This window comes from Sus scrofa, chromosome 7 (genome assembly GCF_000003025.6).
Source record: "Sus scrofa isolate TJ Tabasco breed Duroc chromosome 7, Sscrofa11.1, whole genome shotgun sequence".
Lineage (NCBI taxonomy): Eukaryota > Metazoa > Chordata > Mammalia > Artiodactyla > Suidae > Sus > Sus scrofa.
Window position 1 is genome coordinate 85711780 of NC_010449.5, and position 72089 is coordinate 85783868.

The 72089-nt window shown below is 44.7% G+C and overlaps 2 long non-coding RNA genes across 3 annotated transcripts; one reads left to right on the forward strand and one right to left on the reverse strand.

Annotated features, from left to right (window-relative positions):
- Positions 3565-7790, reverse strand: LOC106504493. The gene is made up of 3 exons (XR_001297992.2): positions 7619-7790; positions 6894-6926; positions 3565-4017 (listed from the first exon to the last, which is right to left on the reverse strand). It is a non-coding gene; the product is annotated as an uncharacterized LOC106504493 (long non-coding RNA).
- Positions 19116-49969, forward strand: LOC106504492. 2 transcript variants are annotated; one of them, XR_002345974.1, is made up of 3 exons: positions 19116-19517; positions 44954-45063; positions 49401-49969. It is a non-coding gene; the product is annotated as an uncharacterized LOC106504492 (long non-coding RNA). The 2 variants fall into 2 exon arrangements; XR_002345975.1 differs by lacking the exon at positions 19116-19517 and adding an exon at positions 36470-37215.

Genomic DNA, 72089 nt, shown 5'->3' on the forward strand with positions numbered 1-72089 from the left:
TTTCCTTGAAACAGGGCTAATAGCTCACGTATTGATATCTGGTTTCAGTTCAACATTTGTGAAGACTCTCTTGCCTGCAGGTACCAGGAGACACATTCTATGGCCCAGCAGCTTGGGCCCCTTAGTTCTCAAAGGCCATTGAGGACTCTGGGGCTGTTCCATTCCACTGAGTTTTACGTAATGGTTCAGACCCAACTTTTCTCTTCTGTGACCTGCCTGCCTTCTAGCTACTAGATGGCAAAGGGCAAAGAGGACAGTGTTTCAGTGCATGGAGTCCTGCTGCCTGGGTTCAGTCTTGGCTCCATGGGGCTCAGCGTCCTCATCTGTAAAATGGGTGATGGCACCTTCCTGACAAGGCCGTCCTGAGAATAAATGATCAAGCCCAGATAAAGTGCTTAGGTCAGTGCCTGGCACACCAGGAGCCCTCAGCAAGCACCATCTCCTATTATGACCCCAAGGAAACTCAATTCCTCAGGTTTCACATTCTTTGCCAGATTTTCTTAGCTACATAAGCCAAGGGAATTTCTGTCTGGTACCACATAAGATTATTTCAGTCCTATACCTCTTCCAAAGAGCCCTGCTCCAGGTTAAACAGTTCTCATTACCGATGGTCACAATACTGCCTCACTGGTATAACCTTTCATAATTTATTGGATGCATTTAAAGTGATCTTAATTGCAAAGGCTCTGGTTTTATTATATACAAAGTGAAAAGCAGGCAAGTAATTGTATTTTCTCCATCTATTATGTTCAGAAAGAAATTAGAGCAGCTGAGTGAATACTTACTGTCAAAAGGTGTCTTAGCCCCCATGATCCTGTAAGAAAGGAACTTCCCGTGATTTGCTGAAGATGTCAGTCACTAGTGAGGCAAGAGGCGTTGGGCAGGGAGGGGATCAGATGCCATCAATCTTTCTGGAGTGACAGACAGCAGGCATTTATCTCCCCAGGTCGTGATTCGACTTTCAGGAACACTAGTCCATTCTCTGACTCGGCTCTTGAATTTTCTTTGGATGTTACTGTCAAGTGGCCTCCATCCCTGTCTCTCAACACTTCCACTGCCTCCTGAGGCAGCTCAGCTGGGGAAACAAGAGAAAGGATGGGTTTAGCCTACGTTGGGTTTACAAAGGCCAGGTATGAGTTTGTGTGGATTAGATGCTGGGGGGTGGTGGGGAGCACGGCGGGAGGGGAAATGCTGGGAGAAGTCTTATAAGGAACAGAAAATATCTTTCTATGACAAACTTGTTAGGGCATAGGAGATCATTAAAGGGAAGGAACTTTGAGGGAGTTCCCTTTGTGGCTCAGCAGTAACAAACCCAACTGATATCCATGAGGATGTGGGTTCGATCCTTGGCCTCGCTGAATGGGTCAAGGATTCGACATTGCCATGAGCTGTGGTGTAGGTCTTGGATGTGGCTTGGATCCTGTGTTTCTGTGGCTGTGGTGAAGGCCGGCAGCTGCAGCTCTGATTAGACCCCTAGCCTGGAAACTACCATATGCCACAAGTGTGACCCTAAAAAGCAAAATAAAATGAGATAAAATACAGTAAATCAAAGTAAAATAAAATGAAGTGAGAAAACTTCAATATCGGGTAAGTGTCACATAAATGGAATCCTGTAAAATGATCCCACATCAGTCATAAGCTTTCCAAAGTGAGAGACCCTTCTGGCATGAACATTTTCCTAACTTGATCAGAGAATGTTGAATAAAACTACAGGTTGGTGGACTGATTTGATTTATTCTCACTCTTCATTTACTTTCCAATAAATGCAGGGTCTGAAGGCAGGAGATCTGGAAAGAGAACCATTCACACATGCTGGCTTAAGCCCCTTTTGACAGATTAGGAAATTGGGGTTATAGAAATTTGTAGCCACAGGCGCATGGCTACAAAGTGACAAAGCCAGGGCCAGACCAGCTACCCAAGGCTCACAGTCAGAGGCAGGCCTGGATATCTTTAGCCCTTTATGTCACCAGATGTAAGGATTACGTCAGATCCTAAGCATTACCTCAGCCAGGATACTTCCCTCAGAGGCATAGATGGACAGACACAGCCTTTTGCTCGGTCAGGATTTCCCATACTGTATCTAAAAGCCTCCATCTTCCCCTCTCCCCACCTCTGCCTCCTGGCTGGGGCGGCCCAGGGAGGTTGGAGTTGGATCATCTGCTCGGGGCCTGCTGACGGCAGGTTTGTGCCCTGTGCTGCTCCCAGGAAGCCCTGGGAGTTTCACCACGTGCGTCTTTTGGAAGAGGCAGGGTGTGCTTAAAGCAAGCCTGTGTGCTATGCCCCAAAGAAGGTTCTAGAACAGAGTCTGTGCACACACACTCTCCAGGATCTAGAATTAAAGCCTTCCTTCCTCAAGTGTGTCACACATGAGACCGTCTGGGAAGGTACAAAAGGAAAGGTTTCCACTGACAGTTACTTATTTACGGTCACGTGTATTAGCCCTGCATCTGCCAGCTCACCTGTGATTTCACCAACATTATTTTGAACAAGCTAGTTTTTGATTTTTATTTGGCTTTTGTTTTGTTCTGTTTTGTTTTTTTATTTTTTTATTTTATTTATTTTATTTTTTTTAGGGCCCACCCATGCAGCATATGGAAGTTCCAAGGCTTGGGGTTTAAGTGGAGCTGCAGCTGCTGGCCTACACCACAGCTACAGCAGTGCAGAATCTGAGCCACATCTGTGACCTACACCACAGCTCACGGCAACACCAGATCCAGGGAGTGAAGCCAGGGATTGAACCTGCATCCTCATGGATACTAGTCAGATTCGTTACCTCTGAGTCACAACAGGAACTCCCAGGCAAGCTAGTTTTACAGCAACTTATAATGTGTTATCTGGTCTGATGTATCCACTACTTCCGTGTCTCCAGTTAGATGCACACTGCAGCATGCACAGCAACATGGGAGATGACCCTCCCATGTATGAGAAAGTGGGGGAAAGAAATAATATTTCAGAGTTGTCTTGGCATGTTGGATGGAAATAGAGCAGAGAGGTGAAGAACAGGTGTTCTGGAGCCCAACTGCCTGAACAGGAAGACTGACCCTTTAATTTCCTAGCCGACAAACTACTAAATTTCTCTGTCTTACTTTAAGAGTTGAGCCACGAATATCTGCAGGGCCCTTTTGTTATTGCAGCTCACACTACCCTCATACAGCCAATATGCCAAGCTGCAGCAAAGGGTTCTCTTCCTGATGTGAGTTTACTCATTTGAAAAAACATCACAGTATCAAAACTAAAGCATGTATTTACAACATTTAATAGCTTACTGTTATCAAAAGTCATAAAATAAGCTAACGTGTTCAAGCCTGGACAGTTTCAAAAGAACTATCTTGCTAATCAAAACCAACAGTTATCAAAGTCATTACTGATGGACTAGGAAGACAGCTCTCCAAACAGGCCCAGTACTGCTGCTCTGGGGCTGAACTGCTCTCTCAGCCATTGATTGAATCTGCACCAGGAAGCAAAGATTTCACAGCCATGGACCTGCAGACAGAGAAGGTATGACCTCGGGTAATGAGAGTTTCATCTTCAAATTAACATGGCCTCTACTCTTCTACCTTAAGCAAAGGACACTTTGTGTCAACAAGTATTGTATTGCTTTGTTCCTTTAAGCTAGGAAAAGGTTTTACAATAATTTTTCAAGTTAATAACCTACAAGTCTCCTCTTATGAAAATGAATGAAAAGCCCTCCGCCCAGCCTGCACTGTTCTCACTCCATCCATTTGCCATGTTTTTCTGGATCATCCTTCAGGCTACAGTTCAAGGATCATTGACCTTTAGAGAAATCTTCCCCCATGCCTGGATGAGGTGAGGAGCCATAGATACCCGTCTCTTCCTCTGCCATCATTTTCCATCATGGCACTGGTCATGCTTTCTGATTCACATTTATTGTTGCATCATCTGACCACACCTTTTCAACATCAACATACACCTGACTACCTTGCTTCCTGAGGGCAGGGGCCACACCTGTTTTGGGGGCCATGGATCTCCAGCAGTCAGCACAGGGCTGAAAAACAGCTGTGAAAACAATGAATGAAAAATGATCAGTTTGCTGATCAGTATAAGTAAATCATAACGCATATGACCAATCTTATGTCTGGCCATGCAGACTTTCTCCATCCTTTCACAAAGGTAGCAACGCTGCCATGGACCACAGAGATATCTTTGTGCAAATAGCCAATGATTTCCTTATGGAAAGGAACCGACTGCCCCAAGATTTTGAAGCCCTAGCGAATTGTTTAGAATTTCTTCAAGTGGGAATGTATTAACCAGAAACATATTAAAGAAAGAGGGGGAGGAGTTCCCTTCATGGCTCAGAGATTAATGAACTCAACTAGCATTCATGAGGATGAGGGTTCGATCCCTGGCCTCGCTCAGTGGGTTAAGGATCCAGCGTTGCCATGAGCTGTGCTGTAAGTTGCAGACACAGCTTGGGTCCCATGTTGCTGTGGCTGTGGCATAGGCCGGCAGCAGCATCTCTGATACAACCCCTAGCCTGGGAACTTCCATATTCCGTGGGTGTGGCCCTAAAAAGACCAAAAAAAAAAAAAAAAAAAGGAAGAGGAGGAAAGAAGGAAGGAAGGAAGGAAAGAGAAAGCAGCAGAAAAAAAGAAAAGAAGGAGGGAAGGAAGGAGGTGGGAAGGACAGAAAGAGAAAAGAGAAAGGAAAAAAAAAGGGAAAAGTGGAAAAAAGAGAAAGACCAGCACCTAAGTTAAAGAGGCCTTGTCTGCTTGAAAATTTCCCTCTGCGGAGACTGCTGTCCAACCAGTTTCCTGGACCCACTCTCTCCATCTCGCTGCCAAACCATCCCTGGGAAAGTCCAAGTCAGACACGCTCAAATCCCAAGGTTTAAGATGAGAAAGACCCTGAGAGGCAGGGGCAAAGCTGTTCAGAGCTTTTTGTTCTCCGGCCTCTTTGTTCCAGCGACCTCTCCCATCTCAAAGGATTTGCAACAGCACCAAGAGCCTGACACTTTGCCCATCCTGGTTCTCACAGACTTCTCCAACGCAAGACAAAGCCAGGCTGGCACGGAGGAGGGCCCCAAATAAAAGAAGACCGAGAAAGAAGAAAGCGCCAGCGAATCTGGCTGCCCCGCATATTCAGTTGCTGCAGCAACTGGAAGTTAAACAATGAAGCGGGGAGGGGACCACCATCCTCCACCCTCAGTCAAGTTGTCATGGATACTGGGATTTTAGAAGTGCAGGGGTGAAAGATTGTCTTTACACTTTACAAATGGTGCCGTTTTCACTCTCTTGGCCTGTGTCCTCGCTCCTCTGGGTTGGGGGCCTTCCGTTCCGCATCTTCCGGCAAGGAGCCTTGGGAAGGGGAGTCGGGGCAGGATGCTTTCTGAAAACGGGACAGTCTGGCCAGTAGCTCTAAAGCCCATCCCCATCCAGCACTAGGCAGAAAGGCCTAAGCATTTGTGGAAATTCCCATGCTCTGAAACCATCCCACCCACATTGCAGGAAGGCCAGCTCTCTCTTTGAGCTCTTTCTCCCACCCTTCTGATTCTCCCAGGAGTGCTCACACAGAGGCCAGATCTAAGGTTCCATCTTTGCACCCTCCCCAGCCCGCAAAGACCCCTGAAGCTTCCTGGCCCTGCTCTCTCCTCCAGGTCTTAGTAGGAGGAATGCAGCCCATCTCTGATGTGGTCACCCGGTTTCTTGTCCCTGAAGCAGCATCAGGCTGGCACTGTCTTGCTGAGCATGTACTTACGAAGTCACACCCATTCCTACATATGCATGCATACTCTCACATACATCCTTATACACTCTCCCACACACTTATTTGCACACACTCAGATTTCCATTTTTGTCCTAAAATGAAAGAATCTGGAATGTCTTATTTTTGTCTTTTTTTTTTTCTTCTGGCCATGCCCACAGCAAGTGGAAGTTCCCCAGGCCAGGGATTGAACCTGTACCACAGCTGTAACCAGAGCCACAGCATTATTTGCACCTTTATCAAAGTAAGAGGGAGTACACTGCTTGGCATAAGCCATGCCATTTGTCCATCCGTCCATCCGTCCAACCAACAACGTTTGCACAGGGTCTAATATGGGTCAATCACTGACGTCATAAAGAGCCACCAAGCAAAGCCACTGGCCCCTAGTTCATGTGTGCTATGCTGTTCGTCTGCTGGAGCTCAGGGCGGCACTGAGATCCTCCCTCAGCCTCCACGTGCCTTCATTTCCCAACAGTCGGCCACAGAGCCTGAAACCCAGTACACAGCACAGGGACTTTTGTGTTTGCATGACCACAGCAAGACAGGCTTACGCCGCTGTGCTTGCTTCGGGCTGCCTGTGAGCTGGAGCTCTCGGGATCATTGGTCTTACAAACATTTGGGATGAGTGTCATAAACCCTTCCAGGGGGTGATCTGACCTCCCAGGACGGTCCAGGTTTCCCTTGGCCTGACCTGCACTGAGTAGGGGGAGCAAGCTCCACTCCTCACCCTCAGCAGCTGGGAAATTTGTCCCAGGGAGGCTGGGTGGTCCAGAGGGTTGGGTTTGGGCCATCAGTCATGTCCATGCTGCTTCCCAGCCCGGCCAGCCATGTTTAATGGAGTAAAGAGAAGAGTGCAAACACCAGCTCACAATGAGGCTTGGCATGAATCAACCTCCTTCATACTTAGTGCCCTCATTGACAAAGTGGGGATAATCATATACCCATCTCCCGGGATTGGTGTGAGGATTCAGACATCCATGCAGACCCTTTTGCTTGGCAAATATTAAGTACTCATAAATAATGGATTTACTATTTAGTGAGAATTTCTATTCTTAGCTATTAGGGTTCTAACTATGCAAAAATCATGTATATGCATATTAAAAGGAATTAGAATGAATCACAGAGTTAAAAGCTGTTGATTTTTGAGAGTAATGGAACTAGATGTTTCTTACCTTAATTTCCATTTTAATATGGTTCCAATATATCTGCAAGAAATTAAAAAAATGATAAATGTGGGTTTCTAGAGCCTGATTTATAGTAACCACACAAACAAAATATTTAACTTAAAATTCTTATATTTGCATTACACTCAGGATGAATTTCTCCTAAAAGAATGGAAGGGAATACCTAGAAGCATTCATTGAGTCCATAACTAGATCTCAGACAAGAATATCAGAAACTGGAGTTCCTGTTGTGGCTCAGCAGGTTAAGAACCTGACATAGTGACTGTGAAGATGCAGGTTCTATCCCTGGCTTCCTCACTGGGTTAAGGATCCGGTATTGCTTTGGCTGTGGTATAGACTTGCAGCTGCAGCTCCAATTTGACCCCTGGCCCAGGAACTTTCATATGCCACAGATGTGGCCCTAAAAATTAAAAAAAAAAAAGAGAGAACATCGGAAACTTATACAGACCCCCAAGTTTAAATTGTTAATTCCATAGTAATGGAAAATTTATCCATGACAATAATTTCACCTATATGCCTATTTCCTAAATGGAGGCCGACTGATGGTCACTTTTGAGTATAAAGGCCCTGATGGGTACAATGAAAGGACTGTACCAAAGGTGTGCCAGGACTGTCAAAGATACAGAAGGCATTTGACCTCCAGGGAGCTGGAAATGCAGCAGGAAAAGAGAAAATACCATGAAACTGGTAGGCTCTGAACTGGGTAGCTTTACCTATGAGCTGTACAAGCAAGGCAGAGAGATGGAGAGAGCGCCGCTGGGGAAGAAGCAAAGCTTTTGTTCCGTCTTGAAGGGCAAACAGAAGCCGTTATATCCTGAAGACCATAAGACCATTCAACATCCACACTTAACTTCCTTCTAGAGTAACTGTTCACACGACACACCAAGCACTGAGGAAGACACAAAATAAAAACTGATGAAATAAACTGAATTGTCAAATTCTTTCCCCAGGATTTCAGAATGAAATAGATGTGCACAGCCATGACTTACCCACATCTGTTTAGAAAAAATATACACCTGCATCTATTGATAAAGCCAGAAGTCAGAGGTAAATATTCTTAAAAAAAAAAAAAGGTTTCAGAGATATTGGGAATCATGTTAACACATACAGGGCATTTACCATGAGTCAGATGCTTTCCTGAGCACTTTCCCTGGATTATCAGGTTTGATCATCATTATAGCTATGATACATAGATGAGGAAACAGAGACAGAAAAGTAAAACAGAAAATATTAGATAGTATTATGAGGACAACAGGTAGAATTAGTTTTGATTGATGGGGTGATTATATAGAAGGCAGATAAGAAATGGAGCTGGGAGTGTAGTTTGGGCTAAAGTCAGGAGGTTCCAGGGTGCAGATCATAGGAGTTTGATATTCTTCAGGGAGTAATCAAGGTCTCAGAGCAAGTGGACAAATCAATATGCTAAAATTTCTTTCAGATGTTAAGAAATAAGGTGGAACTAGAAGTGAAGAAAGTAGAACCACTTAGAGGACATTACAAAAAGAGCTGTCCCAGAAGTTTCCACCATGGCTCAGCAGTAATGAAACCGACTCGTATTCATGAGGACACTGGTTCAATTCCTGGCCTCATTCAGTGGGTCAGGGATCCAACATTGCCATGAGGTGTGGTATAGGTGGCAGATGAGGTTTGGATCCCGAGTTGCTGTGGCTGAGGCGTAGGCCAGCAGCTGCAGCTCCAATTTGACCCCTAACCTGGAAACTTCCACATGCCTTGGGTGCAGCTCTAAAAAAACAAAAAGAAAGGAAGGAAGGAAGGGAGGAAGGAAGAAAGAGCTGCACCGTCTTCCCCATCTTCACTCTACCAGACTCACTGCATTTGACCCTCCCACAGCATCCCACACAGTGGGAATTACTCTCTCTGTTTGATGCCCTAAGATCTGTCATGGGGAGGCTTTTTAACTACTCCTCCAAAATAATCTTAAATAACTTTGACTCAGGGAACACCTAGTATCTGAGAAATACCAGCTTTCAAAGGGATGATGGCCACCCTATCCCTCACCTGGACCTCCCTGTTCTTTTCATCTCCGTGATCAGTTTCCCCCCCACCCCCACATCCCCCACCCTCGGAGTCCCAGTAGAAACCCCAGCCCCCTGGCAGCAATTCTGTTTCAGTCGGGCAGTAGTTCCCATGGCAGTCACCACAATCACTTCTCTACCTCTAGATGGGTGGCACTTTGGGATATAAATAATTGACGCAAGTTCAGAGACAGAGAAACTGAGACTTAAGAGCGGTTAAATGCTTTAACCAAACTCCTAACTGTCTCAAGTAAATTTCCCGACTCAACGCCAGTCCTGCCTTTGCGCAGCAGTGCCTCACATCCACCTGGCTGACAGTGTGACACAATCCGCCCCCTCAGAGCATCTGATTGTGGGCTCAGCCTCCTGGTGACTGGCCTCAGATTAGGGCCGAACAATAGGCAGGGCATGTGGGGCTCAGTCCCCAGGGGCTGATCCTCAGTACCAGCTCCAAAGAGCCCCACCGACCCCGTCCGACTAGTCCCAGAACGCCCACTGCTGTGCACAGTAATCCAAATTGGGTTCAAGCCCCAGTCTCTGTGTCCCATTGTAATGCTACATTTTTTATTCAGCATGAGATCAGAGAACTGCTAAGACCTTGTGTTACCAGCATAAAAGAAGAAAGATTTCGTTAATCCCAGTGAAAACGAATTCCTCTTATTTTTTCCTGGGGGGAAAAAAAAGGAAACCATGAAAGTATTACATCAGCCTCTCAAAAAAACAGAAAAATCCCTGCCATCAAGAGATGGTTAAAACCTGTGCTTTAAGAGTTGACACAAAGAATAGCAATTACACACCCCTTCACCTTCTACCTACTTGTTTTTATTATCCTGGATACTCCAACTGTTTTTTTCTGGGATGCTTTTGGATACAATAATCCCACCAGCCTTGAAATAGAGTCTCAGAGAGGATGCAGGGTCAAAGGGGCGATGATGTTCACAGGACTGGAGAGCAGACAGCAAGGGGGAAAGAGAGTGGGCAAGGAAAAGCCCGCCCTAAAGATCTGAAATGTTTTTATGAAGTCTGAGAGCTTCAGAACCGGAAAGGACCTTGCAGATAACTAGTCAGACTTTCTCATCCTTCTCATTAAATACACACACACACACAGAGAGAGAGAGAGAGAGAGAGAGGCAGAGAGAGGGGGAGAGAGAGGGGCAGCAAGTGAGGACAAGAGGAGAGTGATTTATCCAAGGTCACAGATGCTTTATTCAGGCCTACAGGTTGAAAGGAGTTGAAATGAGCAGTTCCCATCGTGGCGCAGTAGAAACAAATCCGACTAGGAACTATAAGGTTTCGAGTTTGATCCCTGGCGTCGCTCTGTGGGTTAAGGATCCGGCGTTGCCGTGAGCTGTGGTGTAGGTTGCAGACGCGGCTTGGATCTGGCATTGCGGTGGCTCTGGGGTAGGCCAGCAGCTATGAGCTCTGATTAGACCCCTAGCCTGGGAACCTTCAAATGCTGCGACTGTGGCCCTCAAAAAGAAAAAAAAGGGAAAAAAAAGAGTACAAATGGCAAGACCTTCTGAAAAGAGCCTTGTGTAAATTTCAGCAAAGATCTTCTAGGAAAAAAAAATCATAATGACCCCTCTTTATCTTGTCAATACTTATCACTCCTCTCTCCTTGATCCATTTGTTCACTCACAAACGTCTGGTTAACTGAATGGTGCAGCGTAGTAGGGGTTCAGAAGTACAGCCTGTGGGCCAAATTCAACACACTGCCTGGTTTTGTAATGGCCCATGGAATGATTTTTACTTTTTTTTTTTTTTCCCGTCTTTTTAGGGCCGCACCCACAGCATATGGATGTTCCCAGGCTAGGGAGTCCAGTCAGATCTGTAGCCTCCAGCCTGCACCAGAGCCACAGCAACAATGGACCCAGGCCACATCTTCCATCTACACCACAGCTCACGGCCACGCTGGATCCTTAACCCACTGAGCGAGGCCAGGGATCAAACCTGAGTCCTCATGGATACTAGCTGGGTTCGTTAACCACTGAGCTACAATGGGAACTCCTGATTTTTACATTTTTTTTAAGGGTTGAAAGAAGTTGTTAACAGTAATATTTCATTCTACATGAAAATTATGTAAAACTTGAATTTTGGTGTCCACAAATAAAGTTTGACTGGAACACAGCCATACATGCATTTACATGTTATCTGAGGCTGATTTATTGCCAGCAGAGTTGAGCAGGTACAAAAGACATGATTTTGTCTGCAAAATCTAAAACATTTACTATCTGGCCCTTTATAGAAGAAAGCCTTCTACTTCACTGACATGAAAATCAGAGCACTCTAGCCCTGTGCCACCGCCTGGGGCCTGGGTGACCTGGGCCAACTCATGAACGTCGCTATGCTTTATTTTCCTCATCTGTAAAATGGAGATCATGTTTATTGAAACATTGTGATTGCAACTAAACTTGCCATCAACTGAGGTCACTCTACCCTCTAAGACTTAAAGATTTGCTTGAAGTCCAATCCCAGATCCTAGTGAAGTCCCATAACCTCTTCAACATTCCCAGAGCTTTTCATCTTCTTGGTCCTTTTAGTTCCAAATTTCAGCTCTTTCTAAACTTTGATCTCACTCCTCAACTGGTCTTTCTGCTCTGGACCAACCAGGACTTTTATAACTCAGCTAGCTCTCCTGCAAAACATAGGCATGAGAGGCATTGTACGAGAGCGGGGTTTGCAGATGGTTTGGGGCTTGGGGAGGTTGATGTGGCTAAAACTCAAACAATTTAAAAATGGAGTTCCCGTCATGGCGCAGTGGTTAACGAATCCGACTAGGAACCATGAGGTTGCGGGTTCGGTCCCTGCCCTTGCTCAGTGGGTTAACCATCCGGCGTTGCCGTGAGCTGTGGTGTAGGTTGCAGACGCGGCTCGGATCCTGCGTTGCTGTGGCTCTGGAGTAGGCCAGTGGCTACAGCTCCGATTCAACCCCTAGTCTGGGAACCTCCATATGCCGCGGGAGCAGCCCAAAGAAATAGCAAAAAGACAAAAAAAATAAAAAATTAAAAAAAAATAAAATAAAAATAAAAATGGCAAGTCAGCGTCACTCAGCGTCTCTCATTTCAGCAGTCTCATGGCTGTCCCACCACCAGCAATTTCCCGGTGAGCACCTTCCATGAAGGTATCAGCTCTTTGCCAGACCAAACCACTTCTCCACTTGCACCCATCCCTTCATGAGACTCCCCTCAGCTCTCCCTTCTTCTATATTTTCTGGACCCTTTATCCTCAAGATCCCCTCAGAAGCTCAATTCCCACTTCCATGTGATACAGGACACTCTAGTGTACCACCCCCATGCCTACATTTCCATAGCTATAGACTCCTTGTTTCTGCTAAACAAATCACTCTATCTCTTACCCTTAGAAGCCCAGAATACCCATCAGAGCTTCAGACACAATTTCTTTTTATCCTAGAAAAATGTAAATTCAGTGTCCCTCCGAATTGTGTCACCACCTCCCCCCTTAGAAGACAAAGGCACTGTAAGATCGTCAATAAGTTTGGGGTTGACTTGCTTTTCCTTGCCCTTAAAATATATAAAGTATCTAATTTTACTGCTTGACATTTAAAAAGAACAAATTAATGCTTTTCTTTCCATGAATTCTGCCCCCACTCCCCCAGGGAAAGAAACACAAACAAAATACCAACATGTGTAACAATATCTTGCACATGTGGATCGTGAACACACACTTGCCCACAAGGAAATTCCCCAGCTGGAGTGTGTATGGAGGGAAGAGGGGACAGACCAGGCTGGGGAAAATCACCTAGGACAAGTTGATAAAAGTAACATATTTCTTTTTCCACCATTTAAATGTACCTGGAGCTGAATACAAGTCACCAGATGAAACTCCTTATGGGATTTCCATATTCTTTTTCTTGTCTGACTGGAAGGATTCCAAGACTTTTGTATCTATTGCATTGATTGCTACATAACAAAATAACAGTTAAGGCAACAAACATGTAGTACCTCACATCATTTTCTGAGAATCAGGAATTCAGAAAGACTTAGCTGGGTGGTTATGGCATAGGGTCTCTCATGAGGTTACTGTCTAGATGTTGGCCTGGAGCGGAGTCCTCTGAAGGCTAGACTGGGCTGGAGGATTTCTTCCAACATGGCACACTCACATGGCTGCTGGCAAGAAGCCCTTGCTCCTCACACAGCCTTCTCTAGAGGGCTACCGATGGCATGGCTCCCCTCAAAGCGAGTGACTCAAGAGAAAGAGAAAGAGCCTAAAACAAAAGCTGCAGTATTTTATAACCTAATCTTGGAATGACATGCCATTACATCTGCCATATTCCAATGAGTCACACAGACAAACCTTGTATGGGACAAGGATGTGAAAAATAGACTGATTACCTGCCTATGGGACTCTTCAATCTCTTTCTGTCTTTCCAATACATTCCCCTTTCTTACTTAAGTTAGTTCACGTGTTTTATTATGTCTTGCAACCAAAGGAGCCTGGAATAATATGGAATTCTGAAACACATGCTCTCTATTTCTACCTCGGAGGCAGAGAAAAGAAGAAATCCTTTCTACGTAATTCTTATAAAACTAATAGTATGAGTCAAACTCAAAACAAACAAACAAAAATGAACTAAGTATTGTTATGTATCAAATTATCACAAAACTTAATGTCTGAAGACAACCATTTTATTTTGCTCACAATTTTGTGGAATTCAGGCAAAGCTCAGACAGGTAGTTCTCAGTTGAGGATCTCTCATGCTGTTGCAGCCAGATGTGCCCTGGGGCTGCTGTCATCTGACTCTGGTCCAGTTTCACTGGGCTGGACATGCAAGATGGCTCACTCATGTGGCTGGCAATTGATGCAGGCTATCTGCTAAGAGCTCAACTGGGGCCTTCAGACAAACCACCTGTACATGGTTTCTCCAGTAAGGCTACCTCAAGTCCCTAAACCTCTTATGTGACAGCTGCTTCTCTTTGAGCAAGTATCCCAAGAAACAGTGGAAGCTGCATAACCTTTTCTGATCTAACCTCAGAAGTCATAACAGCATCTCTCATGCCTCATTCTGTTGGTTAAAACCATCTCATTAAAATTAACCCAGAATCAAAGAGGGGGAACTTAGTCCCCATCTCTCAATGGAAGACCCAAAAATGGCCAGAGACAGCTGGTTTTCCCAAACACTGGACTTATCCATGCCAAGCTCTGGCAGTAGATACAGTGCTTCCCACATAAAAGTCATAAGGAAGGATCTTCTCAGTTAGAATGTAAATATCCTTGACTTCAAGAAATGGTTCATCTGGCCCAGGATATCTCTCCTTCTGGGAACTTAAAGACATCTGCCAAACCACATTTATCAGGAAACATTTTCAGATTCAAGTAACCAAAAACTCAAATCTAACTGCCATAAACAATGAAGATATTTATTGAGTCATGTACCTGGAAGTTTCTTAGTCTTTAGAGCTGGCTTAATTAAGAGGCTCTGCAGACATTTTCCAACCATTCTCTGTCCAATCTCCCTTTCATCCTAGCTAGATAACAAGAAAGTTGCAGCTGGCCTGGCCCTTCTATTGGTGCATGACCATTTCCAAAGGAAAAGAGAGTGGATTGCTTCTAGACACTGTCCTAGAAGAATGCAGATAAATTTTTCAAAGGCCCATAGCTAGCCTCTTTTCATATTTTGTTAGACCAAATTGGGTTATATGGCCAACCCTGGCCAATCATTTGGGAGAGGAATAGAATGACTTTCAAACCCACCAGGCTCTCTCCTGTCCCTATGAATGGGATTAGCTCCATGCATGTTTGGTAGGATATCGAAACGAAATCAGGATTTTTTTTTCTTTTTTTTCAATCTTTTTAGGGCCACACCCATGCCCTATTGAGTTTCCTCCATATGGAGGTTCCTAGGCAAGGGGTCTAATTGGAGTTGCAGCTGCCGGCCTACATCAAACCCACAGCAATGTGGGATCCGAGCCTCATCTGCGATCTACACCACAGCTCACGACAACACTGGATACTTAACCCACCGAGAGAGGCCAGGGATCAAACCTATGTCCTCAATGATGCTAGTCATATTCGTTTCCGCTGAGCCACAACAAGAACTCCCCAAATCAGGATTTTGTCAGAAGTAAGGAAATGGGAAATGGATGCTAAAGCAACAATCAACAATGTCTACTACACTGCACTACAGAAAAGCAATTCCTAACATATCTAATTCAAATACTATCTCTTTTGCTGCTTTGTCCCCACGTGCAAATGCAAAATCCGTTCTCTGAAACTCTTTCCCCAGATAATTCTGGGAGTCTCCAGGAAGCAACTCATATGAGATTAGAGACAAGTCTAGTGAGTTACCAGTAGCAACTTTTTCCTGCTGGGCTCCAGAGATGTGCTGGCCACTGGATCCACTTCTGCCAGGTAATTCTATACCTGCCAGCCATGTCCGCCTCCCTCCAGAGCCCATGTTCAATAGCCAGTTGCAACATAGGGAGAACATTGGGAAGACAGCAAAGCAGGGCTGCTTGGCCCCAAGAGTAGCATCATGATCTAAGATACATAACTTTCTTGTTTTGTTTGCCACACCCCCACACCCCCTGAGCCAACCCAGGTGCTACATATCTACAGGACAAAGATACTCTTCCCCAAAGGTCTAAGCCAGGAGACCAACAGAGTGACAGACTCTACATTGTGCTCAGAACTACCTCCTCCTGAAATCAATATCCAAAGTTCTTTTTCCAATCACATTTGTCATTTCCAACTCCCTCCTCCTTTTAGGCAAGCTCTCTCCTTAGAGCCCCTTAATCCTCTTGCAAATACTCTTCTAATGCATCTCTTCACCAGCCTATAGAGCATCTCAGGAATCTATGGATCCCAGTGGTCCAGCTTCATCTTGAACAGAGGCCCCCAGCTTGAAATCTAGCCAAGAACATTGATTAAGGGTGATTTTCCTCTCCTCACACTTCCTTTTGCCATCTAAGATCCAGTCATACTGGATCACGCCATCCATGGGGATGGAGAATGCCATCTTCACGTGAGCCACTTTACCCTCATATGTGCCTCGTGTGTGCCACCTTATATATCCCCAAATTCTGAATTTCTCATATGCTGCTCTCTTTACTAGAATTCTCTTTTGTTGCCCAACTCCCTCACCTTGCAAATTCCTGTGCATCTATCAAGACACAGCTCTGCACCTCCCATGATTGACAGGAGAAAGAGACCTGCAGTGTTCGCCAAATTTAACTCAGTGGCTCCTAAAGCATTAGTCTGGAAGATATGAGGCTCCTAAGAATCAAGGGAAACAGAGAAAAAAAAAAAAAGGCACTGCCCTTAGGTCTATTCAATAACAGGCTTCCCAGGCATTTCCCCGCACAGGCCACATCGCCAGGGCACTGCCACTGGCCAGCTTCTGCCAGTTAGAGTCAAAAGGCGACTCTTCCACATCTCCTAGCATCCTCAAGGTCCTACTGTCTGAGCGGTCCAACTCGCCCTCTACTCCCAGAGCTGCCAGGCGGCCTCTCCCTTGGCTCAGTGCATGGAATCAGATTGGGAGTATCTCTCCAATGAATTGAGGTTTTGTTCCTTCCAACCTGTGTTGAAATTCGCAAGACTAAAACAAAGGCCCTCACTGTGCCCTGGTCTTGGCTTTGCCGAGACACTAATTACCCAACAACAGCACACGTGGGAGAAAGTGGCCAACTCTGATTAAGGAGCCCCATGGGAGGGCGCTGAAAACAATCTTTCCTTTTTCTTCCTAAAGTTGCCTTTGTCTCTATCACCAGTGGCCACTCTGCCTCTGTGCTGCTGGGCATTTATAGAAACAACTGAGTTACCAGACAGACACCAGACTGGAGCAGAAGACCCTGGTGTGCTGAGTGCCTGCCACGTGCTGAAGCCATGCGAGATGCTCTTTGCACATGAGCATGGTTCCCCTGACCACTCTGAAAACTAAGCATCCTCATCCCCACGTAAAAGATGAAGGACCGGGAGCCCAGAGCAGCAAAAGCACAGTGAGACTCAGCTGGATTAAAACCAGCTCCGGCTCAAAAGTCATGACCCATGACTTCCAGAATAAACTAGAAAGTGTGCTTCTTCCCAAATCCTAGAGTCACACAGCTTTTGATCACTGGAAAGGACCTTTCTAGAGATCCTTATGGTCAGCTAAGGCTCCAAACAGTGAGAGAGCTTGACTAAGAACATCTATTCAATAGGTTGACTGGCACAGACCTAGAATCCAGATGGTGGACGTGGAGGCTTTTCTTGCACTTTGCATCTACTTTGCACACCCATCATTGTCCTAAACTTCTCAAAGGCCTCTCACCACTGACAGCTGACCAGACTGAGTGATGCTGAACAGGCAGGCTAAATTAATTCTGGGATAGTTCACATCTCAGTGAATGCAGCCAAAAACAAATACCAACTTTCCAGCTGCAGAAGAAAGAGATCAATGAGTTCATTTGCAAGATCATATTATGGGGGGAAAGTAGACATTTTTTTTCCAGCTAGAGTCATTTTGGAGTGAGCCCCGGAGATCCTAACATACTCCCGCTGAATATCAGGGACTCAGGAATGGGAGGCTGGAGTTAAGAAGGCTGGCGTATCTAAGTCCTCGTGGCCACAGGGAGGTGCCTGCCTGCGTTCTCATCATCAGCCCAGCAGCATGGTCAGTTGGGGTCTGACACAGACATCTGGAGTATATGGAAACACAACTAAGACCCTTCTGATTGGAGGGTAAAAGCCCAAAGGGAAGACCAGACCCACAATAAAATAAACAAGGACTACCCCTCTTCCCCAAGCCTGAGGAAATCAGATCAAATTGGATGAAAACCAGGCAGGAAAGCAAATCGACCCTGCTTCCCAGTTGTGTTTTCATGAGAAGGGGTACCTGAGGTACCAGGCAAGCAGACTCACTATGGGCAGATTTTTCTCCTCTGAAAGTGATGAACATTGGGAGGAAAATGAGGTGACTCTGAGTGAAGGAGGGTGTCCCATCCCAAGACTAGTGGCGGAGAATTAAAACCCTGTCTACCAAAAGTAGGAAATGGGGGGATCAAAGTTGGATTCAATTCTCCAGGGAAATAAAATACGGGATAAGCAATCTTAAAAGACTCCTTTGTTTTCCATTAAGGGCAAGATAAGTGATAAAGGCTTTCAACAATCATAAGAAAAACTGAGTTTAAACATCAGTCTCACATCTCAGGACCTATCAGAAATCACTGCCAAGCAAGGCTTCTCTGCAAATTTGGCTGGCACTCTGGGAGCTGGGCTAGCCAGAGACTCTCAGATTCACCGGATGGCAGCTTGGGGCCCCATCCTGCCATTAGATTTGGAGTCATCGATCTCTAAACCAAGCATAGACACAACACATAGAATGTGGGGGACCAGCTAGAGCTACAAAGACAATTCTTTTTTTTTTTTTTTTTTTTTTTTTGTCCTTTTAGGGCCTCACCTATGGCATACGGAGATTCCCGAGCTAGAGGTCAAATCAGAGCTGCAGCTGCCGGCCCACACCACCACCACCACAGCAACTCAGGATCAGAGCCATGTCTGCAACCTACACTTAATCTCATGACAATGCCAGATCCTTAACCCACTCAGTGAGACCAGAGATCAAACCAGCATCCTCATGGATACTAGTCGGAACATGCTGAGCCACGATGGGAACTCCAAAAAAGATGATTCTTTGCCATCTTGGCTTAAACTTGAAATTTTCATCTTAAAAATCAAGTTAGGAGTTCCCGTCGTGGCGCAGTGGTTAACGAATCCGACTAGGAACCATGAGGTTGCGGGTTCGGTCCCTGCCCTTGCTCAGTGGGTTAACCATCCGGCGTTGCCGTGAGCTGTGGTGTAGGTTGCAGACGCGGCTCGGATCCTGCGTTGCTGTGGCTCTGGAGTAGGCCAGTGGCTACAGCTCCGATTCAACCCCTAGCCTGGGAACCTCCATATGCCTCGGGAGCGGCCCAAGAAATAGCAACAATAATAACAACAACAACAACAACAACAACAAAGACAAAAAGACAAAAAAAAAAAAAAATCAAGTTAGATTTCCACCCAAAGAGTTGGCCTTCTGTGTCCCTAGGAGAGTGACATGTCTTCCGGTGCTCAAAATGACAAGTGGCCTCCTGACCAGCCCCCCCCCCCCCCCCCCCGTTTGGCCCTCCCACAGAGTCCTCCTTCTTTAAAATTCATAGGATCTCAGCGGGCAGCAATGACTTAGACAGGACTGTGCCACAGCCTGTGCCTTTTGGACCCCTGGGTTGCCTCTGATGATTTCAAGTGATGACTCAGGCCTGGCAAGGAGAAGCATACCGTGCGTGCACACCACAGCTGCAGCTTCTTGCAGTGCCCCGCCACCCACATGCGCTTACACAATAAGCGAGTTTCACCAGGAGGCTCAGGTGCCTGCCAGCATTGTTATGAAAACCCATGGGAACCTGGCTTCCCCGCCAGCCAACCAGGCCTGGATCCTGCTCTTCTGGACTTTCTCACTGAATGTCACAGCAAGGCTTTTCAAATAGAATTTCTAAATCCACAGGACTGCAGAAACTGACGAGCAGGGCAGTGGTTACCTCCTCTGACTCATCCTTTCTCAGCAGACCTCCTGACTCAGTAGGTACCAAGACACTGGGTAAGTATTTGTTATAATTTCTACTAGACTCACCTCTCCTGGCCCCCAGAATCATCATCCTTTGCTCAGAACCATCTGAGAGGAAATTTAACCTGTGAACTTCTGAAAGGCAGCCCAGCACCCAGGTCCGAGGTCACGTGTCACAAGAGAGGACCTCCCAACCTCCTATATTTGTGAGTCAGTCTCAAACTGTGACTCTCCCCTACCCATAGATGATTAAAGCAAGCCATTTGCCTTATTCTCCATGAGACATCTAAGCAACCAGGATTTTGAATATAGTTCCCTGTGCTATACCCCTTTGGTAACCACAAGTTTGTTTTCTATGTCTGTGAGTTGATTTCAATTTCATAAATAAATTCATTTGTGTCATATTTTAGATTCCATTCCACATATAAGTGATATCACATGGTATTTGTCTTTTTCTGACTTACTTCACTAAGTATGATAATCTCTAGGTCCACCCATGTTGCTGCAAATGGCATTATTTCATTCTTTTTCATGGCTGAATAACATTCCATTGTGTGTATGTACGCATCTTCTTTATCCATTCATCGCTAACACTTTTTTTTTCTTTTTATGGCCACACCTGCAGCATATGGAAGCTCCCAGGCTAGGAGCCAAATCGGAGCTGCAGCTGCCAGCCTATGCCACAGCCACAGCAACTCCAGATCCAAGCCACATCTGCAACCTTCACTCCAGGCAGCAATGCCAGATCCTTAAACCAGTGAGCGAGGCCAGGGATTGAACATCCTAGGGACTATATGATAGTCAAAGAATGAAAAATTTAAAGGCTATCTTATAAAAAGATACTTGTAATGTTAAACAAAAAAGATGATACAAACTATAAGTACATATAATGAGATAGGTTGGAATTTGGAGTTGATCTGTTACCCATTCTAACTTTCTGATTAGCATTTTTGTTCAGAACTTTAGATTTTCACTAAGAGATAACTGAAGTGTAGTGGGAGATGTCTGTACGTCTGCAACCTGCACCACAGCTCACGGCAACACGGGATCCCTCCCCACTGAGCAAGGCCAGGGATGGAACCCACATCCTCATGGATACTAGTCAGGTTCGTAGTCCAGTGAGTCACATTGGGAACTCTCAAATAGAGCTTTTGTTATCATTTAATACGATGTAAATGTTTGCCATAGCTGTAAATATTTACAGATATAATACTTTCATGTAGTTTAATGTGTATGTAATTTCTTAGAACATTTTCCTTATGTTTATTAAACATTTTTTAATATTACCTGTTAGTATGACTGTTCTATATTTAAAGATGAGTCAGATTTTTTTTTAATTTATTGCAGTCTTATCAATTTTACTGCAAATACTTTTTCAGCCTAATGATAGCATTTTAATTTGGTTTTGATGTTTAGACAATTAGCTTTTAATTTATGAGTATTAAATCTGTGAATAATTGTATTCATAATCTTTCCACTTCTTTCATGGTTTCAAATTTCTTCCACATGTGTGAAAAATTAAAGATTTATTTCTGCTTCTTCCACAGTTTTTTACTTCACTTTTTTATTATATTATTTGATGGCTTTTTAAAATAATTCCTTTTCTATTCATAAAATGACTGCACTTTCAATTTATAAAATTTAGAAAATATAATTACTATAAAAATCTCTATAATCTCACACATAGAGATGGCCATTGCTAACATTTTCCTGTGTTTTTTTATAATTTTTTATATTTTTAATAAAATTGTTTGTTTTATTTATGTATATATGTACATGTAGTTTGTATCATCTTTTTTGTTTAACATTACAAGTATCTTTTTATGTTATAAGATAGCCTTTAAATTTTTCATTCATTGACTTTATCATATAGTCCCTAGGATGAAATATTATAACAACTTTCCAGTTATAGGACATTCCTACAAATACGACTAAAAAAAAAAATACTTGTATGTAAATCTTTGTCTCCTTATCTATCTTTCCCCAGGGAGATACCAAGATATGGAATATGTAAGATTTGAACTTTTTAGAGGTTTCCAATATCACTTTTGAGAAGAGCTGAATTATTTTAAATTTAGGTCAGAATCTGTGATGGGCTTTCCTTACCACACTCTCCCAAAATCAAGTGGTTTTTTTTTTTTTTTTAATATCTTTGCCAATATAACACAAAAAGAAAGTATCATTTCATTTTAATTTGCATTGCTTGGTTACTAACGCCGTAGAATATTTTTGCATCCAAATCTCGATCTGTCTGGAATTTATTTTGGTGTTTGCAGTCAGAAGCAGCTCTGACTTGATTTTCTCACAAAGAATCCATACTACTTGAAAGATTTCATCCATTTCCCAATGTGTGATGTGCCCTTGTTTATACACTAAGCGCTTACGTAGATGTGAGCTTAAAGACTAGCCATTCAGTCTAGCACTAATAGGTCTACTGGTATGATTATTGTAGTTTTATACATTTTTCATATCTGGTCGTGATCTTTCTGTGATTCCTATCTCCCTCATAGCCTGTTATATTATCAAATTCCTCCAAAAAAATTACTGAGATTTCTGAAGCTTATAAATTCACTTGAAACAAAGTAACATCATGTCATTAAGTTATATAGAATGATATATCTTCCATTATTTGAATCTTATTTAATACCTTTTAATAAAATTTGGAAGTTTGCATCATAAAGCTTCTATGTATTTCTTGGTAGCATTATTCCTAGGCATTAGGTGATCTTTGCGCTAGTTTAAGTGCTTTCCCTATTACGTTTTCAGTATTGCTCAACTGCTTATATATGGCAAAGCTATGAATCTTAGCACATTTCATGAGAATAGTCTTCTAAAATCATAAGTGTGTGTGTTGAGTTTTATCAGTCATGTTTCAGTATTAATTGATATTATCAAGTTGTTTTGGCTCTCATGGCATGGCCAATCAGAAAATTTCCCTCACACAAAACTGCCCTTGAATCCTTTATATAAACCTCAGGTTTTTTTTTGTTTTTTGTTTGTTGTTGTTGTTGCTATTTCTTGGGCCGATCCCGCGGCATATGGAGGTTCCCAGGCTAGGGGTTGAATCGGAGCTGTAGCCACCGGCCTACGCCAGAGCCACAGCAACGCGGGATCCGAGCCGCGTCTGCAACCTACACCACAGCTCACGGCAACGCCGGATGGTTAACCCACTGAGCAAGGGCAGGGACCGAACCCGCAACCTCATGGTTCCTAGTCGGATTCGTTAACCACTGCGCCACGACGGGAACTCCTAAACCTCAGTTTTGAATTTAACCTTCATGGTTTCAAATTTTGCATCCACAGCATGGAGCATATACATTTATAATTTTCCTATTTGTGCTATCAGTGAAATTTTAAGATCAGGATTAAGCCAGCTTTATAAAATTGGAGTTTTTTTCCATGTTTTTTTCAGCATGGAAATGACTTCTTCCTTAAAAGTTAAAAATAACAACAGAAATTTGTCTGGCCCTAGGATAAATTTTAAAATAAAATTCTTTAACTATTTTTACATTTCTTCCATGTACATTGATTTGTTTGAAGTTTTTATTCTTAGATAAATTTTGAATTTTCCCAGTAAAACATCTATGTTATTGAAATGTTCCATTTTTTCCTTAGTATTTATTCTCTTATAATTGTAAAATTCACTTTGTCTGTAATTATAGCTGCTTACTTTTCTAAATTTTTCTCCTTTTTGCTATTTAGAATATATGTTTTGGAGTTCCCGTCGTGGCACAGTGGTTAACGAATCCGACTAGGAACCATGAGGTTGCGGGTTCGGTCCCTGCCCTTGCTCAGTGGGTTAACGATCCGGCGTTGCCGTGAGCTGTGGTGTAGATTGCAGACGCGGCTCGGATCCCGCGTTGCTGTGGCTCTGGCGTAGGCTGGCGGCTGCATCTCCGATTCGACCCCTAGCCTGGGAACCTCCATATGCCGCGGGAGCGGCCCAAGAAATAGCCAAAAAAAAAAAAAAAAAAAAAAAAAGAATATATGTTTAATTGAAATGCAAAAAAAAAAAGTTTTAAAAAAGGTGGACATGATGTCAATGTAATTAAAGAGTTCTAATACCATACAGCATTATTAGGAAAGGAGAGAAACAAAATTTGTATTACATTTTAATAAATCTAGGCATTCTAATCAGTATTTTATTGAAGTACATTTGACCTACAATATATTAATTTCACCTGTACAGAAAAATGATTCGGTTTTATACACTTTTTTTTGTTTTGTTTTGTTTTTTTTGCTGTTTCTTTGGGCAGCTCCCGCGGCATATGGAAGTTCGAATCGGAGCTGTAACCACCGGCCTACGCCAGAGCCACAGCAACGCAGGATCCGAGCCACGTCTACAACCTACACCACAGCTCACGGCAACGCCGGATTGTTAACCCGCTGAGCAAGGGCAGGGACCGAACCCGCAACCTCATGGTTCCTAGTCGGATTCGTTAACCACTGCGCCACGACGGGAACTCCTATATAGATATTCTTTTTCAGACACTTTCCACTGGTTATTACAATATTTTGAATATAGATCCCTGCATTGTACAGTAGGTCCTTGTTTTCACTTTTTTGTTAAGTGTTCTAGAAATTCAACCAGAAAATCTTCTCTTATATCTATTAATCAGTTACACGAGGAAAATTCACTCCATTCTAAATCAGAATTTCCTTTTTTTTTTTTTCCCATTTCTTGGGCCGCTCCCGAGGCATATGGAGGTTCCCCAGCTAGGGGTTGAATCTGAGCCATACTCGCCAGCCTACGCCACAGCCACCGCAATGCGGAATCCGAGCCGAGTCTGCAACCTACACCACAGCTCACAGCAACGCCAGATCCTTAACCCACTGAGCGAGGCCAGGGATCGAACCTGCAGCCTCATGGTTCCTAGTTAGATTCGTTAACCACTGAGCCAGGACAGGAACTCCTAAATCAGAATTTCTGATTCGATTATTATTTCTTTTCCAATATGTGGCTTGCATTCTTGTTTTTCTTTCAACCTATTTTCTTGAAATGACTTTATCATCCATTTAATTTCTATTCCTTCTTTTTAAAAAGTGAAATCATTTGCTATTATCACTTTGCCTTTAAGGACAACTTTAGCCACATTTCATGTTTTGATATAAGTATTCCCTTTTTATTAATTTTCAAATAAATGATTAAGAAAATGAGTTTGGCTCCGGTTGCATAAAGACCCAACAGAGATATAATATATAGCATGAGGAATATGGTCAATAACATAACGATAATTTTACATGTGATCGTTTCATGATGTATGCAAATGTCAAATCACCTAAAACTAACATAATATTGCATATTAACTATATTTCAATTTTAATGTGTTAAAAAATTTTTAACAATGTTGTACATTAACTATATTTCAATTTTTTAATGTGTTTGCATTTTGGAGAGGTTTTGGAATTTTTTCTTTCTGAAGTGATTGGATAGATATTTTGTTTAACTTTTATCATTGATTTTAATTATTATAGCATTGGAGTTAGAAAAAAATGGCCTGTAAAAATTTCCACAATAAGTTGGGAAGCTGTTGATATTTTCTTTGTGGCAATATAGCTTTTAATCACTTCTGACAAAAGTTGATAAAGATTGCTAAAACCTTTATACTAGTTTAGCATTAACCTCTTGTATTGCAAACAACATTTGATTGATAATGTTCTGCTGGGCTTTTGGGTGCTGGAAGCAGGGTGTGTGTTGGGGGGGAAGCCTCAGATTTTGCGTGCAGATTCTTAGTCCATCTGTGATTACTTGTCAGATTCTCTAATCCTCTGCCTCCTTTCCTCTGAAATGGGGATGAAAATAACAACACATGCCTCAAAGGACTTTTGAGAACAATGCATGACAAGTGCCTAGCACAGTAACTGGAATATTGTCCACACACAGAAAGAACATAGGTTGTAGAATATACAACTTAGCCATATGAAATAACTCCCTGTTTTCCGCTTAATGTTTTTTGCCTGGAAGATTATTTTTTTGAAAGTAACTCTATCAGCCCTTTCTCCTTTCAGTCCATATTGCCTTTTCAATCTTAGTTTGTTATTTTATTTTCAATCTCACCACATTTTATTTTAATACTCTAGGTTAACAAAATGCAACTCAACTGTTTTATTTCAATTATATATACTTATTGTCTTGGCTTATAGTTGTCTCATGCCTCTACACCATTTTGTGTATTTGAGCTGAAAGGTTTTCTTCATGCTGTATCTTTTTTCTTTTATTTGTGTTTATGGTCCACTTTTTTTCTTAATCTATTCTAAAATTTGTGAACTTTATCATTTCAAAAATTCTACCAGTGGCTACTTTAAACTTTTTGATTTTTTTGTTGTTGTTGTTCATTTTTGGTGAAGTCAAGTTAGCCACTTTAAAGTGAACAATTCAGTGGCATTTACTGCATTCAAAATGTTGTGCAACCACCACTTCTATTCTTTGAATTATAAAGAGGATTTTCACCTTATTAATCTATTTATCAAAATTTGTTTTTCCCTGAGTAAGCTGAGGGCTTCATCTGACTCTCTCTCTAGTCTTTCTCCTGTAGGGTTAGGGTTGCAACCCATTTATAATAATTAGTAGTGAGTAAGATTAAATTTCTTTAAACTCTGTAACCTCTCAAAGATAATAACAAATTATCTTTGTTATTAACACACAAATTGAATCTTGGAAATTTGCATTCATTTTCATCATAGAATGTTCTGGGTTGAATTGTGTCCCCCAAAAATTCATATGTTGAAGTGCTACTTCCAAGTAACTCAGGACATAACCATATTTGGGGGCAAAGTCTTTTAAGAAATAATTAAGTAAGAGTCCCCACTGTGGCTCAGTGGGTTAAGGATCTGGCACTGGCTCTGCAGCAGCTTAGGTCGCTGTTGAGGCATGAGTTCAACCCCCCGCCTGGGAACTTCCATATGCTGTGGACACAGCAAAAACAAACAAACAAACAAACAAGAGGTAATTAAGTTAAGATGGGATCATGAGGGTGGCCCTAATGCAATAGGACCAGTGTTCTTATGAGGACAGATTAAGACATAGTCAAGCAGAGGGGAAAATCACTGTGACCACAGAGAAGGTGGCCATCTGCAAGCCAGGGAGAGAGGTTGAGAAGAAACCAAGCCTGCCAACATCTTGGTCTCAGATTTTTTTCTTTCTTTCTTTCTTTTTTTTTTTTTTTTTTTTGTCTTTTTTCTAGGGCCGCACTGGCGGCATATGGAGGTTCCCAGGCTAGGGGTCTAATCAGAGTTGTAGACACTGGCCTACACCAGAGCCATAGCAACAAGGGATCTGAGCCACATCTGCAACCTACACCACAGCTCACAGCAACGCTGGATCCTGAACCCACTCAGCGAGGCCAGGGAGCAAACCCTCAACCTCATGGTTCCCTAGTCAGATTCATTAACCACTGAGCCACGATGGGAACTCTTCAGATTTTTTTCTTAATCTCAGATTTTTTTACTCTCCAGAACTGTGAGACAGTAAATATCTATTGTTTAAGCCACCCAGTCTACGTACTCTGTTAGAGAAGTCTTGACAAATTATCATATATAATAATCACCTTTCCACCTCAGGGTCTCAATACGCTATTTCCACTTCATCACTGCCATCACCACCAGCATGCACGCCCACACTTCATCTAGTTCATTCCTCCTACTCATCAAGGGACCCCTTTTCCATCCACCTCCCCCCCTCTTAATTAAGGTCTTCTTTCACTGCGCCTTGCGCTTCAGTTTCCCAGCCATACGTCCAATTATACGTATCCAGCTCTTTCCGAGATAGCAATGTACTCTAAATTCTCGAAGTTTGGCACATGTTAGGCGCCACCAAGAATTCACCAAATGAAAGAAGGACTCTCTGAATGAATGAAAGACATTCTGGTTTTGCCACCTGTATTGTTTTCACTTAATAACACACCACTTGCATCTTAGCCCAAATGGTTTTCATTTTCACAGAATAGATTAATTTTCTTCTAGTGCTCTGTTTTGGCCCTCAGCCAATATTTCAAAATGCCTTGCTAATGCTGATTATTACAACAATGCCCACAAAAACCTGGCTTGCAGGCAACAAATGCAGATTGAAAAAAGTTGATGTTTTTCACATCACTCAGACAAATGAAGGTGAAATCCACATATCATGAAAGTAATAGCCCTCATTGATGCTCCCAAGCCCCAAACCTATATCTGGCCACCATAATTTGTTTAAAATAAATGAACATAGCTGGGAAGGATTAATAGGTATTTTTACACATACACATACCAAGATATTTCATAAAAATCTATCCCATGTAGCCCCCATCCTCAGTGGTTAATTAAAAGCACACCAATGCATGGTGCTGAATTTGCTGCCAATGATTTGCAGGAGAAAAAATAATTGTTCTAACAATTAGACCCAAAGCAGCATTCTCCTTGTCAAAGGAGGCCAAAGATGCCTGTGCATGCTTCTGCATCACCTTTTAAGAGCTTAATTAATTTGCACACTGATGAAAACTCAAAATCAGCCTAGGAACCCACCTGCTAATAAAATGATGAATGAGATTCATGTGATTTTTTTTTATCCTGGGGGCTTCATACCCAACTTCATTTGCATATTAGAAACCTTTGCATCTCTTCCCCAGAAGCTGCTGGCTTCCAAAAGCCATTCACAGCACACAGCTATTGCTATAAATTCAATTATTCTTATTAGCGTTAAGTCTGTATATTCCACTGGGCAGTTGGGTCATCATTTTTATACAAACCATTCTCTGCCCTGGAGCAACTGTCCTTCACTGGAGCCTTACATATTTTTCAATCCCATATTACAGAAGTATACCTTTCATTCCCGCAGTTAAGAAGCGCTCCTTTCCAATGTAGGATTGAAATCTATATGAAATCAATAGTGCTTCTCAAAACTGACATGTGGGGACCTGTCTCCCACTTTAAGACCCCTTCACATCGTGCCGTCTGTCCTCCCAGCTCCCTGCTTAGAAGCTCTCTTATTGTCAATCAGGATTTCTCACAGCTGTCAGGAAGCCAGATAAAACTCTCCACTTTGGCAAGGGTCCTTTAAGCCCACATCCCACAGCTCAGCCGAGCAAAACAGAAGACCAGCAGGGTGGGGGTTCCATCAGAAGTTGGCTTCAGGCAAAAAAAACAAAAACAAAAAACAAACAAAATGCAGTAACCAGCCACAGTTGTGCATTTTCTGCCCAATAATGCATGCAGCGTTAAACAAGTTTTTTGGGGAGGAGGGGGATAAGAGAAGGGGGAGGTGGAATATGAAATTACTTTTTTCCTCCTATTTTCTGCTGTCATTCCCCTGCTCCAACTACCATGTCAAAAATCATATTTAAATGACATTAGATGTGGGTTCTACCCTCCAAGCAAAGCAGGAGGGGGGAAGTACAGGCAGGGAGTAATTTAAGGAGTACCAACTAAGTGGCAAGCAGGTTGTGACACCTTACTCAAATATCACATCCCCACAAGATAGGTCTGGTCATTCCCTGTTGACTTGTCAAGAACCAGCAGCTCGGAGATTTGCAAAAACCATCCCTCCTACAACAGAGAGAGGGGCATATCCCCTCTGGGCTCCTCCGGACATCTTTTTCTTTTCCTTCACCCTGATTTCCAGGATCAGCAGACCCAGGCCAGCAAAGGCTAGCTGGAGCGGCCCCCAAATTCTGACCAAGGCGCCAGCAGGAACAAAAGGTACAAAGGGAGCCGGGGGCCTTTGTAATCACGATTCCTGCTAGGAAACCACTTCTTGTGTTTCTCTGAGGCTGATTGATACACTGGGAGCAGGAAACCCATGAGAAAGTCCCTTTCCCTCTCAAAATTGAGAGCTTCCAGTGGGCTCTGCAAATGTGCCAAGACCCTCCCTCCCTCAGCTTTCCATGGTAAAGGCCTGCGTGGGGCAGGAAGCAAGCCTGCCAAGCTCTGTCCTCAGCTAAATGCTCCCTAGCCAGGCACCGGTTCCCAGGCCACTGCCAGGCTCTGTAGTCCTTTCTGAAGGCCGTGGGCCGTGATGAATATGTGAGAAAAACAAACATTTGTCCTAGGGTTTGGGAAAAAAGGGAAGGGACGCTTGGAGAGAAACTCCCACAAGCAGGCCTGGGAAACCCCAGGGGTCTAATTGAATGGGTTTAAAATAGTAAATATGAAATCTAAACCCAGATGGTGCTTTTTTTCCCAAAGGAAGCAAACCACTCATTAAGCCGATTCCTTCATAGCAGATCACCTTAAAAACAACGAGAAGCAAACCTCCCCCCACTGCTATCCTGTTGCCAAAGTCCCTTTTTGATCACACAGCTGAGCAGACAGGAGCCAGGGGCCAAGGGAGGTCACTGGGAGGAGGGAGTGGATTTCTCCCCAATTTGCTCTGATCATACTGATAATTTCGTAGCAGGCCGTATTAGGGGTAGTGTTAGCTCCTTCTGGACCCTGGGTTCCTTCTCAAAATCCTTCTCTGAATAGGATGCCCAAAGGAAAAGAGAAATGAAAGTAGTAGCCAGTGGCCCAGAGACATCCAACAAGGCAAGTCCAGGGATGAGAGGAACCAATGAATGAAGGAAGCAAGCAATGCCTTCATCACACTTGCCCCACCTAGTTCAAGCTGCCCTGGCTTGAAGTCCTCCAATAGGAAAGATGAGCAGGACCCCAAAAGGGGAGGCCAAGCAAGATCACCCCAAATCATGGAGACCCACTTGTTAACTTTCACCTTGTTCCTGCTTATTGACTTACTCTTGGGCATGCAGGGGCCACTGGCAAGATGGACACAGCAAAGACAGACCTGAGATACCCCCAATTCGAGGACTCCCCCAGGAGGCCTTAGGCTGGACCACACTGCAACCCTGGACCCCTTAAATACACCATATTCACCAAGTCTAAGACACTGTCTATAGTAAGATGCCCCATTGTTTTAGAGACTACTAAAAAGAAAAAAAAAAAAATGCCACCATTGAGACCATGACATGCCATCAATTTTGAGAAGCAGACTGGATTTCAGTGATGTTAATATGCAAAAAAAAAAAGAGCATCTTAGAATCAATGAAATACATTAATAGCTGACACTTACTGGGAACATAGCCAGTGCCAGGCCTCCTGCCAAATGCTTCCTAGGGATTATCTCATTCACTCCCTGCAACTGTAATTATCCCCATTTTTCAAATGAGGAAAGCAGATCTTCCAGAGCTGAATTAATTTGCCCCATATCACTCAGTGTGTCCAGGATGCACCCTCAGGACTGGCTGAATCCAGAACCCGAGCACTCACACTTGAGGGATTCCCCAGGATAGATCATGAAAATAGACATTTGCAGCCTTCACCCCCCTGAGTTTCTGATTCATTAAGTTTCAAGTGCTATTGATAAAACTGCATTTCGTTCAAGCATCCGGGCCATTCCCAGGAAGGTGGTCCAGGCATCATGCTGGCAAACCTGAAGGAAGTCTGTATGTCCAGGTTCAGCAATATTAATCCCGGGTACCACCAGGGAATACCGAGTGCCAGCAAACACCACTTGATTTCTTTGGGGCATAGCTTATAGCAGATGAGGTGTAGTAAATTCAGTGGCCTATGGCCTTTTAAGAATATCTACTCTTAATACCTTGAGAAAATTATTCCATTCTGGTAAACCAGCCCATGCACAGTTGACAAGCACATGGCCATTCCCAAATCAAGGTCCTACCCAACATCTGAGGGTTGGCATCAGTCAAGGCTGGCCTCAGAATATGTGCCAATTTGGGGTTGCTGCAGGTAGACACATTTGGGTCCACTGAGCACAGAGGACCAAAGGGGGAAAAAAAAAAGATGTTTCTTTTCAATGCTGTTTTCGACAGAAACATCCCTGGGTCCTCAGCACAACTCAGCACCTACACAGCAAATGATACAGGATCTAAAGCATAGGGGAAATTCAAATTCTTTGTTAGATTTTATTAGAATTTTTGTTTGGCTCATCACCTGGAACAGCGTGGGCCTTGGATAGAGAGGGCGTGGGTTTGAATCACAATTCCACCACACTAGCCTTTTGACTCTGGGAATCAGTCTAAACCTAAATGCCCTTCCGTAAAATGGGGATTACTAATATCTCCCTTATGTGGTTGTTGTTAAGATAAAATGAAATCTTAGGCTTCAGGCATTTGGCACACCTGGCACCGGTTAAGAATGCAATAAATAAATGGGATTTCCTTTCATTTCCTAAAACTTAAACATGTCTGTGTTTTCACATGGTCAAAAAAATAGGTACTTAGAGAAATCAAACAAGAGCAGAATAGCAACTCCCCCCTGAAAAGCTTATCTCTCTTTCCATTGGTAGTTTTTAAACTTTCCTTCACAGAGCAGTTGTTGGGGACTCTGGCTCTGCATTGCAGGGACTACATCCTGGATATGTGACTTTTACCTTTTCTAACCACATGAGAATCTGGGAAGGACAAAACCTGAAATGGGCAAAAAAAGATACTGGGTGTTCTGACTAGTATATTCTCTTGGTTATTTCCACCTTGCACTGACAAAGCTATTGTATGAATCCTATATGTTTCAGTAAATGTAGAGTAATTCAAATTATTCCTGCCTGTGAAAATACAGATATGTCCTGTGGAAAGGCAAAGGGTTATTGCCCTGCGAATATATTGACAAGTTCACATCTATCTCAGCATTCCTGGCTGCCAGGTGATGCCCTAGTCTTTAGATTCTCCTTTGAATTGGTTCTACCATCTTAAGTAGTACATCTCATTATTTAATGAGTTAAGTAACATCTTTGATACATGTTCATTTTAGATTTGTATGAGAGTCATGATTTTACTTTGTGAAAATGTGTATCCTTGAATGCTAAGCCTCTGCTTTCTCATCAATATAATGAAAATAATAAAAAGTTCACTTCATTGAGTGGGAGTAAAGATAATGCAATAAGCCGTGCAAAGCCCTCAGAACAGCATTTGGTCCACCCTACATATACAATTATCACTACTAAACAAGACCACTACACTGTCAAAATTGAGTAATGATTGATCAATAGAATATTCTCAATTTTAAGTTGCTGTCCACCAATTTTTTTTAAATATGTATCATCTACTATTGCTTCCTTACCAGTGATCACTTACAGATCAAATGAATGAAGAAGTGGCAGATAAATATTAATTAAAAATTGTAGAGGTAGTCCTCATCGTGGCTCATCAGAAATGAATCCGACTGGTATCTATGAGGATTCGGGTTCTATCCCTGGCCTCACTCAGTGGGTTAAGGATCCAGCATTGCTGTGCGCTGTGGTGTAGGTCGAAGACATGGCTCAGATCCTGAGTTGCTGTGGCTGTGGCGTGGGCCAGCAGCTACAGCTCCAATTTGACCCCTAGCCTGGGAACCTCCATATGCTGTAGGTGGACCCCTAAAAAGAAAAGAAGGAAGGAAGGAAGGAAAGAAGGAAGGAAGGGAGGGAGGGAGGAAGAGAGAGAAAGAGAGGGAGGGACGGAGGGAGGAAGAGGATAAAAAATTGGAGAGATAGGATTATGATTAGTTTAAGGGCTTGGATTTCAGGAGGGTTTGAGTTTTTGTTTAGGTTTTAGTGACGTAAAGTCGATTCACAAGGTTGTATTCATTTCTGCTGTACAACAAAGTGATTCAGTTACACATGTTCACCCACGTACATGTCCTTGATTGCAATCTTATTTTGCTTACATTTAGCATCTCTTTCACTAAGTTATTTCTAGTTAATATGATGAAAATGGTTATATTAATATTTCATAGCATCCCCCCCAAGAATACAGTAACTTTCAAATGTTCTGCACCTGGACAACCTTGAAGACCACTGATCTGGGGGCTTCATTCAAAGTAGGAGGCAGGGAGTCAGAGCACCTCCTCCTGATAGAATTATTTTAGAAGAATGTGATCCAGTCATTTCAGCTCTGCCAGGATTAGGGCTCTTTAGGGACACCTTGTAAATAGCAGAAAAATAGAACTGCAGTTACCATACATATAGCACTTAAGTAACCTCCTTATTCATTCGGCAACAAATATTCCACATCCTCAAGAAGCTCAGAGTCTAGTTGGGGAGAGGGACAGTTTTTCAGAAAGGTTTCCAAACAGCAGAGAATATGATGAGCTCCAGCAGAGGCGAACAGGAGAAGAAAGGCTATCACAAGGGAGACCACACTCTGTGATGACTCTTGAAGCATGAATTGAGTCTGAGCGGTAAACAAGCTGGGGAATTGAGATTTCAGGCAGAGGAAGGCAAGTGCAAAAGCCAGAGCCCACTAACACAGGGAAGGGGAAGGGCATTGAGGTGGCTTCCAATATCGGAAAAAATGGCAGAGGGCTCAAAAGGTAGCCCAGTCACATCCGTGATAACCAGCCATTGGAGCCCCATGACCCCCTGAAAAAGATATCACAGTCCCTGTTTTAAAAATGAAAACAATTTAAGACCAGCGCAATTTGAGAATCTAGGATCATGCGTTTTATAATCACTAGATTTTTTGAAACCTATGCTTTTCTTTTATATGTGGTACTATAAAGACCAAGAACCCTAGAGAATGAGAAAAGACTAACTGAAGACAGATTCCAAGAATACAACTCAGTCCGGAGAAAGGTCCATTATTTATGGTGAAAAGCAAAGAATTGTTCTCCCTGCGGAATGGGATGCCCAAGGCTCCTTCTAGCTGTTGCTTAGCATGGCTTGTGTTAACAAATGAAAGCCTCCATGGAAGCGCCTTGCTGTTTCCTACCCAGCTGTCTTTTATTTCCCCAAAGCCTTTCTTGGCCAGGGAAGCAGCAGCCGCTGGCACTTCCCCTCCAGCTCTGTCCTTCACACATTGATCTGTATGTACATTACCAGGAAGACATCAGGGTGGGTACAAAACAGACATTCCAGAGGCTTCTTGACCTTGGGTCATCCTGAACCCTGAATGGGTCACAGCCTTGTGCATCCTTGCAAGAGCTTAGGAGTGTTTCTTTGGTTAATCTTTCCATTCTGTGGCCCTCGGGGAGCATCTCCCCAGCAAGGACAAGATGGCCAAGAGATGTCCAAGATAAATCCACATGTACACAGATGAGGTCTCTGCAAATGCCAGCACCTGGGCAGAGCTGCATGCCAACTGCAGCTGGAGCCATGAAAACTGCATTACAGCCCTCGGATACAGTCACCCCAGCTGCAGAATAAGCACAAACAAAGGCTGCCTTTTTCTTGCTGTCACCCTCTCCCCCATTACCATCTGTGAGAGGTCAATCTGTAGACTGCCAGATGGGAAAGCTTGCTCTCTCCTTGACCAAACTCTAATCAGGACCTTCCCAATTTTCCTCCCAACTATACCTTGGCTTTTGCACTTGTCTGCCTATGCATTGCCAATTCTACCAAGAATAGTATTTCACAGGTTCAGGCAGAACACCCAACCCCAAAATCTGATCACTCTAGATATCTGATCAGATTCCACATCCCGCACTATTCCCCAGGGGATGTCTGATTACCCTGGCCTGCCTTCAGCAAGAAACCTGTAGGTCACTTTAGCAAGAATTCCGCTCTCTTACCTTTGATGTTCCTCTTAGTCATTTTCCATCCTCTGACCCTAGCATCCTGCTCATTGACTACTGATTCCCACCTATCCAGATTGGATTCATAACTGAGCTCAGTTCTCTACTGACGTTTCTTTCCCTCTATTGCAATAGTTCCTGAATAGAATTTGTTTTTTACCACTGTAACGACTATCCATCTCTGCTTTTTCTTTGACAAGGCTGGCAAGAACTCACGAGCTCAAGTCTACCCCACCCACTCAGGCCATGCCTCCAACTGCCCAATATGGTGGCTGATATTCCAAGCGCCAATGTTGACTCTTCCTTATTTCCCCCAGCCACTCCCCCTTCAGCACAAGGTGGAAGTTCAGGTCAACTGTGCAGCATGTTTCCTAGAAATACCAGCTTAAATTTGGAAAAGAAGAGTCAGAATTTTGCCCTTCGTGATACGTGGTATTTTGGATACCAAGACCTTACCTAACCAGGAACACAGAAGGAAAGGGACCCAGTTTTGGCTCTAAAGAAAGAATCACATAAAATTGTCAGTGATAACTTCAGTGCATTTGGGAAACGATGTTAGGGAGGGGAAGCTGGGAGGTTCACAGAAATCTCTCATTAAGGAAAATATGTTTTAGAGTGACATCCACATGTCCTGGGTTGATCAAGACAGTCTTCTTCTAAACAGGTTGATTGATGTACCCTGATATGGGCGTTGAAGTGTTGTGCAAAGCAGGTCAGCAGGAAAGCTGACCGTGGGCTGGGAGAAGCTGGGTAAGTGGGAGTCATCCAGCTGCGAGCACAGGAGAGATGACAACCATTCTTTCCAAAAAGAGCCATCACGTTGAAACACAGTGTAACCAGAGAATAAATTCTAAAACTTCACTGTGTGTTTTATAACCTATTAGTTATTAGTGGCTTTGCTTCTGATAACACAAAAAATGATAAATTTCTGTTTTTGTGTTTTAAGTACTAGGAAATTTTTATTTATACAACTTAAGGAAAAAATAGGATTACTGTACCTAAGGGGCAAAAATTAATTTACACTCTTTTTAAAGCATAACTTTGTTGATTTTTTTTATCATAACAGTAATGCTTGTGAATGTCAAGAAATCAGAAACCACTAGAAATTATAAAGTAGATGATAAATATCCGTAATTCTACACCGAGACGTGAACATCTGGGTACCTGCCCTTCCAGACTTTTCTACTCACATATATGTATATATACACACATATATATATATACATATATACATATATATAATGTAAAACATGAGAAAACATGAGAAAAAACTATTCATAGCATTTTATAACCTTTTATTTCTTTGAGTTCTTGGTGGGAATCTTTCCATATCAGCAAGTTGAAATCTACATGATCACTTTTTTTTGTTTGTTTTTTTGTCTTTTCTAGGGCCACACCCGTGGTATATGCAGGTTCCCAGGCTAGGGGTCTAATCGGAGCTATAGCCGCCAGCCTACACCACAGCCACAGCAACTCAGGATCCGAGCCGCATCTATGACCTACACCACAGCTCACGGCAAAGCCAGATCCTTGACCCGCTGAGCGAGGCCAGGGATCGAACCCTCAACCTCATGGTTCCTAGTCAGATTCGTTAACCACTGAGCCACAATGGGAACTCCCTACAGGATCATTTTTAATGACTCTATGATATTCCATTAGATGGTGTGCCAACATTTTTTTTTAATCCTCTTCTGAGAAAATTAGGATATTTCCAAACTTGCTGTTTTTATAAACATTCCTGGGGCAAACATCCTGGGCAGAACTCTTTGCTCAGTTACCTAATTATATTCTTAGGGGAAAAATCCCTAGAAATGGAATCGCTGAATGGAGCACTTGCACTTTTCTCTAAGGTTGTTGCTTCTTCTTGCCAAAAAGCCCCTTGGAAAACCTTCCCCCTCTCTGCCCTCCTCCAGCAATGTAGGAAAATGCACATTTCCCACACTCTCACCCATTCTGGGCATCGTAAAACATTTCAACCTTAGAGCACACATTTTCAGGAAAGCACATGACAGTTCTGCTTAGTCTTGACCTCCAGCATGACTGGCCAGAAGCCCTGGAACCCGGGTGAAATGACCAGATAGAGCCAGGCGCGCTGGGCACACGGAGGGCCTCTCCCCGCCTGCTTTCTCTTCCAGGGAAGAAAATGAAAATAAAAAGGCCCAGGGGAATCATCTCTCTGCACGCCAACTAGATGATGGAGGAACTGGGGAGAAGAAGGCGCCAAGAGTGTCACAGGCCGCCTCCTTCACGCTCCCAGGTGGGAAGCATTGCGCTCCCCGCCCCCTCCCCAGCCCGCTCCATCCCAGCATCTGCTGAGGAAAGCCCACAACTGAAAGGGGAAAGCGAATACAAGGGCAGAAGGGAACAGCTTGGACCTGCAGGTTAGAAGGGCAGTCCGTTCCCACCAGGGACCCCCCTTTCAGCTGCAAACTGCTGCATTTGACATTTCAATGCGACCCGGAGGAGGAGGGGAGTGAGCAGAGCGAGCCCAGAGGCGGCTGGGTGACCTGAATAGGGGCTGGGAGACAAAAAAAATCTGCATCTCTTTAATTCTGCCACTTGTTCTTTCTGCCTTTTTTTCCCTCACCCGTCTGTGACAGTCGGAGCCAAAGGGGTTTCTCTCACTCTTTCTTTTTCTTTTTTTCTTTGACATTTAAAAACAATATACACTTGGGTGCATTGAAAGTTGGGGAGGAGTTGGGGGAGGAGAGAAAAAGGAAGATTGTTTCTGGAAGAATTGAACCTCAGGAAAGCTGCTTTCATCTTCCTTGTGACTTGTCCTGGCAGCCTGATTCCTTTTCATTGCTTTGGAGAGGAAAAGTGAAAAGACTTGGATTTTGCAAACAAAAAAGTAAATTCTAACCCTATCCAGTGAATGGGGTGGGGGGAGGGAACTCCTTATTCCTTGGAAAGGATCTTAGAGCCCTAAGGAATGGTGTTCTCACAAAGGTACCCTCGGGAATCAATAGCATCAATACCTTGGAGTGGGGTTAGGGTTAAGGTGGGGTCAGAGCCAGGCTCAACTCTGCCCACCTATCCCTGAGGCTGAGTTGCCCGCCCCCCCCCACCTCTGCCCCCAACCCTCAGGCCTGTGAATCTGGAGCCTGGGCTCCAGCCTTGGCCTCTGGGAACACCCCTGTAGGGAACAGAACACATTCGACCATTGAGCTTTTCTCTTCCAATTCTATCTTCTCCTCTTCCCACTTTGCAGTTGAGAAAACTGAGGTCCAGGAAGATTAAGTTGGATAAACTCACAGGGCTGGGGGAAGCAGGCAGGTCCAGAGCTCAAGTCCTTTCTCTTCCAGTGCAAGGAGTTCCCCATCCCATTGCCACCCCCTAGGTGTGTTCCAAGAGGTGGAGCCACATCTCTGCAAGTCACACAGTCACCAGCAGCAGCAACTTTCTCTACCAACCACAGAACCAAAATAGGGAAATCAAGTGCAGTGTTGCCCTGGGGGGAGGAGGGGCAGGAAATGAGCAAGCTTGAAATTGAGGGAGAAGGACCATGTTTTCTTTCTAAAGTCATCAAGGACTTCAGATGGCTGAGGCTAAAGAGGTTTCCAAGCCACCAGGAGCCCTGAGGACATCTGAGGGGAATGGGAATGGCCTGGAAAGCTGGGTAAAAAGGACCCAGACCATCAGGGACCCACATACAGACATGATGGAAAAGTTGGCCTTTTCCCAGCTCTCCTACACTCGTGGAGGCAGTGCTCACCTTGACTGCTTGGCACCTCCCTAGTGAGGGCAGGACCAGGCCACCCCGGGCAGAGAGCATAGCAGAAAGACCCTCCAATTAGCCGAAAGGGAGTGTGTGCTCATCACCATGCATATTAAGAAAGAAGTGACCTTATTCTGAACCCCAAGCTGGTGAATCAAAACCTGTGGGTTATATAAGTTAACGTCTAGATCTTCATCACAGCGTTTTAAATCCCTTTAGCCTCTACGTGTGACCAGAAAGGTCTAGACTAAATTAAAAATAACTTTTCCTACAGTAGAAAATAATAGGTAATGGAATAGACCTTTTTTTAAAAAACAAACTTTTAATATAGAATTGTTGTGTATTTTTGCAATTTCATGTGCCCCTGTATCCCTCACTCAGCTTCCTCTACTATTAACATCTTATGTTAGAATGATACATTTGTTACAATTTAATGAATCAAAATTAATATGCATATTCTTAAGCAAAGTCCATAACTTTATTCAGATGTCCTTAGTTTTTACCTAATGTCCTTTCTCTGTCCCAGGACCCCACCCAGGACACCATAATCCCATTTAGATATCCCATCTCCTCGGGATCCTGCTGGCTCTGAGAGTTTCTCAGATTTTCCTTGTTTCTCATAATCTTGATAGATTTGAGAGGTACTGACCAGAGATTTTGTGGAATGCCCCTCAGTTGGGATCAGGTTATGCTTTTCTCTTGATTTACCTAAATTTATGTGTTTGGGGGAGGAAGATCTCAGAGGTAAAATACCATGCTCACTCCACCATAGCCAGGGTACCAACTTGACTGATCACTATTGATGTTGACCTTGGAATTTGAAATTCCTGTCTAAAAGAAGACTCGATGTTGCCCCAATTAAGACTGATAGAGGACGGGTTTTCCCCTCTACAGAGAAATAATCCTTCCACATTCGTGCCTTTTAATAGATGATTTGGGAAGGGATCAGCCACATAGATCCCACCAACCCTTGGGGAGAGTCAATGTGGTTTACTGGAAAGAGCTGTGCTTGGCAGTAAGATTGATCTTTTAATGCAAAAGCACCATTCACGGAGAAGGTGGCCGGTACTATCACCCTATAGTGGAGAATAGGTCATAGAGTACAGTCGATCACAGAAATATGGTGAGTTCAGTTCTAGACCACAGGAGTAAAGTAACTATTGGGATAAAGGGAGCCACATCAATTCTTTGGTTTCCCAGGTCATATAAAAGTTATGTTTCCACTACACAGTAGTCTATTAGGTGTGCCCTATGTCTAAAGAATAATGTGCATGTCTTAAATTTAAAAATAATTTATTGCTAAAAAAAATGCCAAAACAATTACAATAGTAACATCAAAAATCACTGATCATAGAACACCATAACAACTACAATAATGGTGAAATTGTTTTTATTTTTTTGAGAATTGCCAAAATGTGACACAGAGACTTGACATGGACAAATGCTGTTGGGAAAATGGTGCCCATATGGAGTTCCCACTATGGCTGGAAGGGTTAAGAACCCAACATGGTGTCCGTGAGAATGTGGACCCAATCCCTGGCCTCACTCAGTGGGTCAAGGATCCAGAGTTACCAGGAGCTGCAGTATAAGTTGCAGATTCGGCTTGGATCCGGTGTCACTGTGGCTGGGGTGTAGGTCAGCAGCTATAGCTCTGATTTGACTCCTAGCCTGGGAACGCCCATATGCTGCAGGTGCAGCCATAAAAAGAAAAAAAAAATTGTTAATTTTCTTAAGAGTGTTAAGGGAATTACGGACATAGATGGTGTCCTTCTCAGGGGACAAATGCTGAAGTATTTAGAGGTGAAGGGTCATGATATGGGCAACTTGGTTTCAGGCTCAACAACTGTGTTTATGTGCATGGAGAGTCTGTGCCCACAAGAGTGGAAATGTTGAAGACATTGTTGAATCTCAAGAAAGATATGTGTGTATTCAAGGTATTCTTTCAATTCCGTTGTAATTGGAAATGTTTCAAAATAAGAATTTGGAGGGAAAACCTCTACTGAATGAATAAATGAACAGCCCCAGTTCTGATGCAGAAGCGGGAGGATGGGGGCACATTCTGTCACAGCAAGTGAAACCTGGCTTCTGCCACCACCTCTACCAGCACTGGTCACCTGTCATGGCCACTGGCACCCCTGTAATTGCAGGCCTGAGAGCCCAAATTCATCACAGCCACGTCCCAGAGAGTGGCTCTTCTGGACCATCCCCAGGCCCAGTTCAGGCTCTGGGGAGGTATGCCTGATGGTTTTCCACTCCCTGGATACAAGGGAAGCTGAAAAAGTGGTGTGAACCATTCCAGCTTCTGTGACAGAAGCAGAGCCCACCTCCTCCAGGTCCCATGGGATAAGAATTCCCCAAACAGAGGAAAAGCTTCAGATGTCCAGTGGCCAGAAAGACCACACGCATTCCCCAGTCAGAGGTGATCTGTTGTGTATCCCTTTTGTCTTGGCTTCTGAGAGGTTAGAGTTGGGGTTTTTGCTAATGACATAGTTAAGGACTTGAACAGTTATCCTTATTACCATTTGGCTCTTGTTCTCATATCTTTGGGGTTGGTGTGGTTTTTTTTTTTTTAATCATTTTATTGTCCTTCAACCTGTAATTGTTAGCCACCTCCATTTTTTGTCTTTTTGTAAGTAGGTCAGTTATCAAAGTAAATACATGATCAAATTAGTGAGGGATATTCAAGGATGGCAGGGAGAAGTTAAGTCGCCAGGCCTGAGTCCCCACCACTGCCATCCAACAATGGTTCCAAACGCAGGGCCCTAAACCCCTCCCTGTGTGCCAGTCTGGTCCATCATTTAAACCAAAACTGGAGCCAAGTGCTCAGTCCTCTGAGCCCCACTTTCCCCCACGTGACTGTATTAAGAGTTTACATGCATTAGGCACTTATGATGGGCCAGAGGCTTTCTGAGCCGTGTTTAATTTTTCTCCTACCACCGCCTATGAGGTGGGTACTAATTTGATCTCCATTCTGCAGATGAGAAACAATCTGAGAGGCTGGGGTAGAAATGGGAGTGGCACTACTCAGAGTTACCCCTAATGACCCCTTTGCAAAATTTTTGCTTCCTGTTCCCACGACTTTATGTTCTGCTGGCCCAGAGGTCTTAGTTCCAAAAGAAGGAATGTTTTCACCAGGAGACACAACAATGATTCCATTGAACTGGAGTTAAGACGGCCGCCCACCCACTTTGGGCTCCTCATGTCTCAGAATCAACAGGCAAAGCAGGTAGTCATGATACTGGCTCCCTCAATTGATCCCAACTGCCAGGAGGACATTGAACCATTGCTCCACCATGGAGGTAAGGAAGAGTATGGGATATAAGAGATTCCCTTTGGGCACCTCTTAGAATCACTAGGCCCTGTGATTAAGGTCGGTGGAAAACTACAACCCAATCCAGGCCCAGACCCTTCAGGCATGAAGGTTCGGGTCACCCTACCAGGTGGAGAATCATGACCAACTGAAGTGCTGGTTGAGGGCAAAGGAACTACAGAATGGGTAGTAGAATAAGATAGTTATAAATACTAGCTATAACCACAGGACCTGTTATGGCAGCCAAGACTGTAATTGTCATGAATATTTCCTTATTTTGTTATAAATAAATCTTTGTCTCTATGTGAATATCTTAAGATATTAAGCAAATATTCATGTTTTCTTTCCTCTCTTATTCCCTTATCATGTATCATATGATACATTGACTTTATATCAGGATTTAAGTATTGTCAATTTTACATCATACTACTCAAGTTACAGAATATCAGGAGAATAAACATCACTCAAGGATTTTACCTCCTCTTTAGGGGAAGGGATTACATTTTCTTTTCTTTCTTTTTTTTTGCTTTTTAGGGCCACACTCACAGCGCATGGAAGTTCCAGGCTAGGGATCAAATCAGAGCTGTGACTGCTGGCCTATGCTATGGCCACAGCAACTCGGGATCCAAGCCTTGTCTTCGACCTACACCACAGCTCATGGCAACGCTGGATCCTTAACCCACTGAGTGAAGCCAGGGATCAAACCCACAACCTCATGGTTATTAGTCAGATTCATTTCCTCTGAGCCACAACAGGAACTCCAAGGGATGACATTTTCAGTTGCACAAGGATAGTTGTATCATGTTAGATGGAAGCATGACCTTGTTATTGCCTTTATTTGGAGATTATGGATGGTTTAAAAGATGCTATAGCTGACAGGTGGACAAGGGGTAGACTTTAGTTGTTTATGTGTCAACTTGACTGGGCTGAGGGATACCCAGATAGCTAGTAAAATATTATTTCTGGGTGTAGTTTGTTTCTCTCTCTCTCTCTTTTTGTTTGTTTTGTTTTGTTTTAAAAATTATAGTTGATTACAATGTTAGTGCCAATTCCTGTTGCACAGCAAAGTGATCCAGGCATACATATATGCATTCTTTTTCTCATATTATCTTCCATCATGTTCTATCCCAAGAGATTGGATATAGTTCCCTGTGCTGTACAGTAAGTTCTGGGTGTAGTTTCAGGAAGAGCTTAGCATTTGAATTAGTCAACTGAATAAAGAAGGCCCATCCTCTCCAATGTGGGCCCATCCCATCCTTTAGGGTAGAGGAAGAGGGATCTCCCTCTCTCTCTTTCTTGTTGAGCTGAGCTGTTCATCTTCTCCTGTCCTGGGATATTGAATCTCCTTGTTCTCAGGCCTTCCACCTCTGGCTTTCTTGGGTCTCCAGCTTGCAGATGGCAGCTCATGGGACTTATTGGCCTTCAGAGCCAAGAGAACTAATCCCTATGACAAATCTCCTCTGATTTAAATATACAGAGATGTATCTAATGTCTTCTCTTTCTTTGAAGAACCCTAACTAATACAGTGGGCCAGACGCTCTCTGAGCACTCTTTGATTTCTTTCTCACACCACTACCTATGAGGTAGGAACTAATTTTATCCCCATGTTATAATTGAGAAATAATCTCAGAGAAATTGATGGCCTTCTCCACACTACCTGATTAGCAAGAGGAGTACAAGGACTCAAGCTGATCTGACTCCAAAGCCCATGCTTACTTCCAGTGCAGGTGCCCATTACCAGAGCAGGGCCTTAATAAACCACAGCAGTGCAAGGGTCAGGGCCAGCCACCTGGAGAGTCTTGGTGGCCCTTAGTCTCTCTACTCCAAGCCACTTTGGCCAAGATCTTCTTCTGCAAACTCTTCTAATTTGATAAACTCCTGGCTCCGAACCTTTGAAGTGAAGTATCAGAAATCTTTCAGCTGTTTGGGAAGCTCCATTTACACAGAGGTTGTCTCAGGGTTTTTTATGAGCTCAGTGGATACCCCCAAAATTATCACCCCTCTCTGCTAAAGGGTTAGGTGGGGGTTTGGGAGGTTTTGTTTTGTTTTGTTTGCTTTTTAGGACTGCACCTGTGGCATATGGAGGTCCCAGGCTAGGGGTCAGATAGGAGCTGTAGCTGTCGGCCTACACCATAGCCACAGCAACACAGGATCCATGCTGGATCTGAGACCTATACCACAGCTTACAGCAATGCTGGATCCCCAATCTACTGAGTGAGGCCAGGGATAGAACCCACGTCCTTATGGATACTACCTGTATTCATTTCTGCTGCATCACAATGAGGATTCCCAAAGGGTGAGATATTATTTCTTCCTCTTCTTAACTTTTTTTTTTTTTTTGGTCTATTGACATTTTCATTCCCAAATTGGAAAATTACTTTTGGTGTCCTAGATTTTTCTCTCTGGCTTCTTCAGAGCAAATTCCTTTTACCTGTAAAACTTTAGTGAAGAGGACTCTTGAACAGAATGGAAAGAAAATTGGGTTGTTCCGCCTTTCCACCCCTCCCACCCCTCCCATCCTCGTCACCCCCACCCAATGATCTTCCCAAACTCCACATCTGCACGTGCCTTTCTCTGCTTTATGCCCTTCAAGGATCCCCCGCCTTCATGGAGCTCCGCCAAGAGGCCTGACTGGACATCATTCTTTCCGAGCACAGGGATCATTCAGCATTTTCTCTGCATCAGGCTCTGTGCTTTCCTTGAATGTGCTGTGTCACTTTCTGCCTTTTTTCCTTCTTTGCATATGTGGTTCCCTCTGGTCGCCTTTGCCATCCCCACTCCTGCTCATCCTCCAGACGTAGGCCAGGTGCCACCCCTCTAAAAGCCATCCTTAAGCCAGATGCCCCACCCACCCATCCACCCCGACCCACCACCCTAGCCCTGAACCAAAGCCTCATCCTGCTTTACATCATCCTCGATCTGCTTGTCATCTTCTCCCACTGAAGCCCTGTGCCTGGTCCTCTTCAGGTCTCCATCCCGAAGCTCGTGCCATGGCTGGACCAGAGCAGATGTTCCACATGTGGTTCTCTGAGTGAGTCCTCGTTCCACCACTTCTTAGCTGGGAGACCTTGAGTAAGGTATTATTCTATCCTCTTGAAGTTTCAACTATTTTATTGTATTTATTGTATTGTACTGTACTGTATTGTATTGTATTTCTTTGTGTGTGTGTGTGTGTGTAGCATATGAAAGTTCCCAGGCTGGGGCGAATCAGAGCTGCAGCTGCCAGCCTGCGCCACAGCTGCAGAAATGCCGGGTCCGAGCCTCATCTGTGAACTACGCTGCAGCTTGTGCCAACACCAGATCCTTAACCCATGGAGCAAGGCCAGGGATCAAATCCAAATCCTCATGGAGACTGTTGGGTCCTTAACCAGCTGAGCAACAACAGGAACTCCATACTCTCTCTTTAATCTGGAGATGATAATGGCTCCTGATCAGGTGGTCCAGGTGAGGATAAGACTAGGTGATGCAAATGAGATACCCCGCCCCAGGGGCCTGGCCCAACCTGGCCCCAAACAGGTTAGCAATTCTCATTAACTATTCCCATATCTCACCAAAGAGCTCAGACACGGACCACATGAGCTGTGGAAGAAGGAATAAAAGGGCCCCAAGGCCTAACACTGAAGGGCAGGAATGTGCAGCAGCCCCATCAAGGAGAAAACAGTCTGAATGCCCCACCAGGCACCAGGCACATCCTGGTTCTCAGGCAGCCAGGAGGGACAGCAAGCCTGCTCCCAGGGGCCCCACACTTTGACTGGAAGCTAAAAGTCGTTGCTGCTTTTGTCACTCCCCCTCCTCCAAAGCAGCAGAGGACAAGCAGAGCCCTTGGCACCCTCCCCCAGCTCAGGCCTCAGCCCTGTGGCTCTGGCCCTGCCCTGCCTGAGCTGTCAGGTTCTCCAACTGGACAGGGGGTCAGGATGCAAGATGGGTAAAAGAAGGAGGGAGCAAAGGGGCGAGGGAGGGGAAGCAGCTGGGCAGAGAAAGCAGCGAAGCCTGGCTCAGGTATGTCCCAGGTCAAGGATACTATTCCAGAAGCTTCTTACACTGTAGCTCTAAGAAGAAGAGAAACAAGAAAATGTTTGTACCTGGTGGCCCCAGAAGTGGAAGGGCATGATACAGGCCAAACCCCTGCTATTTATGTCACTTTTGAGTTGAAGCGTTGCCCCCACCAAACCTTTTTAATAAGTTAATATGTCCCCACCGAGGTGACACAGCGACCAGGCACTGTCCATCAAGACAGATTTCTTTTTTTTATTAGATTTGAATCAATGAAAGGAAATTTCTTTTTGAAGAGCATCAGGAGAGGCAGAAAGGACTAGTTGTGAGATTCAAAGACGTCAGAAAACCTGAAGCTTGCTCAGGGTGTCTTAAAGTCTCCCAACTCGTGCCGAGTCAATAGCTGAGCCAGGAAATGTTGAAAAAGCATGTCTCCAGGAAGATCTCTTAGGTGCTCAACACCAAGGACTGGAATAAAACCCAGAATGGAGCCCGTCTAGCAAACACCCTCTGCCCTTGGCAGACACACATAGCTGGACACGCCCAGCTGCCATCCCCCCGTGAAACTGACACGGTCAGATGTCAGGCTAGCGGAAGCCTTTAATTGAAGCTGAACTACATAAATTACCTCATTTCGCTGTCCAAGCTTAATTCCCCTGGAGTTACATCATGAAACCAGGGCATTACAAAGGATTAGGGACCAAAGGAAGGTGGAGGTGAATACGGTTTCCATATGGCCATGACTCATGTCTGGTGGTCAGGTCCCAAATGTGGGTGCTCCTGACTCACCCCTGAGAGCTGCACCAGTTCCATGTGGCCTCCACACATGTGGATCTCTGCCCCTCTCTCCCACGGCTGAGAACCCCAGAGGCCCCCTAGTTTAGTCAGGAGTGAGGAAAGCCACAGACTTGCCACCCCACGTGGGGCCTCTCAAGGTCTGGGCTTATTTGGGAAGACTTGGAAACCACCTTAGTTCCGCATTGCCCTGAAGTGGTCTTGCCTGGAATGCTAGTCAGCACTAGGTAGGAAACAAAGTACTTGCTGATCACATAGATTTGGGAAGGGGATTCATAAACAGGTCTCCTCACTGCAAGCCTGCATGGGTCCCTCGACTGCAATCACTGAGATCACTGCGAATGCCCATGAAGGCAACAGACTATACAGCGTTCCCTAAAGTTGGCTCACGGGGGAACGCTTTTTAAAGGAGAATCCATGGGGTGAGTGCGTAGAACATGCTTTGTAAAAGCCTTTTTAGGAGTTCCTATTGTGGCGCAGCAGAAACGAATCCAACTAGGAACCATGAGGTTGTGAGTTCAATCCCTGGCCTCGCTCAGCAGGTTAAGGATCCAGTGTTGCCGTGAGCTGTGGTGTAGGTCACAGATGCAGCTCGGAGCTGGCATTGCTGTGGCGGTGGTATAGGCCAGCAGCTGTAGCTCATAATTAGACCCCTAGCCTGGAAACTTCCATATGCCACCAGTGCAGCCCTAAAAGGCAAAAAAAAAAAAAAAAAAAAAAAAAAGCCTTTTTAGTTGTAGCTTCTCTTGCCACAAGGATAGAGCAGCCTCTGGATACTTGAGTTCCTAACATGGTGCCTCTTCAGGACAGCTCTAGATGTTTAACACCAAGAACGGGAATAAATCTAGAATGAAACTCATCTAGCAAACTCCCTCCCCAGCTGATGGACACACATGTCTGGATATGCACAGTCACCTGCCTCCATCCCCCTGTGAAACTGACGTGGTTGGGTGTCATGCTGTGGGCTCTTGGCAACTTCTCCTAGATTCGCTCAAACTTCCCTCCCACCACAATCCTGCTGCCTTCTACCTGGACCGCAACCATTGCTGGGTCGTCATCCAGCCAAGACTCCTTAGCCGCCACCAGCTCAATGACACCACACATGTGTCTCCTCTAGCCTAATGAATGTAACTCTTTTCCTGCCATGTTTCACAGATAGAGACACATCCACTAAAGCAATTAAAATACCAGTTGGAGTTCCCTGATGGCTCAACGGGTTAAGGATCCAGCATTGTCACTGCTGTGGCACAGGTTTGATCCCTGGCCCAGGAACTTTCACATGCCACAGGTACGGCCAAAACTAAATAGAATAAAATACCAATAGAAATAGAAAATGAGAACCAAAGAAAAAAGAAATACACTCCTTCCAGCCATTTGCTTCAACGTTTCCTAAAAGCCATGAAATAAAGGAAGTCAGATGTGTTGTGTAAATTTCATTAATGGAGAAGAAGAAAGTTAGGAACTCCTCAGGGGAATTCATTTTTCCCCAGTTCTACATTAAGAAATGACTCCTCAGTGGCCAATGGGGACATGCTGTATAGCACAGGGAACACGACTCCCAATATTCTGTGATAACTTATATGGGAAACATATCTGAGAAAGAATGGATATATGTATATGTATAACTGAATCACTTTGTTGTACAGCAGAAATTATCACAACATTTTAAAACCAACTATACTTCACTAAAACTTCAAAAAAAAAAAAGAAAAAGAAATAAAATAAAAAGAAATGACTCCTCTGGGATTTCATACAGGGGCAATGAGAGACTAGAGAGGAGGGGCTCCACAGTATCACTCACTGAAGATGCAACAGCAGATTTTATATGAGTTTCTTCTCTCTGAGCCAAGAGACTATCATTAAAATGCAATTTGGAGAAAGCACCATTCCCAACAGACTCACTTTTCTTAAATCTGCATTAATTATGTTCCTTCACTACCCAGAACCAATGAGATTGCTAGTTTCCCTGGCTGCTGGTCTTTCTCCATCCCTGGAAACTCCCTCTCCTACCATCTCCTCCCCACCTCTCACTAGAAAGGCTTCACCGGTCCTCCTTCTGACCTACCCCAATCCTGCAGACCCTGCAAGAGAGGGCAGGATGAGAAGAAGAGAAAGCAAAGTGGAGAGAGGGGCAGGGATGAGGAGAAGTAAGGAGGAAAGGGGGCTGAGAGAGAAGGGATGAGAGAGGGAGGCCACCAGGAGACCCCAGCGCCATGGGCGCCGCTGGGCAGGATCCCATGTAAAGCTCAGTGCAAGTGCTACCACTTTTCTGAACTTTCTCTTCCCACTTCAGTGCCTTGCTTTATCCTCACCTGCTGCTGCCTAGCAAGTCAGCACCATGTTCCTCCTCCCACATGCCCTCTGGCATCTTAGGCTCTGGCAGTACCAAGAACCCAGAACTTGACATTCCTCCAAGCATACCACGGCTGTCTACCTAGTATCCATTCTCCCCTTCTGCCTTAATAACAGAGTTGGGATTTATTCAGGGCTGCTGTGTGCTCAGCTAAAAGACTACATTTTCCTGCTTCCCTGGAATTCAGGCAAAGACTAAGTCTCTTTCAAGGAGGCTGATTGAGATGGAAGGAATAACATTTGCCTCTTTCCTCTCTTCCACATCGCTGCTTAGAATGTGGGCACCCTGGCTGGAGCTCCTGAAGCCATCTTGTGACCTTGAGGATAGAAGTCATGGGCCAAGGATGGGCCAAGCCGAGTGAGAAGTCACCTCCATGCCAGCCCTGAATTGCCTGCTTTGAAACTTCTTCATAAAAGAAATGTGAGACTTCATTTAATTTAAACCACTTTAGTTTTCTCTTTTAGACAGCTAAACCAAAATCCGATACAACAACCACGCAGTTTCATGCCTCTGAGTTTTTGCATAGCTGTTCTCTCTGCTAGGAACGTTTCCTTCCAGTCCTCTACCTGGTGAACTTGTAATCGTGTTTGAAGCTTCCACTGCAGCATCCCACTCTGTGTGGAATCCCTTCTAACTGACCCCTCAGGTAGGCATAATATATGTTTAATAAATATTCAAACAATTAAGTAATAATTGTTGAAGGAAAATTTCTAAGAATGAATGAAAAATGAATCATGTACATAAAAATGACAAGGACGGAGTTCTCTTTGTGGCTTAGTGGTTACTGAAACTGACAAGGGTCTATGAGGATGCAGGTTCGATCCCTGGCCTCGCTCAGTGGGTTAAGGATCCGGTGTTGCTGTGAGCTGTGGTGTAGGTCGCAGATGGGACTCAGATCACACGTTGCAGTGGCTGTGGCATAGGCCAGCAGCTGCAGCTCAGATTTGACCCCTAGCCTGGGAACCTCCATATGCCTCGGGTGCGGCCCTAAAAAGCAAAAAAAAACAAGGAGACAGTTATTCTAGAGTGCTTCTCCTTCTCAGCTTCAACTCTTAGAGGGTCTTCTTTGGTCCCAAAGTCCCAAGGGATGAGGTGGTATCAAAACAGGCAGATATGGCAGGGATTCAAGTCAATGCTGGGTGTGCTGTATGATAGAATTCCCAGTGAGGACAAAAAACATAGCAAGAGAGAAAAATGAAGTAAAAGCATATTCATGAGAGTTGAAGGAAACACCAACCATTTTGTACACTTGCCACAAGCTTTTTTTTTTCCTACATTAGAATTGATTTCACCCCAAAATAGCCTTCCTGCTGGGGTGAGCCGCCCAGAGTACCAAGTGAGTCTCTGCAATGGCAAGGTTGGCAGAGAGGGCACATGCAAATTTCCACATGAGACCTGGGTGATGAGAAGTCCCTGAACTGCCAAAGCAGGTGAGGGGCGTTGTTGCTCCCCTGGAAATACTTTGAAGCCAGCACTTGCAGGAAAGGAATGTCCCCCTCAGCAAGCGAACAAGTATTTAGCTAAGTAGGGACAATGAGCTTCTGGAAAAAACAACAACAACAACAGAGCATATTAACATGTTCTCTATACTTCTCTACATGGCCATGAGCAAAGCAAGGAAGAGGGAGACGTGTTTTTTCTACCTATCATTTCAGCTCAACAAATTTTTCTGAGGACCTAATTATACTGGGCAGAGAACTGGGTGCTGGGAGTTCCAGAATGGCCACAAGGCACCCCTGTTCTCAAGCCCTGTTATCAGGGCCCAGAAGGGGAGCTGATATCATCATTATCATCTTCGCTATTGCCATCAGCATCCTGTTCCCAGCCAGGACAGTTATTCTTTGAGAATTCACAGCCCAACGGATGAGACTGATCTAAAAGCAGATGTTTGTGAGATGATGAGATAAATGCATTTGATGAAGTAGTAAAGAGGAGAAAGTACTTATCTGAAGTTCAAGAAAGGTATAACCAAGAGGGAAATAGTGAACAAGGTTTTGAAGGATAAATAGGAGTTTGCCAGCCTTACACTAAGGTAAGACACTTGCAAGTTCTTTCGTTCCTAGAAATCTTTAAATGTGATTCTGTATAATGGACCTCAATGTTTGAACTAATTCCTAGAAAGATTCCTTCAAACAGCACTTTTCAAACAGGAATATGCTTAAGGGTCACTTAAGATTTCCGATTTTAAGTCTGGTCTAAGTCCTCAGAATTTTCAGTCTGGCAGAGTAGAGCTGCCATAGAAGGTCCTGAATGCTCCTGATGTCTGTATTTCTCATGCCAACAAATAACAAAAGAGTTCTCAGGCAGTACAGGTCTGTGGACCATGCTTAGAAGAAAATTCATGTAAAGTATCTCAGATGCTCCAAAAATGGTCAAAATTTTTACCATTTCTTCCACCAGAGCTGCCTCAGGACCCTGGTTCTCACTCACACATAGAAATCCCTGTGGAACATCAACCATCCCTATGCCCAGAACATACCTTGAACAGTTACATCAGAATGTCTCAGGAGGGGGGGGAACCCCACTGAGATCAGAATTCCCCAGATCAGATTGCCCCAATGTGCAGCCAGGGCTGAGAACTCCAGCCTTAGGACAAGAAAGCACCAGTGCTAATTTATGAGGTCTGTGACATGATACTTCCTGCAGATGCGACTGTCACCCCCATTTAACAGGCAAGGAAACAAAAGCCCAAAGAGGTCAGTGACTTTTCATAGCTCTGCCCTGACCTGCAGTTCCCTGGACCAGCAGCAGCTTCCCCTGGAAGCTTAGAAATGGATCACAGAAATCATTAATAAAATAATTTGTCTAATACATGGCACAAGTGAACCTATCTACAGAAAGGAAACAAACTCATGGACATGGACAACAGACTTGTGGTTGCCAAGAGGGAGGGGGAAGGAGTGGGAGGGTTTGGGAGTTTGGGGTTAGTAGATGCAAACTATTGCATTTGGAGTGAATAAGCAATGAGATCCCAAGAACTTTATCTGATCTCTTGTGATGGAACCTCATGGAGGATAATGTGAAAAAAAGAATGTATATATATATGTGTATGTATATATATATATATATATATAAAACTGGGTTACTTTGCTGTACAGCAGAAATTGACAGAACATTGTAAATCAACTATAATAAAAATTTTTTAAATAGGCACCAAAAAAAAAATGATTTGATCCTTCCCATCAAATCAATATCAATATTGTCAATATCAAATGTCAGTATCCAGGGAGCTACCCTGTTCTCCTTACACTGCTCTAGATCATCAGAGAGTGTCTCTGAGTAGAAGCAGGAGCCTGGGGCCTGAGGCCTGGGCTGTGAATCTTGGGCCATGTGACAGTCATTTCGGTATTCTAACCTAGGTGCCCCAAACTGTCCTGGCGTTGACAATACCAGCACCTATGCCTCTTCGGGTGGCCATGGTGCCCTGGTGAGGATGTGAAGGACAGAGCCCCAGGCAGAGCAGACTTCAGGGAACATCAGCAGCTCCTGACCCCACGGTCATGGAAAGCACACCAGCTGTGGCATAGGCAAGGCAGCCTGTAACAGCCTATCTCCCCCAGCTCCCCTGGCAAAAGAGCTTTCCCACGTTTCTTGGGACAGATGTGGCACTCACTTTTATCCCTCCTTCCAAAAAGGACCATGGACCTTCTACAAGTCCTTTGTTCCCAGAGAAGCTTAGCAAAGAATCCGTGGAGCCTCTGTGGGAATATCCGGGCATAATCCCTGCTAGAGAAAGCAGCTGGCCCTCCAGCTGGGCCCAGGTGGCGAGGACACAGGCCCAAGGGGTGGGATGAACCCTACAGCAGCAGGTTAAGGGGTGCTCTGTGGGCCTTCGGTGCAGCCCGCTCAGCAGCTGCAGCCCCAAGGAGACGGACCAAGGGCTCTCCATTGCCCTACAGGGGCTATGCGAACCTCGGACCCACGGAGGAGACTTTTTTTCCTTTTCCATCCATAATGCTATGGCCAGCTGGCATAGGGAGCTTGGCCTGGCTGGGCACACAGCCTGTGAGTGTCCCCACCTGCAGGGCTACTCTGGAGAGTTCTATACTCTGAATTAGAATGGTTTTTACCAGGGTGAGGGGAGCGGGGGCACAAGTGGGAGAGGGTCTCATTTCTAATGCAGAGCCTGGTTCTGCACTTCCGGGCAATGCTGAGCTTCTGCATTTCAACAAGCTCCCAGGCGATTCTTTAGCTGCTGGTCCTTGGACCACAACTTGAATAGCAGGGACTCAGCTCAACCAGTTTTTTGCTTTGTTTTGTTGTTTATTTGTTTGGGGTTTTTTCATTTTTTAAAGTTTTATTGAAGTAGAGTTGATTTTGTGATAATTTCAGCACAACTGGTTTTGAATACTTCCCAGGCCATTCCTGATTGCATGGCATTGAGAAAGGTATTTAACTGTGGGAGCCTCTGTTTCCTTGTCTGCAAGATGGAATCATAATAGCACCTCCTGCACAGGGTAAGAGGTCATTAAGCTCCCAAGTGTATAAGTATGTGAGCGAGTGAGAGGAACTCAAGGCCATGCTGTGCCTTCTGTAAAGCAAGAGGCAGACCCAGTAAAGGTGTCGGAGGAGGGTTTGAGTTCCAGTGACATTATTACTTCCAACGAGGTCATGTGACAGCATGAGTGTTAGAATTAAATGGGCTCAAATGGCTCTCTGAGTTTTAGGAATGCCTCTGTAACTTATGGGCACCAGGATCTAGGAAGGCTTTGTTGTTAGGGAGTAAAAAAAAAAATCTTTAAAATGCTAGCACAGGGGATATTACAGAGGAGATATTCTATGAATGTTAGTTTCTTTTTTTCCTGTTTTTAGTTTTTCACTTTCCTATCTTCCCAGAGAAAATGCAGCTGTAAGCCAACAGAGTCCACTAAGGGTCCCTGGGGAAAATTATTCAATGACCATGAGGATGAATACTTTCCCTCTAAGTCACTGTTATTAGTCAGGATCCTTTGGTTACAAGTGACATTAACTCCAGCTCCAACTGGCTTAAAAGGGTATTATGACTCTTTTAACTGAAAAGTCCAGTGGAGCTCAGGAATAGCTGGATCTAGGTACCCAAGAGATATTGTCAGGAACTCATCTCTCTCTACCTCTTTGTTCTGCTTTCCTCAGCACTTACTTCGTTCTTGGGCTGCCTTTTGGCATGTGGTGACAAAAATTAACTCCAGCAGCTCCAGGTTGACAGTCATGGCAGAAAATAAGATTCTCTTTCTTGAACAATCCAGAAAAAGCCCCAGAGCCGATTCTTACTGGCAGATTGAGTGATACGCCTTTCTGAGTAAACTGCTGTAACATGCTCAGTCCTGTGTGACATGTCACTCTGGAGGCAGGCCACCCAATCACTTTGATGGCATGGAAGAGTGATATATTCGTTTCCTATTTCTGTCACAACAAAGTACCACATACTGGGTGGCTTAGACAACAGAACTTTACACTCTCACACTTCTGGAGGCCAGAAGACCAAAATCAAGCTATCAGCAGGTTTGGTTCCTTCTGGAGGCTCCAAGGGCGGCAAAAGCCAATTTACTGACACCAAGTTACGGTGAAGAAAATACAGCATCGATTGCAGGTGCCAAACAAGGAGTAAGGGCCGTTCACGCTCAAAAGCCCCCAACTCCCCGATGGTTTTCAGGGCAACATTTTTAAAGGCAACATTTGGGGGTTAGGGCTGCAAGATGCATGACTCTCTTCTGATTGGTTGGTGGTGAGATGCACAGTCATGTCCAGGAATCTCAGTGATCAACCTTCTGATTCAAACCAGTCTGGGTCTACGTGCTTCTGCTCAGTAGTCACCATCCTCCACTTGTGGGGGTGGTGAGGATGGGGGTGGTCCTTAGACCCTGAAGAATAACTCAGAGCTATCAATCAGATTGTTATGATTTCCCTTGAGAAGAAACTGGGACTCTGTTTTAGCACTGAACTAGCATCATTACTTTTCACTATTAACTGCTTTTCATTTTTCTCTGCATTCCCTCACTTCCCTACTGAGTAACTGCCCTCACCTGCTCTTTGGAACTCAAGGAAGAACTAGGAAACTAAAGCCTTTTTCTACAAACAAGAAATGGGGGCTCTTGTATCCGAGGGGGCTCTGCAGTTTCCAGCTCAGTTTTGATTGTATGGGTTTTTTTGTTTGTTTTGTTTTGTTTTGTTTTTTTTGCTTTTTCTTTGTTTATTTGTTTTTTAGGGCCACACCCTTGGCATATGGAGGTTCCCAGGCTAGGAGTCGAATAGGAACTACAGCTGCCTGCCTATGCCACAGCCACAGCGACGCCAGATCCGAGCTGCATCTGCAACCTACACCACAGCTCACGGCAAGGCCGGATCCTTAACCCACTGAGTGAAGCCAGGGAATGAACCCGCAATCTCATGGTTCCTAGTGGGATTTATTTCTGCTGCAACGGGACAAGAACTCCTCCTGCTCAGTTTCAGTCCCCCTTCTCTTTGATTTTCCTCAATCTTGAGGGGGCAGGTGCAAGACAAGAAAGGGAATAAAGTTTTGGATAGAAAGGTTAATCATAAACTTAGCAGAGGAGCTGGTTTTCACTCTAGCACTCCATTCTCAGCCTCTGTTTTCTTCTATTTGCTTTTCCGTGTCTTCACATGGCCTTATAATGACACGAGTCACTGGACAAGGACCCACCCTGATCCAGTATGACCTCATCTTAACTATTACATCTGCAAAGACACTGTTTCCAAATAAAGTCATGTTCTGAGTTTCCAAGTGGGCGGAGCCTGTTCAACCCAGTGCAGGTGATAAACCAGAAGGAAAAAAAAAATGGCTACCAGTACAGGAACCAATAAGAGGCATAGGTCCGGCAGGTAAAAATCCAAAACCAACAGCTGTCCATGATACCACATAAGTTACCACTCATCAAACCGTCTGAACAGAAGAGATCGTAAGCAAATCGGCTGTCCCATTGCTTAGAGACAACTGTGCCTAGTTAACCACACATGGGAAATTCCAGAGAGAACCCAATGCTACAACAACCAGGAATCTCTTTTTATCAGGAATACTTCTTAGAAGCTGAGCTAAATTTGTAACAAGTCCAAAGACTGGAATTCTCTCCAGGCAAACTCACCATCTCCCAACTGTTCTGACTTTACATGTGTCTAAGATATTGCGAGCCCTCCCCCTCCAGGGAATTCAACTTCCGGTGCACAGAGCCCAGCTGTGGCTAAAAATGTAAAGTTCCTTTGCAAAGGCAAAAAGTCAACAGTTTCTGAATCTCCAGCCTCAGGAGGCATACGCCCCAACATGCCTAAACTCAACCCAACTCCTCAGAGTTACCGTCACCAAGACCCTCCCCCAGTCACGGATTTTACTTCTTTTCATCCCTGCAGAAGGAAATTCAACGTGCGATTTTTTTAGAGGAAAAAGACCTGGGGAAATTTAAGCTAAACTCCTAACAGTGGTAATCAGTCTCTGGATGGGAGGATAAAGGAGATTTTCACTGCTGTATAAATTATTTTTTAAATTAAAAAAATAATAATAGTAAAGATACTTCCAAATGAAAAACACCTCCTAGTGGTTCTGTTGAACCTACTACAGCACGTTGGCAAGCTAACAACCATGGCTTTAGGATGTCCAGTGAGGAGGAAAAAAATTCCTCCCTCAACAACAACCAAAACAAAACAAAGCAAAAAAAATTTTTTAATCTAAATGAAAAGCAAAGCAGTGGAAACAGAAAAGTGCATGTGAAAAAATTTCCAGCCAAATGACATTTTCCATTCTTATTTTCTCAAAGAAGCAAAGATTTCCCATTTGGTGCAATGATACTCCCTGGGGACCTGACACCCTGCACAGGGGACAGGGGTCTGAGGTCCCAGGTCTGACTCACAGGGTTGCCACTTCCCAGCTGTGTGACTCTAAGTCACTTTACCCATCCAGGCTCCATCTCCGCTAAAAATATCTCCCCTGTCCGACTCTATTTATATAGTTGTCATAACACTCAAATGGGTCCACCTAAGGGCAAGATCTCTGCAAACTCTATAAACATTATAGGGGATTATTATTAAAATTCCTAATTATTTAAGCCTCCGTGGAATCCTGCCAGGACCCATTCAAACACATACACAAACAAAAAGAAATCCTTTCCCTCAAAATGATGGCTTTCTCGGCTTGTTTATTTTAACCTCAGGTGTGCTGAATTCTTCTCACTTCTCAGCCCCTGGAGTGTGATCACCTCCCCCCTTGATAGTTTCCACGCTTACTATTTATGTATTCCCTCTCAGCTCCATTCCCCGTTCCCACTCGCCTCCTTCCTGCCACCAGACAACTGTTTGTTTCTATTTAACATAGCTTTTTGTACGTATTCCTTAAAAGCTGTATATATTTGCACGTTTATATCTGTAGTTTATGTAAATGGGGTTAACATGACATTTTGCTTCCTAGAGTTCTCACTATGTTCTTAAGGTCCTCTATGTTGCTGTTGTACATCAGATCTGTTTCTACTACATGTGACATTGAACTTCACGTGCGTCCTTAGGCTTTGCCAGCCTGCTCTTCTAGCTGATGGACCCCCTACCACTACAAATAACATAGCAGTGAATATCTTCGTTCAGACCCCAAGCTACTAACTGGCTCCCAAGGGATGGGCATGCTCACTTTGCTTTTTCTGCAGCCTAACTTCCCCATAGCAATGCCACAGGCATTTGAACCTCTCATCCCCACCACACTTGGCATTATCCAGCTTCCCAACAGATATAGAGCTAATAGACATGGAGGGCTATCTTGTTTAATTTTCATCTAACTGATTTCTAGTGATTTCAAGCATCTCTGTGTATTTATGACCTGGGGTGAGGGATTCTTCTTCTGGCCTGTTCATATTCCTCCTCCCAATGTGTTAGGAGTTGCTATTTTCTTCCTGTTGCTTTAAGGATCTCTTGCATAGCCCAGGTACATCTTCTCCCATTCTGTCGTCTGTTAACTTTGTAGGTGGTGACATGACCTGAGCTCCTTCATTTGGAGGTAATCAGATTCATCTCTTTTCTGCCTTTTGGTTTGTACTTCCCCTAAGACTCTTCCTATCAGCTCCCATACCTGGTCCGATTATCTCAACTGGCCCTACTCCATAGCAAGTATCCTCTCCTGGCAAACAAAACTCATCTTGTGGGTTCAACTATCCTGCTGTCTCAGAGATCCAAGCAGCTTGCTCTGTTATACAGGACCCTTTCCAATCAAATCCCAAACATTTCCACCACTTTTCTGCTACATTAGTGACAACGTCCATCTCAGTTCCCTCCACTCCCCTTCCACAAGTCCGCCTTGCCTACACTGTTCATTTTAATAGTCCCTCGTTCCCCTTCTTAGCAGGCAAATGCTTTCAGTGGTTGCTTTGCTTTCAAGTAGCTGCTGGTTTTTCTCCTATTTGATACACCACCAACATTTGCTCATTTAACAAGTATGTGGTTTCCACTTTAGGAGACCATTCTAGTCATAGTCGTAGAGTAGTGCACAGAGGAAGAAGGAACTCTCACATCTCCATTTCATGGGTCAGAAAGCCGAGTCTTCTTAAAGAAAAACAGTGCGGGACATGTGTTAGAGGTAGCAAGACAGATTTTATACAGACTACTGTCACAGAGGAGAGAGACTCCAGCTAAAACAAAGATAATCCAAGTTTTTAACAGGAGAACAGATAGGGAACCCCAAAAAGGGGTTATGGAAAGAGAAAAGAAGTAAGAAAAAAAGGATTACGTGGGCTATGGATAAATGAGAGATTACAGAAGGGGGTGAATGAGGAATTATAGGAAATGGTTTGGGACAGTGTGCATTTTGCAATCTGACAACATTGTGATTTCTTTTCTTTTTTCTTTTTTTTTTTTGTCTTTTCTTGGGCCGCTTCCTTCAGCATATGGAGGTTCCCAGGCTAGGGGTCCAATCGGAACTGTAGCCACCAGCCTATGCCAGAGCCACAGCAACATGGGATCTGAGCTGCGTCTGCTACCTACACCACAGCTCACAGCAATGCCGGATCTTAACCCACTGAGCAAGGCCAGGAATTGAACCCACAACCTCATGGTTCCTAGTCGGATTCGTTAACCACTGAGCCATGACGGGAACTCCATTGTGATTTCTTGAGCAAGAACTCAGTACCTGGGATCGCCTTGAAGTGACCTAATGCAGGTGGAAGCAGGGTTGAAGTTTCTCAGCATGGTGTTCAGGCAAGTCTTTTGTGCTATAGGGAGTTCACTGTCTAGGCCTCCCAGTGTTTAGGTCACTCACATATGGCTATACAAGCAACAAGGCAAAGCCTAGATTTAAAACACAAGCCTGCTTGACCACAAAGCCCAAATCAACCCTTGCATCTGGCTGGTATTTGTAATTTAGCTGAGGTGCTGATTTGGAATAAGCCCTGTGGGAGACTAGGGAGCAGGAGGGAGGCACTTAGCTGGGGACACTGCCCAGCTGCCCTCAGCATCATGAATCTCCTCTGGTCCTAAGGCAGTAGAACTCTTATGAAGGAACACAAAAGCCTGTTTTTTAAAAAATCACTTTATAGAAATGTGCCACTGAGTGAGAAACACACACATACACACACACATGCCACATAAGAAAGTTGGAGTGATTAAGGTGTAAGAACTATTTGCTTCCTCATGGGAAAGTAATTTAGGAGAAAGCTTGAATGTTTCTTTCACAAACATGGGAACTCTCAGAAGTTTCTAGAAGTCCTCCAAACGTCACTATCCTGAGCTACAATGAACTCTCTGAGGTTTTGCCAAAGAGTACAGTTTTAGGAATTAACAGAAATTGGCCATGAGGCGCTCTGCTGCAAGCCACATCTTTAGCAAAAAGAGATGTTAGCTACAGGACTTTCCGTGACAGAGAACATCAGGTTGCAAAATTCGAGTCCTTCTCAGAGACTAATGTAGATAACTATAGTTTGCCTCCTAGGACTCTCCCTGGCTTTGGTTGTCATCATTACGACCATTCTTCCAAATTACTGGGCGGGGGGGTGGTTAACAAGAACAACCCCACAACAGGGAAAACCCAGGGGGGACGGTAGTTTCCTCTATCAGCTGAGCAGCCCCTGTCTGACAGAAAGGATTATTTTGCTCAGAGCCCAATGCACCTACATTTGGTATAACCTCATCAGAAAAATGAGCCAGGGACTCTCATAGTTTTTCCTGTCCATCAGCCTTTCCCAATTGAGACAGACCTCTTACGGTGTGCTGGGACCCCAGGTTCTCGGGGTTCTGGAGCACCAGCTGTGCTGACTCTGAGAAGAATATCTTGTCAGAACCAGACTGTGAGGTCCACATCCTGGGTCCTGGGCCTGAGCCTCCTGGTCTGTAAAGCCCCCCTTGTGGGTCTTGCCATAAGGAGGGGGTGAATTTACCACACAATGAAGGGAGCCTGCCCAGGACATGTTCACAACATTGGCTCTTACCCATCCACCTGGAATCTGGTGGCCATCCTCTCTGAGCTGGGCTGTGGCCAATATCGCATGGTCATCACCAATGATGACAGTGGTTAGAGTATATGTATAGCTCACCAAGAAGGGATGAGCTGCTAGGACAAGGTGACAAATAGGTCCTCGGCATGCAGGCGGGGGAGGGAGGAGAGTGGCCTCCAGCACATACTGGCTGTGGGGTCTTGGGTCCCCTGCTTCCCCTTTCTGTGCCTCTATTTCCCACTCTAAAAAATGTCACAGGTTGAAGACCTCATGTCATCATTCCCACACTTGCATTCAAAGACTTCTAACCCCTGCCCTGGCCTGGGGAAGACATTCTTGCAAGGTCAGATTTTATAACCATCCCAGCTTCTGATGTGTCTAATTATTGAGTGAGCAAACTGCCTGGAATAAAAACTAAAATATGGTATGTCAACTATACTTCAATTACTTTTTTAAAAATTAAAAATAAATAATAAAAATTAATTAAAATACAAAGACTAAAATGTGAAGCTCTATGGTCAGGCCACTCGAGATGGCTATTCTCTTGCCCTCTATTTAGCACCTGCTTCACCAACTTACCACCCACATGACTAACCTTTCTACATAATTACCCCAGGCCCCAGCTAGGGATTTTTCTCACTTATAGCGAAACTCTCCACTGTGATTGCTCATCAAAGGGGCGTGCCCCTCTGCTGTTTCCCTAGCAACCGATGAGCCTAACTGACGTCATCTCCCACCATAAGTGGTAACCTCCCCCCACACCAAGCTAAGAGGGCCACCATGTCCTACCCGCCTTTGCCCTCCTTTGCACACAATGGGGACATTGCTGCAGATGTGTAAAACTTCCCTATCTATTCAAACCATTGATGTCTCTGTTGCTGGCTCCAGGCTCTTTCTGTGGTCTTGAAGCTGGGCAAGTACAGACGGTGTAGGCCTGTGGGGTGCAGCCCACCAGAAACCTAGGAAAGAGGCACCAAGAGACCCCTTCTACAATCTCCAAGAGCATTTCTGGGATTGGGACAGAAGGATGGGCAGGGAGTGAAGTCCTCAGACCATGGGAGAAAAGACGAGGGAGAAGGCCCTTGCTGGGAGGGGACATTTAAGGTACTAGGGAACCTGACACTATCACTGCCACAGACCAAAAGCAGCCCCAACTTGGCAAGATCTTGGGTCCCTTGGAGAGGGACTGGCCAGGGGGCCGCTGGGCAGCACGTTTCTGACTTACTTGTTCTCAGCACTGGAAGACTCAATGGTGGTGTCTCTTCTGGACCCTTCATGGCAGTGAATGTAGACAATCAACCAAAGCATCAGCAAAATCTACTCATTTCTGGACTCTGCCCAGCCTTCCTGGCCAGGGGGTTGTGGCCTGACAGCAGGGAATGAGTTAGACTAGAGGAGGACAGGGCCAAGGCCAAGGACATTAACCCAGGAGCCAGTTACCCAAGTCAGCTAAGGAAAGTGGGGGCCCTTGAACTCAAAGGCAGATGCCCCAGGTTTCAGAGGCACCTGTACCCTCCTTTCAGTTCATGCACAGTAGAGGAGAGACAAATGCCTCTAGGCAGTGCCCTCCAGAGAGGAGAGGAGATAATTCCCTTTAGCATGAGAATGGGTAGCCAAGCCCCCACTGACCAGAGCTGGAGCCTCCTGGAGGTGGTTGGGGAGCCATCAGACCTGTAGGGCAGGTTGGCAGCCACCAGAACACACTCACACACACACACCTGGGGGCAGCCATGGGACTGCTCTGCCTGTTTTGACTCAACTCTGTTGGCTCTGTCCCACCACAGTAAGACGAGCGCCTGCAGGTGCAGGGAGGAGAGAGCATGGCATTCATCCTACCCTCACCCCAGGGTCAGCTCAGCTGATCCCCTGGCACATGGAAATGTGCCCCGCATGTGCTGGGCCCTCAGCAGATGCTGGAGAAGGAGGGCTCTGATGCTCACCCAGATCCTGGTTTTGTCTGCTGTCTTGGAGAAGCCCCTTCACTTCTCCAAGTCTGTTTTCCTCTGAAAACTGTGACAACCATACTTGCCTCCAGGGTGTGTAAGAGACAAAATGGGACAATGCAAGGAAAAGCTCGGTCAACTCTAAAAGCTACAAGAGATAGGAGACTAGAAAAATGTCTCCTTCTCATTCCTCTCTAATATGCTCAGTTGTTAATATTTAATAGACTAATCACAGACAAAATTCTACTTTTCTCACTTTCATTAAAGAGACTCATAATTAACACGCACACACCTCAGACACAGACACCCACACTCACACACACTTTGCCACCTCAGCCCTGCAACCCAGCCCCCGGCTCCCTCTCTCCACCTGGGGCCTCTCTGGGATTCAGCACCCAGGGAGGCCTTACTGACACCGCTTCCACTCCCTGGTCCAGTTCTGAATCGTGAGTCTATCAGAGCCCCTAGGGAGCTTTCAAGTTCTTCCTCCCTCCCTGATCTAGAACTCCGCCTTCTGGCCTGGAAGGTTTCAATTGCCTTAAGCAGGATCCTCGGCATCTCCTCCTGCCCCTGCCCACCTGCTTCCCCTACCTCAGCCAGAGTCAACTTAAAGGACAGCCCATCTGATCACATCACTCCTTAAAAACTTCCAGTAGCTCAAGATGGGGTCCGGCAGGGCCTGGCAAGCTTTGCCCCAGCTTCCTCTCCAGCCTCTGCTGACTCCTGCTCCCCGGACCTCCCATCAGACCTTCAGAGAAGGGTTTGCAGACCGAATTCTCATTGTCTCCTTTCTCCTCCCCAGAACTCCCATTCCTCTCTCTGATTCCCATACACATGCTTTCCCCCGGGGGGAATCTTTTTTTGACCATGACCCCTGACCCTGTTCCACCATTGCCCAACCCCCAGAGGGGGACTGTTCCCTTAGCACCTTATATCATTCACCTCTGCCACTTATCACAGCCTTTAACTATATATTTGGGTAATTTTTCTTACCTAGGTCTCCACCACCAGATGGAAAACACAGGCGCTATAACGGCATCTATTCCGTTCACCTCTGTTCTCTTTAGAGCTTGGTGGGGCACAAACAAGGCAACGACTGCCGAACACATGATCCCACAGGAATCAAAAGCCATCTCTATTTTTATTTTAACATTTTTCAAAGCCTTCCCCTAATTTTAAAAATTTTACCTGAGTGGCCTTCGAAGAGATACACCATTTAATATGGATCTAAGGTGATGAATCTCAAACATGGCAGCATATCTTTCAAAATATACAGAAGTCTAGCACCCATACCCAGAGAGATTTTGCTTTTCGTTCTTGTTGTTGTTTGTTTGCCGAGCCAGTGGCATGAGGAAGTTCCCGAGCCAGTGATCCAACCTGCACCACAGCTATAGCCAGAGCCACAGCAGTGACAACGCCAGATCCTTAACCTGCTGAGCCATAAGGGAACTCCAGGTGCCTGTATTTTTGAAAAATTCCCCCATCTAACTCTCCTAAGCAACAAGGATTGAAAACACTGGCCTGTGGGGTTCAAATAGACTCAAGATTCGGAACTGGACCACGGAGTAGATATGGGGGGTGCAGTCTAGAAAGCCCACCTAACTTGAAGAGGAAGCTCAGCCGTCAGACATCTGGGATCGAGGACAAGGTTCCAGCCCTCAAATATGGGACAAATAAGATCCAGGCACTTATCAGCACTCTTACCAAACCACAGAAAAAGCAGAAACCAGGGCAAAGGCCTAGACTTGCAGACCAGCTGACCATCACAAGGGGGGATGGGAAGCCAGCTAACAGGGGAGGCCAGCTAACAGGGGAGACCATGGCGCATGCACACGTGTCCTGAACTCAGGCTCAGCCAAACCGGCCCCAGGCGGCCAGAGCAAGTGCAGCGCCCACCTGCTCTCAAGGACGGGTCCTGGTGAACTGCCAGTGCCCTCTGCTTTGGCTCAAGCCCAGGATTTGTCTGACACATCAGCTTGAAATTCTTCAGGCCCTAAAGCCTGTTGAATCTGGGGACAGCTTAATTACGGCCAGAGAAATTCCTCTATAATTTTTGAGCCCATTTAGAGTTTGATGCTTAGAAAGCAAACTCTTTATTTGTTCCAAGCTAGAGTGTTAAAAGCCCCCAGCAGACAAAAGAGCCATTGATGAGCCCAGCCCTCTTTCTCTCTCCCTCCAGTCTTCTGGGCTTCATTGGTCAGCTCAACGTGTTGGTTGTTTTTGTCTGTTTGTGTTTTGTCCTCGTTTTCAGAGTTGGGCCTGTGCCCCAAGAAAAAGACAAGATTGACAACTTGAAAAGAGAATGGCCCTCTCCCTGCCCCAATCTGGAAGGGCCAGCATCTCCTTGGCAATCAGCCAGCCTGATTTAATGTCCTCCCTAATGATGGGAAAGGGCTGATGATTAAAAACCTGCAGACAAGACCCCGTCAGGGGATGTGGCCAACCCAAAGGAACTCCAGTAGCAGCACAAAAGGGGCTACCAGTCGCTGGCACCCCAGCTGGTGCACATCAGTGGGGTCAGGTTTGCCGTTAGGCTGAACTCCCCTTACCCACAGCAGGCATCAGCCACTGGACACTGGGGTGCGGGCCTGGGGAGGCACTTGCAGTAAAACGGAGCTGAATCCTAGAGAGGATGGCCAGTAGGGAAGAGCCAGAGCCCCAGTGAAGCAACTGGGTGGCAAAGGGACCCAGCAAAGAGGGGTTGCTGGGGAACTGTATTCCTTACTCAGCAGACAGACAGACTGCAGGCAGAGGGAAGGCAGGCAGGGGAGCAGACCTCCATGTCCACACAGAGATAAAGGCAGTGTTCCAAATGGAGGAGGGGAGATTCCTGTCATGGCTCAGCGGTAACGAACCCAACTAGGATCCATGAGGACTTAGGTTCAATCCCTGGCCTCGCTCAGTGAGTTAAAGGACCCAGTGTTGTGCTCAGCTGTGGTGGAGTTCACATACACAGCCCAGATTCCACACGGCTGTGGCTGTGGTGTAAGCTAGCTGCTGCAGCTCTGATTTGACCCCTAGGCTGAGATGTTCCATGTGCCATGGGTGCAGCCCTTAAAAGACCAAAAAAAAAGTGGGGGGGTACGGGGGTGGGGGGTACCAAGGTCAGGAGCCCCAAGCAAGCCACATACCTGGTCAGATTGGGCAGAATGAATGAATTGAAATTGGCCTTGGTCCATCAGAAGCTACCTCCAAGAGTCACCTTGGAAGGCAACTGTGGAGAATGGAAATATTTGATTGACAGGTCCCAACCCAAGGCAGAGCCTTGCTTGCAGGTCCTGGCATAATTCCTCATGGTCTAATGAGGTTTATAATTTTATTGATTTAAAAGGAACAAGCTGCAATTCACTCTCCCTGAGCACTGCTGCGGGGCTGCTGGCCCAGCAAGAAGGTGACAGCATGTGTAGGCTGGGGGTAAGGATGCTAGGAGCCAGCCTCCTAAAGATGCTTAACCTGCTGGGCCTTGTCCCCTCCTTACGCAGAGCAGAGGTTTGACTGAGATTATCCTGTAGCTCCTGGATAGCTGGAGGAGAAAACATTCCTATTGGTACTACTGATGAGACCTTCCTTTCTCTTTTCTCTTTTATGGCTTTTTACCCTTTGTAAGCTGCCTCCGAAGTTCATTTCCCTGATTAAACCCTATTTCCCCCAAATAAAGTGTGAACAAACTTGTGAGAGGAGCACAGCAGAGTCTGACTTAGACACAACCCTGACTCTCAAAAAAATCCCACGGGAATTTGCACTGTGGTGCAATGGGTTAAGAATCCAACTGCAGCAGTTTGAGTCACTGTGGAGGCACAGATTTGATCTCTGCCCCTGCACAGTGGGTTAAAGGATCCAGTGTTGCCATAGGTCACAGCTGCAGCTCAGATTCAATCTCTGCCCCCAGGGAGCCTCCATATGCCTTAAGTGCAGCCATTAAATAAAAATAAAAAAAAAAAAAGTCTTGCAATCATGAGTGTCCACTGAGAAGTAAAAACAAATGCCAATACTGACACCTACTAAAGCCCCAATGATAAAGACCATCATTTCGTGTCGACCACAAGGCAGACACATAATGGAGAACTGGCAGCCCTTAATCCTCGAAGCAACTCTGTGAAGTCAGGACTCTTATTTTCTTATCTGACACATGAAGAAAATGGGGCACAGAGATAAATCTCACAGCTAAGAAGTGTGTAAGCCAAATTTGAAACCCAGGACCCATAGACATAGCTCCTACTACTCAATACAATACTGCCTCCCAGAAATAATATACAATACAAGGCAAGAAAAAAGTAATGAGATATGCATGTATCACTTAGCTTTTGCTGTGTAATAAGCTACCCCAGAAACCCTACTTGGTGACTAAAACAGTGTGTATTGTTTCTCATGATTCTGTGTGTAAACTGGGTGGTTTTTCTGGGCAGGGCTGGCTAGGGTGGTCTAGGATGGCCTGGACTTCTGAGTCTAATGCTGGTACAATATCAGCAAGGGTGACAGAAAGAAACTCAACACCCAGCAGGCTGGCTTGTGGCTCTGATCCAGGCTTCTCCGATAGGAGGGCAAGCCTCAGTACATAGAAGTTTTATAATGAAATCAATATAATATTGTAAGTCAATTACAGTTCAGTTTTAAAAAGAAGTTTTATAAGCTACATCACCTGCATTACATTTGCTAATGTCGCATGGCCAAGGCTGGATTCAAGACGCGGAAGAATAGACTTCTTGCCTTGATAGGAGGGCGAGCAAAGTCATATTACAAATAGGTGACAGGCCAGGATGGGGAGCATTGGAGGCCATTTCTTTTATGGTTTACCACATATACCCAGAGGTGTGCTCATTCGCACACACTCACACACACACACACATGCACATACACACACACTTACAGTGCTCAGGAATTTAATGCAGTGCCTCACTGACTACCTCTACTGTAAGGAGACTCAAGTTATACTGTCAGCTGACCAGACATTTATAAGCCCAAGATCATATGATCCTCAGGATTATTTGGGAGAAAGACCTAGATCAAGACTAGTGATTTGTTTAACTTGACCCCTCTTCACTGGGGTAACAGCAGGAGTCACAAAGAAATAAAACTGGCCTTCACTGGAAAGGATCTCCTGCTATAATCATGACCATGAAATGCTTAGCCTCACTGTCTCTGAGCTACCTCTCAGCTACCGCTCCAACATCTCTTCTTGGAAGGAAAAGAACATCTTAGGTGGACTCACTGTGCTAGTTACTCACTATCCATTCCCCTTTATCCCTTATGAACAGAGCCTTGATTTTGTCCAAGGTACAGAGTGCACCCCAGATTGCCTTTCCAGCGGGGTGGCCATGCACCCAGTTACGGCCACCAGGACACCTGGGGAAGGTCTGGGGAAAGCTTGCACATTCCTGACACAGGCTCCTGCTTCATACACCTACCCTTACTGCCCCCTTCCTGTTTCTTTCTTCCTGCCCGCAGTGGGGATGTGAAGCTGGAGGTACAGTCACCACTGAGGACCACAAAGCCACAACCATAGATACCAAGTTGGCAGAGCAGAAAGGTACAAAGAGTTTCAAAAATTTTAAATGTCTCGGAGCCACCACTCCAGCCCTGGACCCAATACTTCAAACCTTCTTGTTACACAAGCCACACAAACCCCTTACTTGGTTAAGCCACTGTTTATTGAGTTTTTCTGCAACTTGCAGTGAACTCGACACATCCAAAGCCAAACTCAAGGTTTCTTCTCCCAGATCCGTTCCTCTGCCAGGCCCTGCACATCAGCAAGCCAGAAATAAGGGCCATCATGAATTACCCACCTCCTTGGCCTCTGTGCTGAGATGGGTCAATTATTTCATCTCTGTCTTATCTCCCACCCACCACCACCATGCCTCCTCTTCTTGTTCCGCCTCCTCTTCTTTTTCCACCTCCTATGGCTGACCCCCCACCCATTCATTTTATCCCCAGCCACCAGAGTCATCTTTTCCAAGTACAGATCTTCTCAGGTCACCCCCCAGCTTACAGCCCTGCTCAAACACCTCCTGCATTTACAAGAAAGACCTTCATCCTTCACCAGACCCTGCAGCCTGGAAGCCCCTCCCCTCTCCTCCATGCTTCTCCCCTCTGGGCTCTGTACACACTCAGCTTTCAGTTCAGTGGTTCCTAAACTCATCCCATGTTGAATTCACCGAGGATCTTTTCAATTGAACTGACTCACCAACCTCTAGGGTACATCCCAGGCCTCGGTATTTTTTGAGGCTCCCCAGGTGATTATTCCAGGGAGCAGACAGACTTCAGAGCCATCATTTCCTTAGCCAGGTGGTGCACTCTCCACCCACTCCTGGCTTCACACCTGGTCTTCCTCTTTCCCATACCCCCATGCTCCCTCCCTCCCACCCTTCTCATCCTTGGACTGACAGTTCAAAGGTCACTGTCTCCAAGAAGTTTTTCCAGGCTCCCAAACCTGGTCACTGTCCCTGTTCCAAATCCTCCAAACCTGTGCCTCTTTCCTCCAGAACACTCACTGCAGTTGGTCAATATACTCTTATTTGGGGATGATTCACTCAGCGTCTGTTTCCCCCACCAGGCTCTCTGATCTCAAATCCTTTCTGGTTTTAATTGTGTTGTATCCCCAGACCGAGCACACTGTCCTGGCTCAGCAGGTGTGCAACGCATATTTGTTGAATGAAGGGATGGTCAGTATCACCTCGATCTTGAAGATGAGGGCTCAGAGAAACTAACTCTGTAAGAGGCCTCTATTCACATATAATAAATATCCAATCTTAGTGCTGTTCTAAGCCAGGGATTTGCAAACTTCCACAGCATCAAGATCACCTGGAGAGCTTGGAAAACACAAATCACTGGGCCTCAGCCCCAGAGCCCCTGATGCAACAGATCTGGGGAAGGGCCCAAGGATTTGAGTTTGTGTCAAGTTCATGGGTGCAGATGTGCAGGTCCAGGAAATTCACTTGAGGACTGTGACCCAGGCTCTTCTAGTACCTCCCAGCCATTGAGTGCATTCAATGACAGCGAAAAGCCAAAGTGAACTCAAATCCACCTAAAGAACTGTCTTTTTTCTTTTCTTTTCTTTTTCAGTTTTCATACAAGGGTTATGTTCATATCGTTAGAATCTGGTGTTTGTCCCAGCCTTAATAACAGCCTCTGTGCTCCCCATGGCCCTGCAGACAGAAAGATCCCAGCTGTGGCCAAGCTCTGAGTCTCCCCAGGGGGGTGGCAAAGACTCCAGATATATTGCCAAGCAAGTGGCAAAGGGGCCTGGCAGGCTTGCTCCAATCCCAGCACACCTGACTCGTGTCCAGAAGAAAGACAAGCGTGAAATCCTGCCCAGTGAGAAATGGGCAGGGCCAGTCCTCCCCACAACTGTGGAGATTTCCAGAAGGCTCCCAGAGCCACACCTTCAGACACCGCTCGCCCCAGCTCCATTTCAAATCCCCTTTTCTCCACTTTTTTCTTCCCTTCCCTGTATTCCAACAAACTGTCCTGAAGGAGCCTACGCCTATCTTTGATGCACATTTGGGCGTGTGAAAACGAAAGGGACATATTTTGCATCATTTACAGCTGGTTCCACCTGGAAAATTAGTATTTTCATCCTGTAAGGTTTGTTTATATTTTGAAGTCCCACACCACAGATCTGACATGCGTACTGACTTTCTTGTCAGGAATGGTGGCAAAAAAAAAAAAAAAAAAAAAAACCACAAACAAACAGCTCCCTAGTTAATGGCTCATTTCAGGACTGAGATTGCCATGTCAGAGATATTACAAGTAAAAGCAGCTCCATAGGAAAAACAAAAAACAAAAATTTACAAATCTGAGACATTTTTGAATAAAGCCCATTAGGTAGAGCTGGGTAGAAGGGTGGCAAGACGCTTGGATTAATGTTTTTTCAGCTCATTGTGAACCAGAGCTGAGACCCCATCCAACACTCATTCCTCTGCATTAAACACACCGGAATTTTGGAAATACTTGTGCTGTGACTGAGGTTTATCCCGGCACAACCTGGGAAGAAAGCGTTTGTGTCTATTGTTCTAACTGTTAATTAACTGTGTCAACAAGATTGTAGGGAAAATGTTTTTAAAGCCTCTTAAGAGGGCAAACACTTTTTAAGCACCTCTAAGTACTTTAGGAATACCCAAGGATTTAAATTGACAATGATAAACAATCACTAATTATAGTCATTCTTAACTGGTTCTCACCAAGGACCTCTTTATTAGATAACACTTGTTAACCTAGTTTATACTAGGTATGTATTTAGAGAAGATTAAGTTCAATTTAATTCAAATCTGTACTTATCAAGTTTTCTATAAGAATGAGCTGATTATTCTGAAATATGCTATCATTCAGGGTCTTCTTCAGTTAGCCAAAAATGGTAAGGTTTAACTCTGCATCAAAAACCTATAACCACAGAAACATAATTTCATTTACATTGTTTTCAAATTGCTGAGATGTCCCATGACAAGGACCGAGGTATCAGCTTTGTACCTCAGCACCCAGCACAACACTTATCCCAAAGAAGGTCTCAATATGTGTTTGCTTAGCGAACAAAAGAGCCACAGAAACAACCCTGACCTGCACAATGGATTGTTCCGGAAAATAAAAGGAGGGCAATTCGTGTCACCACTTGAAAACAGGACTTTCACGGCACATTTCCAATAAGCGTTGAGTTAAGCCTTTTAGTGACTTTATCTCATTCAAGCCTTAGGACAACCTATGAGAAAGATTTTCTCAACGTTCCCATTTTAAAAATGCAGGCTGTGCGCGTGGGAGGAAAGGAGAGCGCAGGTCCGGTGGGCTCCACGCCAGTCCCCTCCACCCCTGGGCTCCATGCCTCCTACGTGAATCCCGCCCAAGCAACTAAGCCTGCGTCCACACACGCTGGGACTGGAGTCTTTATCAGTCCTGACAATTAAAGAAAATAAAACAAAGTATTGCTTTGGAAGGGATTAGCAATGAGATCCTGCTGTGTAGCACTGAGAACTATGTCTAGTCCCTTATGATGGAGCATGATAATAGGCGAAAAAAGAATGTATACATGTATGTGTAACTGGGTCACCATGCTGTACAGTAGAAAAAAAAATTGTATTGGGGAAATAACAATAAAAAAATTAAAAAAAAAAAAGATACTGGAAATAGCCCAGTTACCAAGTATGAGGAAGAATGGAGGAGTGGGTCAAGGACCAAGAGCCAAGGAGAGGAAAGAGAAGGGGCTTCGCTAGAACCATGCAAAGGATGGCCTCAGTTTGTGAAATAGAACATTTTCCCATACCATCTACAAATTAAGCTCAAAACAGATTAAAGACCTAAATGTAAGACTGGAAACCATGAAACTCTTAGAAGAAAACATGAGCAGAACACTCCTTGACATAAACCATAGCAATATTTTTTTGGATCTGTCTCCTAAGCAAAGGAAACAAAAGCAGAAATAAACAGTTGGAACCTAATTAAACTTAAAAGCTTTTGCACACCAAAACATTGACAGAAAAAAAAAAAAAAGAAACCTACCAAATGGGAGAAAATATCTGCAAAGGATATGATCAATAAGGGGTTAATATACAAGGTATATAAACAGCTCACATAACTCAATAACAAAAACAAACAAAAACAAACAACCACGATTTAAAAGTGGGCAGAAAATCTGAATAAAC